We start from the raw sequence: 71,910 nt of genomic DNA on the forward strand, positions 1-71,910 counted from the left end.
CGTCATCAGCACGTGCATACAGACAGTGTGGGTAGTGGAAAGTGCCTGGGGCTTTGAAGTCCCTTGTTCGTATCTCAGCTCTTCCATTTCTGATGTGCGTGGTTTGGGCAAAGAAAAGAACCTCTCAGAGCATATCTCCTCCCATGTAAAATGGCACTCTAGTCCCAACCCAAGAAAGCTGAGAGAAAAAAAGAGGCAGTAATAGATGAGAATGGCCTCAGACAGTAAATAACACAGAGAAGAAGAGAAAACAACTGGGGCGCCTGGGTGGCTCAGTCAGTTAAGAGTCTGCCTTTGGCTCAGGTCATGGTCCCAGGGTCCTGGGATCAAGTCCCACATCAGGCTCCCTGCTGCTCCCCTGCTTGTGCTTGCTCTCTGTCTTGCTTGCTCTCTCTGAGTCAAATAAATAAATAAAAATCTAAAAAAAAAAAAAAAAAAGAGAGAGAGAAGAGAAAACAACTGTTCGCTATTAGCTCACTGAACTGAGTTTTAATTTTGGTTGGTTTTTGTGGTTTGTTGTCTTTTGTTTTTGTGGAGGGAGGAAGAAATTTGTAAGGGTAAAAATGAATAAAGAAAACATATCTTAAAACAAGCATACATAATCACCAAAGCTGAAAAATGCACATCCTCACCTTCACTCAACATTTACCTTGTGCGTAGAACTGACATGGGATAGACAATAGAACTATTACCTGTCCTGGAGGAACTTAGAGCCCACTGTATGCACAATTGTACACACACACACAGAGGAAATTTCCAAACTCCTCTCAGTGTGGCAAAAGATGACAACACTGCAGCCTTGAGTCCTGGACTCTGGGAATCCCTACCCTGGTTCTTACTGAAGCAGGAAAAACACCAGAGGCTTCTTATATAGGTCTTCTCAACAAGGTATTTTTTCTTGATCATTATCAACATCTGCCTTGATTTTGCCCAGGTCTGGTATAAGGGGGTGACCTGAAAAGCTTATTTTTTTTTTCTTCCACCCCAACCTACCCTCTGGAAAGAAATCTGAAGAACAGAATGGAATAATTTTCAAATGTTGCTTCTTTCAGGAGCTCAGACATAAGCTTTCTGTTAACGTATTGAAATTTGAGATGAAAACAAACCTGGAGGGAAATAATTCCCATAGCTTCTGGATGCATAATAAGGTCAGAATTATTCTCTCGTAAGGAGAACAGGCCCAGTCATTGCAGTGGAGAAGGACCAAGCCAAGTCAAGGGACCCAAAGTCTAACCACCTCACCCCATCCGGTTGCAGGCAGGATGTGAGCAGGAAAAAGACCTAGGGAAATGCCATGGTCAAGAAACAAGAAGATGACTCATGGGTATGGAAGAGGCAAGTGTGGGATCTTGGGAAAATTACTCAATACATTGAACTTAGGATGAGAAATCAAATACAGGTGCATTAAATTATTCCACAAATATTTATTAAGCATGTATAAGGGGTGTATTAGTATCTCTAATTATAGTTACTCTATAATTTAGCATCTTAAAATAAGAAACATTTATATTCTCACACAGTTTCTGAGGATCGGGGGTCTAGGAGCTGCTTAGTTGTGTAGGTCTGGCTCACAATCTCTCATGACATTGTAGTCAAGTTGTCAGCCAGGGCTTTAATCATCTGATATCTAGACTGGGGCCAAAGGATTCATTTCCAAGCTCATTGGTGTGGCCGTTGTCTGGAGACCTCAGTTCCTCATTACACAGGCCTCTCTGTGCTGACTTCTTTTGGAGGAATTAGTCCAAACAAGAAAGAAAGAGAAGGGAAGTCTGGATCTCTTCTGTAGTCTGTTAGAAGTCACACACCATTACTCTGCCATAGTCTATTGCTCCCACAGAACAAACCTGGTACATGGATGGAGCAGATTATACAAGGATATGAATACCAGGGAATGGGGATCACTGGGAGGCCATCTTAGAGGCTGGCTACCACAAGCTTATTTATAATCCTCAATGCCTTTGCCCCAAGGCAGTGAACCAGACTATTACTGTCCCAATTTAGACACTGTAGAATTCTTAGACTTTGTCTGAACAAAGGAACATTTTTTGTTGTCCTTCATCAAACAAGATTTTAGATGAAATCTAGTCATAGTGCAATTATCCCTTGCATTTATTGAGTGGACATCCTATGTCAGGCAATGTGCAGACTTTATATAGATTACCACTGGGCTCTAAGCATCTTCAAGAGTAGGGAGTTCTGTGCTCCCAGAGACAGAGGAAAGGACCAGATGGTCTTATGAGGTCCTTTCCAAACTGGGATAGTTTTTCTTCTTCCCAAAGAACTTTTTTTAGTATTAATTTTACAGTAGGTATGTTAGTAGCTCATTCCAGTCATTTTTTTCTGTCTGGAAAGTCATTATTTGGTTTTAACATTTGAAGGATATTTTTGATGGGTACAGAATTTTAATTTGGAAAACTTTTTCAGAACTTTATAGAAGCTACTCCATTCCAAAGTCTTCTGGCTTCCATTATTTCTGAAGAGAAGTTATGGAACTAATTTTTTCTCCTGTTACTTTTAAGAATTTCTCTTTGTCTCTTGCCTTTGTTTTTTGTTTTTCAGAGTGTAAAAGTGAAGCCTAAGTTTTTCTTAGGCTAAGGTTTTCTTCTGCTTCTTTCTTCTCAGAGTTTGCAGAAATCACTGATCTTGTGGGTTTCATCTATTTTGGAAAATTCTTGCCCATTACCTCTTCAATGTTGCTTAGGTTCATTCTCTCTAGACCTATTTACTGCCTCCATACATATTTTCTATTACTTAGTTTTTTTCTAGGTTTTTGTCTTTTGGTCCTAGTAATGTTTTATTGAAGAATGTATGAAAAACCGTCAAGACATTGCATAATGTTATCTTCCTCTTTTTTTTTTTTTTAAGATTTTATTTATTTATTTGATAGAGAGAGAGAGAGAGAAAGAGCACAAGCAGCGGGAGCAATAGGCAGAGGGAAAAGGAGAAGCAGGACCCCCGTCAAGCAGAGAACCTGACTTGGGGCTCCATCCCAGGACCCTGGGACCACAACCCCAAGCCAAAGGGGGATGCCCAACCAACTGAGCCACCCAGGTGTCCCTGTTACCCTCCTCTTGAAAAGCTTCACTCTTTTTTTTTTGTGAGCCAGATAGATGAGGGCCTATCAACTTCCACCAATCGAGTAATTAGCTGATGTGAAGTAGATTTGCAATTATGGCAAGGATTCACCACTTGGGTAAACTCCACCTTCTGGAATTCCCAATAAAAGCCTCAGATGTTTATTGAATATTTTTCTGCCTGCTTGGTCCTGAATCCTAATCCTCAGCCCTTTAGCATTATGACACTAACAACATTCCATTCAGCTTTTCAGAGGTTTATTCATCTCTTACCATAAGCAGTTTCAGAATTTGGCAGATTGTGAGGGGTGGGGAATCTGATGGAGTGTTGGGATTAGTTCTTCAGCCCTCTCTTCTCATTGTTATTCTAATTCCTTAAGCGTCTGCTTTTTGTCTCACCAGCCCCACAAGACTATCAAAACTTCCCTGGTTGCTCTGCCTCCTGGAAGCTGCCTCCTACCTGAGCTTTTTGTCTCAAATCCAAAATTGAAAATGACCTGAGATTAGAAAGTCACTCAAAATGTCAATTCACCTGGCATGATTCCATCTTCTTTGGGACTTTGTCCCCTCAACTCCTGGTTGCCTTAGGAGCACTCAGTGTCTTCCAATCTTTCTAGTCCTCCTGCTATGAGCTACTGTTTTCTGGTTGAAAGTAGAAGTCTATAGTATTATTCGAAATTTGGGAAAAATAAATAAATAAATAAATAAATAAAATTAAAAAATAAAATAAAATTTGAAGAGTTGGACCATAATTTTCATCTATTTTTATGAAAAGTAAGAATGGAAATATGCAGCTAGAGTTTGATTTGTAGATGATGGGAAGACTTTTTAAAAGATGTTATTTATTTATTTATTTAAGAGAGAGCGAGAGTGAGAGCTGGCAGGGGTAGGGAGGGGCAAAGGGAGAGGGAGAAGCAGAAGCAGATTCCGCACTGAGTATGGAGCTCCCACGCAGAGCTCGATCTCAGTGATGAAGTTCTAGAACCTGGGTGAGGTTCGGTGGGCTGAGGTCCGGAGCCGATGACCAAGAAAGAATTCTTGAGACATCTTTGGTGCAAAATGGTGGTTTATTAAAGCACGGGGACAGGACCCGTGGGCAGGAAGAGCTGCTGCCCCGGGTTGTGAGGGATGGCAGGTTATGTACCCTGCGGTTGGGGGAAGGTGAGAGAAAGGGAGGTTTCAACGGAGCTTTCATATGCTAAAGAAGGCCTCCGAGGTGCAGGGATACCGGAGGCTTGATCAATGCTGTCTTTTGGCGAGCCATTAACATCAAGAGGGTTGGGAGATTCCTGGTGAAATGTCACAATCCTGCTATCAAGCTGTCTCTGTTAGGGAGAAACTTATCTTCACTTACATTTCTTTCTACCCCAGCCTCCTTCAGTTTTGTTTATGGAGGGGAGGGTGACATTAAGGCTTGAAGAACTGAGTCATTTGCCTCTGGAATTTGAGCTATTGATAATGTAACTTCTTTGTTTATAGATCTCTAGGACATTTGTAAACCAAGGGAGACTCCTGTCTTGCAGGATTGTGAGTTAACTATTTGTTTTGGCAGTCAGGGGTACCTGGGGAATGCCACACACATCACCGAGGGGAGCGGATGGAGAGGGGGTGCAAGATGCCAGCTTTTGCTTTGTCCTCAGCCAGCCTCCTGCTCCCTCATCATCAGGACTCCAGGATCATGACCTGAGCTAAAGGCAGGTACCTAACCAACTGAGCCACCCAGGTGCCCCCATAATGGAAAGATCTTGAAGGTGTTAATGCCCAGTTATTGCATGACTGGAGCTGTGTATTACATAGTTTCCTGGTAAGAGTGTAAGAAATAGAATAGCAGTGAAAGAAGCAGAAAATGGAGAAACTGGCTGTTGTTTCCCCAGCTGTTATCTGCTTGAGAAATGACCCAATCTTTTAGGCTCCCATTCCTTGCTCTAGAAAAATCAGAAAAAGGTGTTCTTCCTGCAATAGTGACCTTATGGGTGACATCTAACAGAAGCGATGAAAAGTAGATGAGGGGTAGAAATAAGGACTTTGAAGCCTGATTGACCCTGATTTAAATCCTATCTCTGCCCCTAACTAATTGTATGAATTTCACAGCATCAGAAGTTTTCGGAAACTCTTTTGCAAACTGTACAATGGGAGTACTAATATCACATGGAGTTATTTTATAGGTTAAATGGGATTTTAGGACCATGCTTGCGCCAGGATTCAAATTCAAGCAATCTGGCCTTGGAGCCTAGTTTTTAAGTACTACAATATACTGCCTCTCTAAGCATCAGAGATTGTTGAAATTCCCCAAGTCAAATATTACAAAGGCAATCTTCTCCATCATGCAGGTCAGTTTAGGGGCAACAGAGATCTTGCACAGTCACTCAAGTCCTACCATTGTCCTGGCTCATAGTTGCAACCAGATTAGAGATCCGTGGCTCCAAAGCTGGATTCTTTCAGGAGGTTACAAAACGGGACTTTGTTCTGTAGATAGACAAACTGCAATCAGAATTTCTGATAAGAAGTTGTCAGCTTCATTAATATGAGGGAAGTTTGCTCTTACTCAGGATTTTGTCTCTACTTGTCCCAGGACTGAACTGTAACCAATGCCTTATAACATTCCACAAGAGAATGAAATGAGCTTCATCCATTTGGCAGGACAATTCCTTCCCCTGTTTCCCCACATCCCCACCAGGTTCTTGGCTCTTTTACATTTTCCCAGCACCAGGTAAGATTTTCCTATAAGGAGGGGAGCCTGGGTGGCTCAGTCAGTTAAGGGTCCGACTCTTGATTTCAGCTCAGGTCATGACCTCAGGGTCATGGGGCTCCATGCTAAGTGGGGAGTCTGCTTAAGGTTTCTCTCTCTCTCCTTTTGCCCCTCCTCCCACTTGGGCTCAGAGGCAGGATCTCTCTCTCTCTCTCTCTCCCTAAAATCAATCTTTTCTTTTCTTTTTTTTAAAAAGACCTTCCTACAAGGAAATATATGCTGTGATAGTCAAGTCTTCAGTCCAAGTTTCTACTCCTCTTTAACAAGAATAAGGCCCCTTGAAACTTGAGAAAAAACTAAGCTCGCAAAGACCAAGCCATATGTTGACTGTTCTCTGGCCTCTAAAGCTTTGTTCATGCCTTTGCCTTTAAAGGAATGCTCTTTCCATCAATTCCTGTCACCAGCTATCTTCATAATTGCATTCACTAGTACTCTTCACTTTGCAATCAACAGAAAAGTCAGAAATCTAAAAGAAGAACTTAGGCTCTTGTAACTGAAGTCCAGTGGTATGAGGGCTTCAGGTGCAGCCTGATCCAGGGTCCAAGATATCGTCAGGGATCCAGTATCAGTCCTCTGAAATTTGGTTTGTTCTGCCCCTCCTCACTGCAGTAACTTTATCCTCAGGTTAACTTCCCTTATGGAAGGAAAAAAATAGTTGCAGTAGTTCTATGATTCATATCCTCACATCATACAATCCTGAGAAAGAGAGTTCCAATCCCCACCTTCCCAGAAAAATCTACTGAGAGTCACAGAGCGCACGAGCTTAGGTCATAAAGTAACCCTCCTCAAAGATATAGAATACTCTGATTTGCTCGACCTGGGTCATGGGCTCCATTCCTGGAGCTCGAGGAAGAGCTAGTTTCCTCAAAATGACGTGGGTCCACGGTGGAGACCAAGAACTACTGGAAAGAGAGAATATATACACAAGAGGGATTCAAAGGAATCCACCACATTATGAAACCCAGACATCTGAGAGGTGAATCCAAATAAAGAAATAAGTAAAAAAATGGATAACCAAAGTAGAAGGAGTGGTGGCAAACATTTAACACACTTAAATTTAGATCTAAGACTAGACAACTTTGGGAATTGGGGTTTTGATTTTATCAAAAAGAATGGAAGTATTTAATCCTCAGCAATAGCAAAATGGAAAAAAAAAAAAAACGACTAACTCGAATCAGTAAATGGAGGAGGGGAAATATGAGGGACAACACATGTTCATTTTATCGCCTTTCAGAATAAGGATCCAATCAATCCCATCTAAAATGGCAACATGTACCTTTAGATGGCATAATCGCTCCAAGGTCAATATTCTTACTCTATTGTCATGAACGTAGAAGTATCTTTTTGAACTAAATATATTTTATATTAAAGAGATATTTATTTGAATCTAGAAATCCTTTCTATTTCTTTTTCTTCAAACTGAGTTCAAGTCAAACTGAATGATTTTTTTGTTAAATAATGTTTAAGGTCATATTTTTATAAAATTCTTTCTATCTGCACACCTATTTTTATTGAGTAGTTCATACATTAATATGGTTCAGATATAAAGTTTCAGAGGGAAAAGTCATGCTTTCACCCATATCCTCTACCCTCCTATTTCCCAGCTCTCAATCCATCTATCTTTTTATTCTTTTAGAGACCCGGAATGGATGTCTACCAAATGTGTACACTGGTTATTTTGAGTGTGGGAATTTGATGTTTTTTTTTTTTAACTTTCTACTATATTATATAAATATACATAGGTATGTATATATATACACACACACATACACACACACACATATTTGGATATATATGTATTGTATATATGCATATATATATAAAAGACATCATTTTTTAAAGTTATATTAAAAATGAAAATCCTGGGGTGCCTGGGTGGCTCAGTGGGTTAAAGCGTCTGCCTTTGGCTCAGGTCATGATCTCAGGGTCCTGGGATCGAGCCTCGCATCAGGTCTCTGCTCAGCGGGGAGCCTGCTTCCCTTCCTCTCTCTCTCTGCCTGCTTCTCTGCCTACTTGTGATCTCTATCTGTCAAATAAATAAATAAAATCTTTTTTAAAAAATGAAAATACTTTCTTTCCTGCAATGGCCAATTAAATCCCACTCTTGTGAAGGCTTTGAAGGTGGTCAGGACCAGAAATTACCTCTTATCTCCATAGTCTGCATCCCTTCCCCAGCACCACTCACAGAGCACACACCTATTCCCTGAGACTAACATTGTTTGTGGACATAGAATGCATGCCTCCTGCAGGAGCTCCCGGGCGTCCAATCTGTGGTTCCACCACTAGCATTACTGGAACCAATCAGACTCAAGAAAAGGTGATATCTTTTGTGAGTTTTGCATTTCAAATTGTACTCAATACCTCAGGGACCTGCTTATTTTTTGCACTTTTGGAAAATTCTACTTTCTATTTCTAAGAAAGCCTACTCAAAAAAGGGACTTCACCCAGCAGTTGAAACCTCAGGTGGTTCTTCCCTTAGTAGCTTAGGAATTCATGCAGTAGAAACATTATTGCATGGGAGCTAGGTTTAAGTCCTAATTCTGCCACTTGTCAAACACGCTGGTCCCCAGTGTCTTCATTCGAAGGGGAAGATAGTAATAATGATATTACCTACCTCATAGGATTAAATGAGATCCTACAAGCAAAGTGTATGGTACTTTTCCTGACACAATCAGCACTAAATAAACATCAGCCATCACTGTCACTGATGAGCCATTTCCCCAGGGAGCAAACTCACCAGGTGGACACAGTTCTTAGATCTGGAAGGATGGCTTCTGCTGAAACTGGCTACATACATCCAGGGGTCCAGACTCTGCTGCTTTGTCCCCACTCCTCTCCCACTGCCACGGTCCTATAAAACCACCAGAGACACCTCCGTGTTCACTTTAGCAACCCAACCCACCCCAGGGCAGAATCAGAAACATTTACATGATATTTGGACTAGACTGAAACTTATTTTCATAAATTCCTGGATCTTTCTATTTGCAATGACTCCGGAGATGATCTAGTCCAAACTGCCAATTTAAAAATGAAGAAACCAAAGCAAGAGGGTCAAAAAAACTTCCCAAAGGACCATGGCTAGTTGGTGATGGAGCCATGACCAGATCCCAGGACTCATCTTCCTGCATTCTCCTATTATTGAGCACACTGCAATGTCATACCCAATTATTTGTCTGTCTCCCCCAGAAAGCATAAGCTCCAGCTTAGGAACTCCTGCTTGTTTACGAGGAAGTTGAGTTTTAAAGAAAGAGGTTAAGTCAATTGGCCAAAGTCACCCAACTTATAGTAGAAGGAATGAGATTCGAAGCCGGAGTTGTTGCAACTCAAAAGCCTATGCTTTGTACTCTGTTAGCCTGTTTTCTAGTTCCAGTGACATAAGGGTATCTCCTTCCTAGAGAAAACATGGACATTGATGGACACAGCACCGTGGAATAGAACAGGAAGTGACATGGGCTCCCACACTAATCTGCATTGTGAGCTAGGACCAGTCACTTGATCTTGCCTTGAGCCCATCATGTGCTCTGTGGCAGTGCCTGGTACAGTGCCTGGCACCTTGGCTGTAATCATTATGTACTTGGAAACAGTGAAGTACTTTGTCCTCTGTGCCATGCTGCCACATCCTTTACTTCTCGCCTTCCGTCTCACCGGGAACTCAGTGGAAAGTCCAACATGGCCCCAGAATCCTATGTAACCCCATTCAGGTGAGTCGTGTCCTCGGGTCAAACTTAAGAGATCACCTCTGTTTTCACAGCTTTGGCAGGGATCACTGACTCTATCAAGTGTGAATACACTGTTTGTTTTCCTTCTTCTCTTTCTGTTTGCCATTGGAAAAGTCCATTAATGCTGAATGACATGACTAAACAGTCAAGGGGAGAACAGTTGATGTGTTAATAACTCTTAGGTAAATACCATTTGTTATTGTCACCACTGAGGCTTTCAGAGAGGTGGCACCAATCCTGGTCCAGGACTGTCCTCTTGTCAGCCCTCCGTCTTTCAGCAACCTGGAAAGACGGGTTGGAGGCGGGAAGGTGTCTGAAAGGGACTGGTGAGCAAGAGGAAGGAAAGGCATGGGAAAGAAGCGAGAACTCTGAAAGAGACATAGGGTAAGAGCGAGGAAGGTGCAGGCGTGCGTGTGCGTGCGCACGTGCACACACACACACACACACACACACACACACACACACTGAAGCTGAGCAGAGAAGTCGGAAAGCTGATGATTCATCACATCTTTTACTTGATTCTGTATTCTCCATGCTCCCTCCTCAGCAGTGCCAAGGACCCTTGCATTTATAGTTTCTGAGCAGCTCTAACTTGGTCTCATCTGCTCTTCCACTGACATCGAGGAAGTGTGGGTTTTCCTCCCAGACCAGGCTAGGCTCCAGAGGGAAGATGATGTTGACTGGATTCAAAGAATGAACATAAGAAATTTGCATGGCATCGCCTTGGAGACAGAGGAAAGGGAGGTTCCTTGAGGATGTCCCCATGTTGGGGACGGAAGACCCCTGTGATTATGAGAACCTGTAACATGTACTTGTAAGGATTCATGAATGAGAAAACAAGGGAACTGGCTTCCCCTCCTAGCTGAAAGCCTGTGTGACCTTGGGTCTATGCATTAAGCTCTCTGTGCTCTTAGGACAGGGTTTTGCACCAAATGATCTTCCAGCTCTAACTGTGATTAGGAAAGGAGACTTTTTGAACTGAAACCCACATGAGTGGAGGTAGCCAGCCACATGACACTCAAAGGTGCTTTTTGGGCAGAGGGAAGAGCTAAAGCAAAGCCCCTGAGGCAGCAGTGAGTTTGGCTGTGACATTCAACAGAGCATTTTCAGTGACTTGATGTGCACAGAGACCAGATCATGCTGGTTAATGGAAAAGCATTGACTTGTAAGGCAATAGCCAATAATGGGTAAACGATGATTCAAGAAGTGAGTCTTGAAAAAAGGGAAGAAAATGGTATTAGTGTCATTTGTGGCAGACAGTGGGAGTTCCTAGCCATTCCTGCTTAAGGACCTCTCATTTCCCTGCCCATTTCGGTGATCTTCCCTCAATGCCAATATTCCCAACGAGAAAGCCGCATCCTTAGAACACTCATATTAATGACTGTAGGGTATGTGTGGGGTTTGGAGATAAGAATAATAAAATCCTCCCACTCCAAGTCTCCACTGACAGCATCAAACTTGTTTGCACTGGCAGCTACTGTCACCATTCCAGCAAACACAGAGAGATTTGCTTTGGATCTTTATTTTGATTGTTCTCTACAATTCAGGGTCACCTTTAGTTTCCAAGGCTCCCTGGATCTTATTTCAGCCCGGCTTAGTTTTGTTCACTACCCTTTCCACCCTTAACCTCCTCCTCCCAGTCAGATTCTAGAGCCCGGCTGTCCCTTCAATCTTTCTCTGATTATGAAAATGTTCTACGGCGACACCGTCCAGCACTGGAACCAGTGGCCATATGTGGCTGGGCAGCGCTTGGAATGCAGATGGTGTGACTAAGGAACTCAGTTTTTAATGTCTATAATTTTAACTCATTGATACTTCAACAGCCACATGCAGCTAGTGCCTGTAGTTTGGGACAGATAGTCCCAAAGAGTTAAAAATTCAGGGGGGGTTCACAGTTCCCCAAAAGGAGTCACTTGGCAAGTCCACTGTGATTGCTGACCAATGCATCAACGCAAATAAATAACACCCAGGGCAGAGAGGGAATTTCTTCCTAATGAGAAAGAAATAGAATATATTCAAAGTTGGCCAAGTGTGACATGCATGAATATTACCAGCATACTAATTTGGCCCAAACAGGAAAATACTGCTTCTCCGAAGTCAGAGAAGTCATCTCTAGATATCATCCTTTCCCTGGGTGTCCCTTGATGAAAAAGGTCCATTTTACGTACATTTGGGAAGTTGGGAATGCTTTCCCCTTTCTTATGGGTTCACAGTGCATACCATCATCATGAAGGCTCTAAGAATTCTTAAAGAATAACTTCGTAAGATTTTGTGTAACTCAGTATTCCTCCGATATATTGAACTATGAAGCCGTGTGTGTGCATGTGGTATAAATTAGCATCCCAATGAACTAGAGGACATCAGAATTAGGAAGATGGGTTTTGGGGAACTGAGGTCTAGGTGCACAAGGACAGCTTTACTGCTAATTTCTAGCTGTGTGACCTTAAGAAAGTCATTTAACCTTTCTGATCTTTGTTTCCTCCATGTGAAAATTGGAGATCGTATCTATATATCCGAGACTTGCGGGAGGATTAAATATAATTATGTATGTAAAGCACATCTCATGGTTCCGGCAACAAGAGGATCTTCCCCAAATGCTCACCTATTATTATTTTCATATTATAGGTTATGAAGTTAAGAAATGAATGACTGAGACTTTCTGGGCCCCAGGAGACAACATAGCTCTACCTATGTTATGAACAGATAGAACTCACTGCCTACCTTGAAATATTTGTGAAGCGTCATATGGGAGGCCTGGGAGTGAGTGGGAGCTTTTCTACCTCCTTCTGTTCATCCTTCCGTAAGAACGTATGCTCGCATTGAACGCCTCCCTGCAATTCATTCGCAACACAACAGCCAGAGGGGTTCTTTTTTTTTTTTTTTTTAAAGATTTTATTTATTTATTTGACAGACAGAGATCACAGTAGGCAGAGGGGCAGGCAGAGAGAGAGGAAGGGAAGCAGGCTCCCTGCTGAGCAGAGAGCCCGATGCGGGGCTCGATCCCAGGACCCTGGGATCATGACCTGAGCAGAAGGCAGAGGCTTTAACCCACTGAGCCACCCAGGCGCCCCAGAGGGGTTCTTTTAAACCAGAGGTGAGGGCATGTCACTTCTCTGTGGCTCCCCACCTCACTCAAAAGAAAACCCAGAGCCTTCATAATGTTCTCTGTGTTCTATGTCATCTAGCCTGCCAGTGACTAGTTTACATCATTTCCTACTATTGCTTATTCTGCTCTGGCAAATAGACTTCCTCGCTGCTCTTTGGACAGGTCAAGAACACCTGAAGGAAACTCAGGACCTTCGCACTTGCTGGTCCCTTCAGTATGTTATCATTCTCCCTTATCTGCATGGTTCCTTTCCTTCTATCTTTAGGGTCTTCACTGAACTCCTTCCTCATTACCACTGGTGAAACTTGCATATATCCCTATATATCCCAGCACTCTCCAGTCCTCTTGGTTCTACATTTCTTTATGACACCTCTGATAGTTGCTTGTTAGTGTTTGGTTTCTTGTCTGTTTCTATCCAGTGAAACATGAACTTCATGAAAGTCAAGATTTTTATCGCTTTCATTTTCTACCATAGCTTAGAGTCTAGGATAGTGCCTGGCACATAGTAGATGCTCAGTAAATGCTTACAGAATAAATATGTGCAAGAATTGCATGCGTTTTGTTGCTGTAGACCAACTGCATTTCCTCTGGGTGATTTGCTGAAGCATGAAACACACAATTACAGGCTGATCTCTGTGGTTTTTATTCGTGTTTTCTGGGACCCATCGAACAAAAAAACCATACTTCCAAAAATAAAATTCTTTCATACAACAAAAATACTCAGTTTGAATTTCACATAGTTTAAAGGATAAGATTTCTGATTTTTTTTTAAATAGTGGCAGTAGGATTGTTTCCCAGAAATTGTCGACCCAGAAGCCAAATGGGAGAAAAACAAGAATTACGCAGATAGCTACAGAAAGATTAATCCCAATTAAGCTAAACTTGTGAGGGCTTATACATCTCAATGGTTCATAAGGCACAGTCTCAATGGGTTTTTATTAAATGCTCTACCTCCTATTCCAGAAAAGGCATCCTGAGAACCAGTGCTAAAGCTAATTCAGCTCTGATATTGTGACTACTGCGCTGTTCCTTCTTTCACACCGCATGTATCCATGCAACAGGGTCCTGTGGAACATCTCTTACGTTCTGTAGAATTAAAGACGCTCCTCACATAGATGGTTCCATTCTGTGCCCACAGTAGGCACTCAACAAATGATTTTTTTAACTATAAAAGAATAAGATAATTGCCTTTCCCTCTTACTATTTTACCTTTTCCTCTATTTTATAGATTTGAAAAGCAACACACTTGCAAAATTAAAATCTAACATGCATGACTAACCTTATCAAAAGATCCCTTTTTTTCAAAAAGACAAAAATATATATATAAACCAACCCCCAAACACTAGAACTGCTTTACACTTAAATAGCAATGTACATCATATAAACACATTCATAACCTTCATTGGTTAAAACAGGTCAAGGGTCCATTACTGGCTTCTTGTACCAGATAAGTCTCACAGCTCCTAATAAGGGAACAGAATTCTCATTCAACATATGTTGACTGGTGGAACCAAACAACCTGACTGTTTGGTTTCATTTCAGGACAAGTAGGAAGGCAAAGTAAAAAGTCTCACAGTAGAATGCTCATCTAATACATAATACGTTCTCGAAGTTTTGGCCATTGTGCTCTTATTCCAGTGAAGAAATGACTCACATCCCGATTGTGGATATGGAGAAGTCTCCCAGAAGTCTTTCATTTATTAAGTCAACACATACTTACCAAGGACCTAGCCCATGCTAGGTGCTGGGAAACAATATGGATAAGATCTAGTTCCTGCCCTCTAAGAGCTTACAGTCTAGAAAGGCATGAACTTTGAGGAAGGACCAGCATGTTCAAAGGAAAACTCATCACCTGGGTCTGCCCTGTTCCGAAGGCAAGTTCAAGAACCTGTGGGTGTATGTCTCTGGGATCCAGGATCTTGCTCAAATTTCAAGAAAAATATCCAGGAGACTCAGATTATGTGAGTCTGGTAAAATCTTAGCAACACCTTTCTTGCCTCAGATTCCCATGAAAATGGCAAAAAGGCTTAAAGCCTAAGCCTTGGAGCTCAAGGAGACCAGGTGTAGGGATGTTGTGAACATCCAGCAGAGCTAAGCTTCTTGAGCGACAAGCTGTGAGTCCCCAAGACACTGGGGGTTGGGGGGAGGCTTCACTTGATGCTGGCTTATCTCTGGGATTTTGCTCTCCCTTGCAACACTGTGGTGGGAAGTACTCTGTTCGCACCCCAAGTTGGCATGGCTCAATTCTCTTGAGTTCTCCAAGTCACGAACAGCACATAGAAAATGCATCAACTCAAGCCAAGACAATAGAGAGATATGCTGAGAACTTAATACTCCAGCCTATTTAAGCAGGAACTGGGTGCCAAGAAACCGTCACTTTCAACAAATAGCACAATCTGTTAATTATCTGTAGAACTGTTCCAATCGGTACTCCCCAGATTTACTTACTGCCGAAAAGACATTGCTCTTCAGGGGGAGGGTGCAGAAAGAGCCAAGGCCAATTTGGAGGAATGTGAGAAACTTGCAGGTTTGGGGAAGGGTGAGCTCAGGGAAGGATCTAGGGCCTCTCCCCCGCCCCCGCCCCCCACCCGGCATGATGAATAGGCAAAGCCAGGGAAGAAAGAACAGAGAACGAATTAGCAGACGTCCCTAATAGCTCCACACGATTCAGATGCACACAGACATGCAAACATTTATGCATTTATACCAGTTCAGATGTCTGGATGTTTAATTTGTTCCAGGTGAAACGTAACAAAATGCTGGAAAAGCCTCAGAGTCCTTCAGCTTCGCTGGGAAAGCAAGGTGTGTCTTCTAGGCAGCGTGCTTCGGGTCTGGGTGGCTCATTGTTATTTCTCTCAGGTCCCCCAGTAACTGTTACTTGACGACACCCAGTGACACCTCTGTGGAAGTGACCAAGCCAGGCAGAAGCAAAAACGGACTTGGTTGTACCTTCAGAAGATCATCTCGCTAAGCTGCCGCTCCAAGGTCGCCGTCCGTAATGGCTCTCGTTATGAGCAGGACAAATTCTTCATTCTTACTTCCAACCTTCTGAATACATTACGAACACTCCACAGCCTTTGACTATGACTCGTTCACCTTCGCTGGGTGAGACACCGCGGTAGGTGTTCTACTCGTTGATGACATTAGCTGTCTCCATCCCCGTGTTATTGCTCAAAATAGAGAGGCAAAAGGGGGAAAAAAGCAAAGGACGTGGGGAGCCAAAAAGAAAAGGTGCAAAAAGGATCTCAGGGTTCAAACCCATTTTCGAAGTGTCTACAGGCTCATGTTCCTCCCAGGCTGCAAGGCCCAGGAGTAAGTTTCCAGGTAGCCCAGAGCAATGTCACTAGACGAATCCCCAACTCCTTACTGACCATAGCCCCTGAACTGAGCATTCTGTATCTCTTCCATTTACCTTTCTTTTTTCTGTCTTAAAAAAACAAAAAATCCTCTGGACACAAATCTAGGCAACACACCATTCACTTTGGGATGAGTCCAGATAAGACAGGAAAGAAATTATCCAAAAGAGCAAAGATTTTCCCTGGATCGATCTCTCTCTCTCTCTCTCTCTCTCTCCCCTTCTCATTCTTCTCTCAGCATTTCCTTTTGCAATGTAATTTTTACTCTGCTTTGTCACTCTAGTGAAATGTCTTCTATTATAATTCTTGCTACATTACTCTGTTTAACTTCTCTGACTTTGGCTGTCATCTGAGATTCTGAAAATTCCCTCTAGATTTCCCATTTCTAAAATTCCCATTGTCCCTAATATTTTAAAACGTAAAAACTGATTGACTTTGAAGTCTTACTTTTACTTCACTCTGGGAACTGAAAGATCTACACATATTTTTGTTCTGAGAGTAAATCGCCATCGTTGTCTCGGCGGGCTACCTCAGTGGTTCTCAATCAAGGACAATTTTGCCCTTTTTCAAGGGAAATGTGGCAACGTCTGAAGATGTCACAACTTTGGGGAAGGGAGGGCCACTGGCATCCAGTGGGTAAAGGTCACAGATCCCGCTGAACAACCCACAAGCACAAGACAGCCAAATAATGCACAAAAAAGAATTACTCAGCCAAAAACATCCATTTTGTTAATCGAGAATCGATGGGCTGTAGGAATATAAGAGCAAACTCATCACCACTTCCTTTTTCCCATTTATTTTCAAACAACTGGGATTGAAAACAACCAAGGCTCAACTCTCTCTTAAATACCTAGAAATGAGCAGAGACGGCATTTAAAGTTTTTTCCCCAATCATCGAAGAGGGAGGGAGAGAGACAGCCTTGGCGTCAGGTAAATCATTCTTGAATGAGTAGAAAGCCTTCACCATTATTCTGCTGATTTAAGCATGGCAAGTCATGTGATTATGAAGTGATTATAGTCCACTTGGATTTTGGAAGTCTTCACGCTCCCCTCACTGGCTCCAAAAGGTCAGGTTAAACTTCCCAGCATCCTTGGGCTCATCCTGTCAATCTGAGACCTTGGAGTTCACCTTAGTGACCTCTCCCGCCTCTCCCGATGAGGCCACGCGGATGCTTACATGCAGAGGACATGTCACCTTTTCCTAATATAAAAACATTTAATGCCCTCTAATTTTTTTCTCTTTCTCTTAGCAAGAAGCACAAGGCTACAAATCCTGCCCTTTTTGCCGTGGAAAGGAACTTCACAATAGAGGCAAAAACAAATCATGACCACATACAGCATCATATTTCACAGAAAACTGTGTACGTTTGTCCCCCGTATAGGACATACTTCAAAGTAACAAAATAATTTTATCAACTGTAGTGTTCCTTCTTCCCACTAGAAGTAGATGGTTTTCCCCCTCAAGGTACATAAATATCAGAGAAAAGTAGTCTTTGAAATACTTATGTCCAGGAGCTCTTGGCTTGCTATCATTTGGGGGAATGTTTGGGTTCGTGCTCAAAGGGTTGGCAGGTTCAGTTTTCATTTTCTCGCCATCCACGTGCATTCTTCCCAAATTTGTATACGAGTCTTCGTCCGTCTACACGTTCCAGAATTTCTCTTTTGTAGTAATATCTGTAACAAAGGACATCACATAAGGTGGCCATTCAGACAAAGACCACCAGGGGAAACAAGCGGTCATGGTCAGGGCTGGAAACGCCTCACCTCATCGCTCGGCTGAGTTTTTCATAGGTCATGCTGCTGTTGTTTTTCTTTTTGCCCCATAGTTGAGCCACAGCCTCTGATTTCAAGAACCTGAAGATGCCCTCGGACCGGTCTTCCCACTTGATTAACCCTGGGTTCTTGTCTGGGTTCAGGAGGATGTCACGGATAAATTCCCATAAGTGGGTCCCTCGTGGATCTGAGGACAAGTTGGAAGAGGAATTTATGAAGGGCCTAAGTCACAGCAAAGAAGGGGGAGAGGAAGCATAGAGTTGCCACATATTCTCTCAAGGAGAACATACTCAAATTTCCCCTATCCACCGGCACAGTCAGATATTGTATCTTTAAAAAAGGCATTTGAGAACGAACTGGCACAATTGTTTAGTTTATACATCAGGAAACAGAGACACAGGGGTGCCTGGGTGACTCAGTGGGTTAAAGCCTCTGCCTTTGGCTCAGGTCATGATCCCAGGGTCCTGGGATCGAGCCCCGCCTCGGCTCTCTGCTCAGCGGGGAGCCTGCTTCCCCCCACCCCCGCCTACTTGTGATCTCTGTCTGTCAAATAAATAAATAAAATCTTAAAAAAAAGAAAAAAGAAAAAAAAATAAACGGAGACACAGAGAATTCAAGTGACTTAACCAAGATCACCCAATTAGCTAGTGGCAAAGCTAAGACAAAGGAATAGATCTTAGACCTCCTATGCCAGGGGAGTCTCTTAATTACTGGAGGATTCCTTGCTCAGGATTTCTTGCCATCTGTCCTTTCCCAGAAGAGCAAATTTCAACCACTTTCATTTAGAACCTCAGCCCAGGTAAAGCACTCTCACCCAGCAACTGTGGTTCAGTCAAATGCATGTCAGCAGGGCTCTAGAACTTGAACTCCTAGATTATACTGGGACAGGGTCTGGTAGGAGTTGAGGGGGCCAATCTGACAATGAAGCAGCTACTACAGTAAGATTAGCAACCAAACCCTACTTGACCCGCACAAGACCTGCCCTACACCACCCCTCCCTGCCATTTACTGTGCTGTGTTCATTCAATTCTGGGGAATGACATGGAACAACAAATAGTAACAATGTCCAACTGATTTCTTTCTGAGCCCTCCCCTCCATGTCTCTGACAGCTCCTATATTTTCATAAAGTTTTATAATCGGGGGAATGACAACTTCCCAAGAACACTGTTGACTATTAAGAGTAAACAGTCCTTTCTTGGATCAATCACTCAACAAAGGTAGGAAGCCAACAGTCAACAAAAGAGAAAAAGAATACATCTCCATTGTTTCTGCTCATCTTCTCTTCCCATCCATTTTTCCTGGAGAGAGGGAAATGGCTAGCCTCGTGCCTGCAAGCAGTTCTCACTCACTGGGTGTCTCAGTTTTCGAACAAAAAGAACAGCACAGGGAGAAAATATCCCGGGGATCTCCACTTCGAGAAACTACAGAGAGACTCACTGTGCCCGCGAGGGGTGCTCCCACTGTCTCACCCTAAACAGGCTGAGATAAATAAGAGGAGGGGACAGGCAGAGGCAATACTTGTGTAAAAACTAGAGGCCTCCGGTTACACCCACCCTGAAGGGAATGGGCAACCACCCGAAAGCCAGCCGACTTACTGTGCTTTTTGGTGTGGGACTTTGCAGGGTGGTCTAGCTCCTTTTTCATCTCAGGTGACTCTGCTGAAAGGAACAGTGAGAGCTGCTTAATTTACCTGTCACCTACAGTCATCAATGCCACTCATTCATCCAGTCATTTAATTGATATTTATTGAGCACCTACTATATGCCCGGCACTGTTTGCACGTGTGGTATATAAGCAGAACAAAACAGATGATATGTACTATGAAGAAAAATCTTGCAGGGTAAGAAATGGGGATAGGAGTGTGAAGGTGGAAATAATTTGTCATTAAATATAAGGCAGTCACAGAAGACATCTCAGAGAAAGGGACCAGAAGATGTGAGGGAAACAGCCAGCCATGCAGAGAGCGTGCAGAACTGCCAATGAATAAGAACAGTAAATGCAAAGGCCCTGAGGTCAGTATGTGTTTGGTACATTCAGAGAATAGAAGGGTGCCAACGTGACAGTAAACAAGGGGCAGAGGTTGAGATCAGTAAGGCTTTGTGGGACTCTTTTTGGATTTTAGCTTTTATTCTGAGAGAGATAGGAAGCCACTGAAGGATTTAGGACATTGAAAGAAGTATGTGTGTGTGTATGTATGTATATGTGTGTGTGTTTTTACATAATACAAAATGTAAACACTTATAACAAAGAAAAATGGCTTTTAAGCCAGAGGAGTGCCCTTTTTTGGCATGCAAAGTTATATTTTAATCAGTCTGACAAAGGGGCCATTGACTGGTCTGCACTCAGTACAGAGGGCCACCAGTGGACTATGGAAACACAGATTAGTTAACAAATGACTCATTATGGTAACCCTTGTGAGTATCACCAAAGACACAATGACAGAGGCAGATCTGGTGAAATAAAACTTCTTAAAAAGAAAAATAAGTGGTCTAGCGATGCCTGTGCGCGTGCGCATGTGTGTGTGTGAGTGGGCACTCCAGGCATCAGGAAGACCGAGGCATAGTTCACCAAAAAATCTCTCAATCAGTAACCCAGCAATCTGCATACAGAGCAGTCCCTAAATGCAAGCCAATCCTGTTAAGCAACGGGGCCAGTAAAATGCATCTCCCGGTGCATAGTACATCAGCGCTTCCTAAGCTAGGGTTCATTGATCCCCGTGTGGCCTTCAAGGGCATTATGGACTAACTGAAACTGCATGTAGATGGAGAAGACCCATGGCATTCATTTCATTGTCAAGAGTGGCTGATGATTCGAAAAAGTTAGAATAACCATTAGCTCCTACATACAACGGTTAAGAAGAAGAGCTACTATTTACTGAGCCCTTACTATGTACCACCACTGTGCTAGGCTTGGTACAAGAATGACCTAGTCACCTCACTCAATAGGCTTCTGAGGTGGGGACTATTATGAACCAAAGATCTGTACAGGAGCTGAGACACAGAGAGGTCAGGTGACTTGTCTAAAGTCACACAGCCTGAAAGTGGCGCCACGATGTGAAGACACACGATTTGAATCCAGAGGCTTTGGTCACAACCACCATTCGGAACCAATCCCAGAGACGATGGTACATAAGAGATTTCACGGAAATCTTTCCTGCCGAGAATCAGGCTCAGTTCTCTAATGCCCGAGTTCGTGGGAAAAAGTAATTCCAGCTCAATGATTCTGGATTCCCCAGCATGCATGGACACATCCTCACACACAGTCACCTATAGGAGCACCCGGCTCTTCACAGCTCAGCATTCCCGGCAGTTTCTCCTCGAGCCGTGGTAGGAGGAGGACAGGGATGTCATAAGCTTTGGTCAGCTGAGAAACCTCTTCTTCGGGCGGAGGATCTCTCCCCCGGGACTGTCAGCAGGCGGGCCTGCACCTGACTTGGGTTTCTCTGAAATCTGGAAGGGCAAATTCGCAGGAAAGGCAAGGAGACTCCGCTCTCCCGCCCTGTAGGTTTCAGGGTGAGATTGCGACATCCCGTCAGGATGTGACAATATTGCGACAGGTCTGGCACTCACCCCGGTTTCCAAGTGATACATCACTCTGACAGGGCCGCGTTGTTCTGCGGACAAAGGGTGGCATTTACCCAGGAGGCCACAAGCAAAGTTCATTTTCCAGAGGCATCCAGAAGGGATACAGGGCCATTACTTCAGAGCCAAGGTTGAATTCAGAAAAACTCAAGGGTTTTCAGTGTATTAGCCTCCATCACCGTTCAGGCGTTTCGAGCTGTTATAGAATCAGTTACTTTGGGGTTCAGGCACCTTTGTGACTAAGATGGAAACCGTGGACCCTCTCCCCAGAAAAACACACGTATGTGTATCCTCATGAGAATCTGTAAGCAACTTCAGGGATCTAGGCTTTCTCAACGAGTCCGTGGACTCTAGACTTAAAGACCCCAGACCAGACAGACCATGAGGGAATGTTCTCTGTGAGATGCCAGCCATTTGCCCAGAATGGACCTCCATCCATCTTCAAGAAAAACCAAAGACAGATGTTTCCAATAAAATGTTTCCATCATCACATGGAGGAATATGCAGCCAAAGGCAAAAGAAAACTCGGATTTCTTCCAGCCTCCTCTTCCCGTCCCCAGTGTGTGTGGGCAAGCTGTGGGATCACTGACCTGCCTTGGCACTGAAGTCTTTTGATCTGAAACCTCCCCTTAATACGATGGCCTCTCCCCCCGTGTCTTCCCCTCACCCTAAAATAAAAGCCGAAAGCTTTGAAGTTAGCCGTGTGGTTAAGTGATTCACTCCTGTAAAATAATGGCTTGCTCTGGGGAAGTCGTCCGGCCCGGCTTTCTCTCGCTCCGCTCCCAGGCACCTGAGGCCGAGGTCCAGTCTGGGCAAGGGGAGCACCAAGCCACGGGTGTGTGACGCAAGTGCCAGGGCATGACTTCAGCTACGCCGCTTTGCAAGAAGCGAAGATTAGAAGCATTTGCATGTGATTCAGCTGTGAGCCATTTCTTTACGGGATATACAAATGTCAGTGTTATAAGAGACCATGACACCCTAGCTCTAGGCTCAACAAGTCAGTGAATAAACACATCAAGCCCGAGTTGGCGTGATTGGCTCGAGGACTATCGGGCAGATCAGGAACATGGGCAGCGGCCATTTTGTGAAATGGGCAGATGACAGAGAAATCAAAACAAAGCCCGCTTCCCCACCTGCGTTTATCACAGAGGGCATCAGTTTACGCCGAGCCTCGCCTGCTTGGCTTGCAACTTGCTTTAGAGCATAGCAAGATGTTTAACTGCACCCGATTTCATGGGAACTTGAAATCTACAGACTCCGACAAATGACAAAGGTCCTTTTTTTAGGGGGGGGGTGTTCTGGTCCCCTCCAGTAGAGATTAAACCTTTCCGAAAGGAATGGACCCCCAGGCAGGGCTGTAATTAACTAGCCTTCTGGAGGACCCAGGGCTAGTTAATTCCTCCAAAGAAGCTGCCAGCCCCAGACGCTGAGTTGACTCTATAAGGAATAATTCCGGTAGAGGTCCCCGGTTTCTTCACCGTGTTACAATCCAAGGATAGGAATGGGCGACAGGGGGACCCAGGGTCAAGGGAGATAAAGGAGTGCAGATCTGCAAAGCCTGTTTTAAGGATTATTTAAAAATGGAATTAGGGGACAGTGAGTTCCCTATTCCTGCAGGTATGAAAACAGAACGGTCCCGTGTGGACTGTGAAATTCTAGAGGGTTAAGTCAGGACACAGAAGAGAGAAGGGTGGCCAGGCAGAGAGGGCAGGAGGGTTGTGACTATGGCTTTTCTGTTTTCCAGGCACCTGAGGGCCCAACAGGCCCCGAGGCTCAGGAAGTGGTCGGTGCAAGTTTATTCTCAGCTGCAATTTTTTGCCATAAGCCGGAGACCGAACTGGAAGGACACAGGAGGTGCCACCTGACGAGGCGGGAGAGGAAGTCAGAGTGCGACCTGGTGGTTTCCTCGGTTCTGAAACCCTCGGTCTTGACTGGGTGACACTGATTGTTGCAGAAATTCAACCCCCCCCACCCCGCAATCGGCTCAGTTCCCCCAGAACAGCAGACCCACTGCAGAGCCTTCCCAGTATCTGATCTGTTTCCAAAGTTGAACAAATACTAAGAGTGACACCTAACACGGTGCCCACTGGGGGAAGTCGAGAAACAAATTGCCCTTCGTTCTTAACCTCAATTCTAGAACCATTGACATTGGTTCCCAGCCCTGTTTCATTCAAAACCTCAAAACCTCATGATTTCAGTTCTTAAAAACACACTGAACAAAAGCAAAAACAAGGGAAGGTTTCCGGGGAGGAGAGGCTGTGTGATTCCAAGTTCCTTCACAGGCATGCGTTTAAATCCCGATTCTGAAGATGCCCCGGCTTCAATTCCAAGAAAACAGCAATTGACTCATGACAAGTCTAAGCTCCAAATCTCATAGACCCAAGCGGTTTTACAAGTTCGCACCCAGGTCAAGGGACAACAAAACCCTCTGTTCACCTCCCCTGTGCGCTCATGCTCACAGGGCACGTGCCAATGGGCCTCTCTGTAAGGGGAGGGGGAATTGTCATCTGAAAGCCCCTCTCCAGACTCCCGAGGGACCAACCCTCTCAGGGGAACCTTGACTGGGAGTCAAGGATAGCACCCACTTGCATCCATTTTTAACCAAGCACAACTATCGTCAACGTAATTCATAAAGCGCAGGGGTTCTGACTAATCAGAGTCTTAATGAGCCATCAGGGTTCAGGCTTAAAGGCTGACTGATAGACAGGGTTCTAGAAATTTCCAACAACTACCCCACTACCCAGAGATCATCCCTTCAGGTTCTCTGACCTCTGACGGCCACTTTTAGGTTTTCTTTCTCTGAAGTCAGACACGGTTTTTTGAAGATTCAATACAGCCTTCTTCCCCCATACGTAGACCCAAATCCGAACACTTTTATCAGATAATTCCCTAAGAGCAAGCTTTTGCTGAAAGGATTTTTTGTTGTCACAAGAGAGTAACTTGGTTTCACAGGGGACAAATACTTTTCCTAGAGGCTTCCTTGCTGGTCATTTTCAATGTACAGATATTGGCTCAAAAACAGACCTTTTAAAAATAGTAACTCCATTCCCTTCCCAGTGTTTTAATGAAAAAGACTCCAGCCAAGTGGCAACGTAGGGTATTGTGATTCTCATTAATTCTCAGTAAGCACTTGCACGAGGCACCCTCAGCCCCTGATGTCAGGACAGCTTACCGACAGGAAGGTGACCTGTGCTCGTCATGGAGATCTGGGCTCGACAGAACGTCTTGCTGTCCAACAAATCTGTAGCAATGAAATGACAAACGACATTAAGAGCCCCCTCCTTAGAATGTAATTCTGTTACATTCTAATGTGGCTGTTAGAAAACAGAATAAAAAGAATGTCAAAGGCCCTTAAGTGTTGGGGAGTTAGTTACCTACTGTGCTACCATAGTTGGTGTCATATAAAAAGTTTTCTTCTTTCCAGGTGTTCATGATGGAAGGGTCTATAAAAGACAGAAAATGGGAATGGTCAGTCATCATATTTTTCTAGGTGATGAGTTTGCCTTTTCTAACTCACTGCTCATCGGAGAGGTGCTGGACCTTGTGGGTGGTCCTCTGAGAGGCAGGATAACATTCTGCTTCTACCACATGTTATTTTATAAGAATCTTAACTCCTTTTTCTTCCAGTGTCCAGCAGGCGATGGGCTTTGTTTTGGCCCCAACCGTGTGTTCTACACCTACGCCTCTTTAGAAAGGTGAAGGGAACACTGTAGTGAGACCCTGTCCTAGGTCCATGCTTTGGCTTCCTGGGGATCTTCTCAGCATGCACACAGCAGGCAGTGGGCTCTGGAGCCTGGCCTCGTCCTACCTGCTACTGTATAATCACCAGAATATTTTTACAGTAGAAAAAGAAATTATTATGGTCAAATAATTCTTAATTAATGACCATCATTTCCTAGAAATATCTTCCTGGGAGAATTAATGTTTCTCTCAGGAAAGTCTAGTCAGTCTTTATCGTGGTGTTTTCATGACTGAAATTCTGGAAGCTCTCCCTCCAGTGGGGTGACGCCCCCCTCCCTTCAGCATTTCTCCAATTAACTCAAGCGATGACATAAAATTCTCAAAATAAAACAAAGGAGAAGGCGAAAAGAGTGTTACCAAATCAAGCAGACAACTTTTAAGAGGAAGCCCCATTGCCTCATCTCGGAAAAAGAAGAGCGCTCCCTCTCCCCCCACCACACCCCTGCAGAGGGCTGGGGAAGCATGTCTGACTCTTCGGATTTCGGATTCCGAGGAAACTCCCGTCCACCTACCCCAAATGAAGCCCAGCTCCTACACAACCCCCACGTCTGGGCTGATCTCCAACAGGAGCATATTCTTTCCTGGCCAAGAGCTATGAGACCGGGCAGGCATTCTCACCTGGTCCCCACCAGGAACTTCCTGCTTTCCCCCCTTCACAGACGGAGGCTGCCCTCAGCTCCCCTCCTGTCTGCCTTCTGAATTTTAGGGTCAGGGTGGTAAGCCACTGGCCGAGTTTCATTTTGTTTTTATAGCATAAATAATATAAAGCCTGACTCACCGGCTAAGTCCTCCTGTTTACGACATAGGGATTTAGCTGGTATTTTAACTAATAGCTACGTGTTTGGGCACCCCAAGCCCGATCTCTTGGGGCTACACCCTCTCTCCTCGTTGGGTCACCTCGTACACCTGTTGTTGTCTCTGAAAACAAACTGAACCGAAAAGCTCTGGGGGGTGTTGGCCCCTCTAAGAGCCTCTTCTCCCCTCCTCCTGGGGTGGACCTTCTTCTCCACCCCGTGGCTCAGCTTTTCTGAACTGGCAACACGAGAATGTCTGGACGGTCAAGGAGGAATTACCGAGTTATTTGGGCCCTCTCCAACACCAGCAGACTCCTCCCGTGGGGCTATCCGTCGGGTCCCGGTGGGAATGGGGGTGGAGCCCCAGCCTCTGGGCCAAATCCTGTGTCTGCCTCTAGGGCAGTCAGACCCAGAAACACAGGCCATCCGGGGAACCCAACCCCTGGCTTCTGCGGTGGGTGGGGGTGGGGGGTTGTGCAGGGCGGGGTGGGGGGCAAGGCCAGGAAGACCTAATGAACATGCTTAGCAGCTATTGCTTTATCTTTAATAATCGTGAGTAGCCCCTCATAAAAGAGTAAATAACTGCATGGGGCCAATTTCAGCCCTTAGCAACTCTCAAACCACCCTGGGTCAAATTCTGTCCGTGGTGACGCGCATGCACGCCTCAAGGAGGCCTGTGGCAACCTCGGCCATCCGACATGGCTCCCAGTCTCACTGCTGTGGATGTGGGGAGTGACTCTGGGGCAGCGCGGTCGCCCGGTTTTATCACGGCCAGGGGACCCTGGGGGACTTACAGAGCTCTCCCCGGACTGAGAGGTCATAGGTCAAAGGTCAACAGCAAGGAGCTCTGATGCATGCGAGGCCCTGGGGCACATTTCTCCAGGCAGTACTGCCTGCCCCTCCCCCTCACCACCATCACAAGTCCAACAGGTCCCCAGGAGAAAGATTTGGGACAGAGAAAGGAGGACTGATTGGATCGGGAAAGGAGAACAAAAAATAAACGTAGATCCTATGAGACCGCAGACCCTACTCAGAGCCCAGAATAGTGTCATTTGTCTAAAAGTGCACCTGAGGCAGGGAGTGGGTTCCGCAGCTGCTTTTGGGTGTCCCCCAGACCCTCCAGAAGCTACAGAAACTGCAACAGCCAGTCTGTAGTTTCCTCCTTTTTGGGAAATGCACTCCCACCACAGGATGAGTGGGGAGGAGACGCTGGACTTTTCTCTTCTCTCCCCTTGTTTCTCCTAACTTGGCCCAGCCCAGGACCCTGACTCTCTTCGCGTGAGAAGGAGGCCCTCCCAAACCCTGCATTTTCCCCAGCTCTTAGACTCCAGCCTGGATGATGCCTTAACCAGCAGTGGGAGGTGTGGACAGAGGTGTGGACAGCTTCAGTCTAGATAGGAAATAGTTGGCAGTCCCTGGTCCCCAAGGCAAGGAACGACACTCACGGTGGGGTGGCCCATTGGAGAGAGCCAGGGAGGAAGCATCCCTTGGCTTCCCGCCAGAGCACTAGACTCGCCCTGCTCCCACCCTCTCCTGACGCCCTCCCAGCTGTCCTCCACAGGCTTGGCCTCCCAAGTTGGCTACTCACCACTTTGTTCTGTCTTGACAATGACGTTGTGTGTGGACTGGAACAGGTCACTGCTGCACTGGCCTGTGGAGGACAGACGGGGAAAGTCAGAGCCGGACCATATGAAGCCAGAACTAAAACCAGCCGCAAAAGGTCCAACAAGGACAAAGCTGGCCTCTTGGAAGGGTTTCTGCCAGTCCTGCCGCCTGTCCATGTCTGTGTGCTTAGGTCAGCGGGCTTCCCTCTCAGCGTTTACAAACTGGAGCCTGGAGTCCCTGGCCCGGAAAAGCAAGAGATGGCGCATCTACATCCGATGCAATTATTTGGCCATGTCGGGGGAAGCGACCCCAGGATGGTGGAAATAGAACTTAAGAAGTCAGAAGGCCAGTTTTCCCACTGATAGTTACCGGCACTTGGCCTTTCTGGCTCTTGGTTAGCTCGTCTGGAAACGGAGGGGACTAAACCAGATAAAGTCAGTAAACGGCCTCCAAGGTGCTTTCTCCTACTAACAGAGGATACAGGAAGAGAGCGAAAATCCAGGAAGAATCATTTTCACCAGCTTGATTCTTCTTTGATCTTAAACGTAATCAAACCCATTTTGATTAGATCCAATCTATGAGATATATCTGGATAAATGAAGCAATACTCCTCTTTTATGCCTTGCAACTCCTTTCTTGGATATATTTATATTTATATTTATATATTTATATATCAAATATAAAAGCATATATACACCACACATGTGAATGAGTTTAGCATGTTTTTTCCTCCCCAGCCAGGTTTTTACAAATATCTCAGGAGCAGAGGTCATAACTTTAACCTTTCTGACCTTCACGTTTCCCATCTGTAAAATGGGTTCAGTGTTTATTTTTTCATACGGTCATTGAATGAATCAATTCACTTAGAGTGTCCAGTATTAACACTCAATGAATATAAGCTAATAGAATGTCTACAAAAAGGTGAACAATGAAACAAAGGAGAGAAATCTGGTCATTAGACAGTCAGAAGCACCGACAGCATGAAGTGGGAACAAAGAAGTTACGGAAAGGCAAAGAGGGAAGGTCAAAGACGGCCACCACCCTTTTGCTCTCTGCCTCCTAAGCCTCTGCCTCTGGCTTCAATCAGAGCAAAGCTTTAAAGGAGTGGATCTAATTGAAGGTAAGGAGGTAAGTATATTTACATCTTCAAGTGTAAGTCTGCTCCTTCTGAAGACTCCTGGGGGTTATTTTTAGAGCCTTGTTTGGTTTGGTTCTAGTAAAAGAAAAATGAGCAACCATCTCTGTGAGGTGGATGGGAAGAAGGGAGTGCCCGGGAGCTGAATGAGGTCATCCAAAATGGCCGCCCCAGCTGCCAGCTTCACGGCCAGACCCTGGGTCCTCCTCAGTGTTGATGCAGCTGTCAGGGTCCGAATCTGGTTCATAGCCCCGGACCTCACGCTTCCCAAAGTTCCAGCTACCTCCCCAAACGTAAGTTCTGCTCAGACGTGCCCCTTCTGATATGGACAGGCCGGCTCACTACTCCTGTATAATGTTACTGTCTTCCAAGATGCTCGAAGCTCCCAGAAGAACTTACTTTTTTTTTACCGGCATTGTCAGGAGAACCTGATGTCAGTGTCAAAGACATTCTGCAAGACTGGTTGCTTGCCCTGTCGTGTCTTAGAAGCCAAGATAGAACGTATGTGAAGAAACTACCTCGGATAGACAGCGTTTGAGGCGCTAGCCTGCCTCTGCTCTAGGTGGGGCCTCCAGAGAGACACATAGGGGGCTCTAGGGCAGCACTAATTCCAGAAATCTGCAGAAACATCCCACACGTGTCCAGACCGCTGGTTCTAACCTTTTTCCCTCCCTCTCTTCTCTCTCTCTTCTTGAGTTTTGGATTCTTTAAGAATCTGCTGAAATATTGAGAGCCTTCTCCTCCCCAAAACAAACACAGACCTAATTAATCCTCCATCACTTCTTACCACATGTAGTTCCCATCTTAAGAACCTCAGTCTAGAAGTTTAAAGAAAAGAAAAAGCACCCATGATGATCTCAACAAGCAAGTGACTGGGAACTAGGCTATCCAAACCTGTTTGTAGAGGTGGGGCAGGGGGCAGAAGAAGAAAAGGTTTTCTTTTTTTTTTATTTTTATTTTTTTTTAAGATTTTATTTATTTGACAGAGATCACAAGTAGGCTGAGAGGCAGGCAGAGAGAGAGGAAGGGAAGCAGGCTCCCCACTGAGCAGAGAGCCCGATGCGGGGCTCGATCCCAGGACCCCGAGATCATGACCTGAGCTGAAGGCAGAGGCTCAACCCGCTGAGCCACCCAGGTGCCCCTTCTTTCTTTTTAAAGATTTTATTTATTTATTTGACAGAGAGAGAGAGAGATCACAAGTAGGCAGAGAGGCAGGCAGAGAGAGAGAGGGGGAAGCAGGTTCCCTGCTGAGCAGAGAGCCCAACACGGGGTTCGATCCCAGGACCCCAAGACCATGATCTGAGATCGTGACCTGAGACCATGACCTGAGCCGAAGGCAGAGGCTTAACCCACTGAGCCACCCAGGTGCCCCAAGAAAAGGTTTTCTGAGAGCAAGTGTTCTGTGAATGCCCAACTAGCCTTGTCTCCTTAAAAATTAACCAGAAGGAGCAATGCAATGACCTTGAGTTCCTGTGGGTTTGGACACCTGGAACCCCAGATTGCACCTGTTCTCTCGCCTCATCTCTCCTTCCCTCCCTCGGGAGACAGTGATTTGGAGGTGAGACACCCCCCCCACCCCAGCCTTGGATGTCTAGTGAGGTAGAGAGAGGTAATCACCATTCCACTTGAGGTGCTGCAGGTTGCCGTAGAGAAGCTGGCCCGCCGCCCCCGCCGCCCGCGTGAACTCCTGCAGGCTCATGCTGCACAGGTGCTCGCCATTGACATCGAACTCCTGGAAAGGGATGCAGGTGGCGTCCAGCTGGTTGGTGTCCAGGAGGTGCTGGAGCCACTCCCACACCTGGTACTTGGTCCAGTACTGAGGATGGATTTCATGCCACTGGCCTCCGAAAAACCCGCTGGCAACTGTAAAACAGGGGGCGGTCCCGTGAGTGACCCGTGGTTCTTCTGGGACATAATCTCGGACATGGGGAGGCACCGCTCGGCTGCCAGGTGTGAGCACAATGGCAGTGGGGGCGTTGGAGCATGAGACGGGCTCTAGAGAGGAGGCTGTCTGGAATGTGCCTCCCTGCCTCTTCCCGCCCTCCCTAGCAGAGTACTTAGCCCTGGGCCCTTCAGAAGGACACAGACCTGAAATGCCCTGAGATTAGGAGCGCATCCCACAAAGTACAGAGAAGGCTAACACATCGTTACAGTTTCACCAACCTATTACCTATTGTCCACACACACACAGTTCCCTTCCTCTCTTTTCTCACTCCCATTTTTTTTTAAGATTTTATTTATTTGCCAGAGAGAGAGAGTACACACAAGCAGGCAGAGAGGCAGGCAGAGGCAGCGAGAGAAGCAGGCTCCTTGCCGAGCAAGGAACCCGATGCGGGACTCGATCCCAGGACTCTGGGATCATGACCTGAGCCGAAGGCAGCGGCTTAACCAACTGAGCCACCCAGGCGTCCCTCTCACTCCCATTTTTTTTTTAAGAATTTATTTATTTATTTGGCAGAGAGAGATCACAAGTAGACAGAGAGAGAGAGAAGGAAGCAGGCTCCCCGCCGAGCAGAGAGCTTGATGCGGGGCTCGATCCCAGGACCCTGAGATCATGACCTGAGCCAAAGGCAGAGGCTTAACCCACTGAGCCACCCAGGTGCCCCTCACTCCCATTTTTAACTGTCTCTTACACACACACACACACACACACACAACCCCAAATTCAGACCATTTTCAACCAAAAACGAGGCCTGAGAGTAAGATTCTTTTTCTCCATGATGCCTTTGCCCCTCCCCAGAGTGGTCCTGCTTAGCCGCCGGCTAACTGTGCTGATCTACCCCAGCCCCACACCGGTTATTATAGCCACTGCGATGTCACTTCCCTACTCTGCTGCCTTCAAGAGCTTCCCGTTATTCACTGAAATTAGGCAAAAAATGGCCAAGCCAGGCATTGAGGTTCTTCTGTAATTCTCCTCCACGTGACCCATCACTTCTGCCCTTTTTCTCTGGTTCTTTCAGCCTGGTTTATACCCTGCCAGTCATTCCCTGTTGAATACTTACCCAGCTTGCAGACTCCGGCCACCCCATAAACCCATCACAGACCACCTCCCCCCAAAAATTATTATTCAGGGCTTGATGTCCCCTGGATATCCAACACATGTTCTTGGTATTTCTCCTAATGGCTTTTGTCATATTCTGCTTTGCTTTATGCATCTCTAGGTTCTGGCTTATTCTCCTTTGTAAATTGTAAAGTCAAGGTCATGGACTCTCTTAGTCATCTTTGCCTCTACTACAAAAACCACCTCAGAGACTATGCCATCGTAGGTGCTCTCTGTATATTTCTTGGTGGAATTTTTTGCCAAAGAAGAGATAACGTAGAAATCTAGAAGAGTTCTAGGTGCATTCACAACCTGATTAAATTAAATACCAGTGAAGAAGTCAAGTTTGTCCAAGCCAATCAATATTGCTGAACTGGAGATGCGCTAAACTTCTACATCAGAGACTTCCCCGTGCTCCCTTCAGAGAACATCACAGTCAGCCCAAAGTGCTGGGAGGGGATGGAGAAGAGAGAGCCATCCTCTGAGCACATGGTAACGGACCCGAGATCTTACCAACCCTTTGAAAACAGAGGTCACAGGGAGGAACTCTCATCCAGCAATGATGAGGGGCAGGGACGAGGGGAGGACACTACTGGAGCCCACTGAGCTGAAGTGGGGAACTGAACTTAAGGATAGACCAACAGCGGAAAACAGAGGGCAAGAAAACTGTCCAGTTTTTTTTTTCTTCAAAGGCACGTTAGATCAGTGCTTCTCAAAGTCTCATGTGATTGTCAATCACCAGGGAATGTTGTTCCAATGCAGATTCAAATTCCATAGATCTGGGGTGAAGCCTGAGTTTCTGCATTCCTAGCAAGCTTCCATACGATGACGATGACGGTGATGATGACGATGAAGATGATGGCCCATGAATATGGTTTGAGTGGCAAAGGGCTAAAGAGCTCCAAAGGTTTGAGTCTCATAATGGCCATTTCCTAGCCCTCAGCACCCCCAGAGAGGCTGAAGGGGGAATGTGTCCAACCCAGTCCCACTTGTGCTCATCCCCTCTGAACCCATCCCCTGCTTCCAGACCTCAGGAGCACTAACAGCAGGAGATGAAAGTCATTTAGGGACAAAGATGAGTGCCATGGGTCACGCTTACCACTCACAGTACGTCTTCACTCCTCATACGTCATGGCCAGACAAAAGCAGCCCTAAAACCCTGTGCCTGGGGCCTGGAGGGGAAGCCAGTTGTGGTGGGGAACAGGGGCAAGGATCGGAACAATCCTTATAGAAATCCTATAGAAATATTCCCAAATATACAAACAAATGGCACTCAGACTGAATACTTCCATGTCCCTCCAATTTTGGGGTGTCTCACAAAAAGAGCTGTTTAAGGATGGGATGTGGTTTTATGGCTCCCTGAGGCTTTGATCTTTTTTTTCCAAAATAATTACATGACTATGACAGTACAGCTCTGAGTCTGCAAACAAGAGACAATAACTCTCAATAACCCTACAATAAGCTTCTCTATTTCCTCTTCCAACTTCGCATGATCCAGACTAAAGGACAGTTCCCGATATCGTATCCTGTTAGAACCTGGGAGAACCAGAGGATTTTGTCTCAAATCGACCGGGGGATTCTTCTAGCTACCAGGGGGCTCTTTACATTCCCAAAGTTTTAGGAGAAGCTGTGAAATGCCTCTGAGTTCAGCTCTTGTCTGTGGATCAACATACCTGCCTCACAGCATCAATCGTGATTGGGAGCTGGGCCTTCTTTGCGGCCTCTGGAAGTTAAAACATACAAGTGGAACCCAAATTCTACTCCCTGACAAGCACACTGCCCCAGCTTTCTCCAAAGCACGGAGGAGGAACACTGCCATGATCCAGGGCCCAGACTGGGGACGCCAAAGTCTTTCCAGTCTGAAGAAACTTCCTACCCAACTGGGAACCCTCCTTTGAGGAGCCTCACAAGGAAGCTGAGGCCTGTCACAGCAAAGTTCACTGCCCAGAAAGGACAGCAGTTTTGTGGCTAAGTGACCAAGTAAGGGAAGGTCACCTGACCACGCTTTCCAACCTTGTTTGACTGGGGTTCCGCTGGAGAACACAACCCTTCCATTATCCTCCGCCTCCTGCTTTACAGACTCCGCTCAGTGGCAGGTCCTCTTCTTTCCTCAGGAGAAGCAGAAGCAGCAGGACCTCCTTCAAGGAGATCAGCAGCAAGTATGGGGCAGGAGAGGGCCTGGAGCTCCTTAAACCCAGGGCAGCCTGAGGCACCGGAGTCTGCCTAGACCTAAGGCCTTCACCGCAGGCGGTGGGGCCAGATTCGGCAACGTCTGAATTCTGCTCGCGTCCACAGTAAGCCACGGCTTGATCCCCAAACCCTCTATTAAGCCCCAGAAGCAGGCCCTCCCTTTTCTGACCCAGGGCTCTAAATGAAAGCGCTTAAGGGAGGCACATGGTCCCCTAACAAATCTCTCCCTTTACACAGGGAGGCCACTGGAAGATGAAGCAGAAAGGATAAGATGCTGTGACCCTGTCTTCCCTAAGTTCCATGCTTCCGCACAACACACACGCACACAGGTGCACACGCACACATGAATGCAAACACGCACGTGCGTGCACACGTGTGCACACACATACACACACACATCCCCACACACCCCTTTCTCGATATTCTATCTTGATATCTTGATATGATATCCCATATCTTGATATGCCAAACACTGTTAAAAACATCAACAGGTGCCCTTCCCTTCTGGCATATCTTCTAGTACCCTGTCTGCCAGGCTGCCTCTGATACTGGGAAGAAACAATGGAAAATCTCCAACGGGATTCTGTCTCGAGCCCCAGCAGCCCTTGGGGACCTCCAGCATGATGTGTTCTCCATTTCCGCGCATCCCCACACCCCTGCTGAATAAAACCTGTATTTTTCAAACATGAAGTTGGGAAATGAAGCCTAATGAGAGCAGAGGGGGAAAGCCCCGGGTGGGGAGTGACACTGACACCCATTAGGTCCCCTTACCATTGCACGTGGGGTAGCCGTCTGTCCAGGCTGGCTGCTGGTGAAGGAGGTTGTTGCTGGGGTTGAGATTCATCACACCACTTCCTTCCAGAATCATGATCTGTAAGGGGACCAAACAGGGCGCTCAGTCAGGGCCTCCTGGACAAACGTCGTCTGAGAGCACAGATCATAGAGTTAACCCAGGAAGAAAGAAAAAAAAAGAATTTGTCCTTCCATCCATTGCCTCCAAAGCGTGTTACCACAGCACTTTCAGTAAAAGCAAAACTCCCCGGCAATTAAAAATTTCCAGGTTCAACTTTCATATGCATGAGGCAAGTTTTTACAGCCCCTTATTCATAAATGAATAATCTCTGATCAGGAATGGAGCAGAGGAAAAGGCAATAGCTGCTCGCAGGGCGAGTCTGGCCAGCAGCCACGGGGCTGGTTTTTGTTTTTTGTTTTTTGTTTTTTTTTCCTTTTTACAAAAGTGAAAATGCCAAAGAGATTTTGTGTGAAGTGGAATTACAATCAATAAAAATCCAAGCCTGTAGCGGCCAACCCCGGGCACCTGTGCGGGAGCTCGGATCTGAAATCTGATGTTCACAAGTCCCCACAGCAGAGCAGCCCTGCACTCCAACACCTAGACAAGATTCCTTAGTGCAAACAGCCGCCACGGTCCAGGGCCATGGCCACAGCCACATCTCTAAGGACTTGGGTCCTTTGTCCCTAGAGCGCCTCCAGTATTGGGCTCCATGATAACATCAGGGATCAGTCAGTTTCTCCAACAAGACACTGCCCCTGTCCTTCCTTCCTTCCTGGTGAAAATTGTGACAAGCTTTCTCTCTCCTTTTAGAGCCCTGGAGAATACCAGAGGCTTCAAAGCCGACCTGGACGTGACTTTCTCATCTCATTTTCGCAGGAAAGGGCACAGAGGAAGAACATTTCTCACATGGGGTCGTTTGGATTTTTTGAAACCATGTAAAAATGTTACACTTTAGAAAACAGTCACCTCTGTCCTCGGGGTGTATATTGTTCCCTTCCCTGGGGCCGGCCACCCTCCTCCTTTCAGACTCAAGCCCTAGAAATGTGTTCGATCACTCAAAAGAAGAGTTGCCTGTTTCCAGAAGGCGACCGAGTGTCCCTCAGGGCCTGTAAAGATAATCTGCTCTTTCTAAGCTGTTGGGGCAGGGAGAGGAGGTAACCTTATAGCAGCAGCTCATAGAAATTTTTCTGCCTGTTTTGGGGAAACCTTGCATCCTTCGGTGTCACCAATGTCCTCAGGGTTAAAATTGATCAAACAGGGCAGTTCCAGCCCCCCCCCCAACCCCTCCCTCTAACTTAGCTCTTACTTCTCTGGTTCTAGGTAGGGGTTCAGAGGGGAGAAGAGGGGTCTGGCAGAGGCATAAAAATTCATTCGTGTATTGATTTATTCAACAAATATTTACCCACCCTACAATGGGCTGGGTACTGTTCCAGGGACCAGGGACAGAGCAGTGACTGGGAGTCAGGCTAGTCCAAACAGGACACTTGTGATGATTATTAACAGTGTCATGGTTGTTTGGCAAGTAATTAGGCCTGAATTCTGCCTAAGTAGCAGGTAGAGAAGGAAAGATAGGACCCCAGCAGACCACGGGCTGGGAAGAGGGCAGAGCCGGGTTCTGGGTGGTGGCATCATCTATGTGAGTTTCAAAGCCAGAAAGAGCTTGATTCCAAGCTCTACCCCTTACCAGCTGCTTAATTCTAACCCAGACAAGTCACTACCCTCTCTGAACCTGTTTCCTCCCATGCAGACTGCAAGTCGCCGTACCTACTGTGTGCTTTGGCTGGAGGTTAAGTGGGTCTCTATGCCTGGAGTGCTCAGCTCGAAGAAAGGCACAGCTATATGGCCAGTAAGATAAGGAGGAGACTTGCTCCCCCTCTGGTAACCCAAACCAGAAACAATCATGGGCCTCAGTTTCCCTGCACAAAAATGTAAAGAAGGTGACTACTTCGATTCTTCCATGCCCGGTCCGGAAGCCTCTTTGCTTCTCAATCCCAGGGAAGGGAAACCAACCCAAGCCAAACCTTCCTCTCCTTTTTTTCCCATCCAGCTTTCTAGAACACTTGCCCTCAGCTCAGCAATCCGATGGGGGGGGGGGGGTTCCAGGGCAAAAGAAAACCTGTAGGTTCCCCAGAGAGGTGGCTGGGGGAGGGGAGGGGAGGGGCATGGCCCGGTGTCCTGTTTGCTCAAGGCTGGGCTTGTTCCTTGCCGGCGTTTGTTCAACCACAAGCAGAAGAAAGGTTACTGTTTAACCCTGAAAGAGCTGAAGCTAGGAGCCCTGCCCATCTGCAGAGAGAAAGGACCGGCCCTTCGGCCTGGGGTTGGGGGATGGGGAAGCCTTCCCTGAAACGCTTTCAGAAGGGTTTGCCTACAGCGCTGTTTCCAAGCGGCCGTTCAGTGGGAGCAGGCCCGGCCCTGGGCCAAGCCCCAGCTACTCCTCAGCCGGTTCAGGGTTTCCATTCCCCCCGCCGTCCACATCTAGAAGTCAGGCTGATATGAGGGCTAAGCACCCCGGCTTTGGATCTGGGGAGAGGTGGGCTCAGATCCTACGTCCCCCACTTGCCGTGCATGAGGTCAAGCCAGTCCCAAGCCTGTATAGCCCCCCAAAGTTTCCGATCCTCCCTTTCCCCAGCCATAAAATGAGAACAACCCCAAACTCAAAGCTGAGAGAATCAAACGAGGTCGTGCGTGTGGAAAGCTTAGCAGGTTAGAACAAGGAATTCAACAAATGTCGCAGGACAGCACGGGCCACTTCTCCACTTGCGACCAAACTCCCACAAGCCCCTTCCCTTGGGGCAGGTGATCTTCTCTCTCTGCCATCTCCTGAAGGCATCTGGAACTACTCTCAACCCACAGAGAAGCCTTTAGGACCAGGAGGCCCCAGCAGCCCCAACATTGCCCGTCCCCCCGCAAGAAGCTGACCTATGTCCAAGAGCACTGCTCCCTTCTGCTCCCCTCCCCCCACCTCCCCACACGCTCCCCCCACCACTGCCACACTCCCCCAGACCCCCAAAGGGAAAGCAGCCAGCTCAGTGAAGGGCTTTTTTTTTTTTTTTTTTTTTTTTTACAGGGCACAGTAAATGGTTACTACTCATAAAAGAGTTTTATGTATCTTAACCCTTACTGAGTCAGAGTTCACTTGAGCTCACCCAGGCTCCTGAGAAAAGGAGGTCAGCCGTCATGGCGCTGCCTGGCCGCTGCCCTGGGGTGGGCCCAGGAGGCCCAGGGCTAGCGTCCCTCAGAGCCTCTCCCCAAGTCCTACTCCCTCTGAGGCCCAGTCCCTCAGGTGGAAAATGAGGACATTTGCCCCCCACCGACAGCCTCCCAAGCGTCTTGAGGAGATCAAATGAGATAATAGATAATAAATGTCCCTGGAGAATTGTAAAAAAGCATGATTATAACCAGCTCACCCACACTCCCATATACTAAAGTACACTTTCTATGACACGTAGGGATTACTTTATGGGGTATAAAAAGCGATCCTTTTAATTACAAAGTAGGGGGATTTTTTTAATGCTCCTCTGTAAGCTTCCCAGTTTACCATCAGAGTAGATTTTATTGTTTCTTGAGGAAAAAGCATCACTTAGATAAGGTAGAGAGCAGACGTCCCATCCATACACCACGTGACCTTGAGCAAGCTAACCTTTCCAAACTGAGTTTCTTCTCTGGCCTTCAACGGGGCATGGAGGGGAAGGTCGATGTCCTGTTTTGAAGGATGAATAACCTACTGGTTTGAAAGAGGGCTAGTCCAGCACGGCACACGTGCCCTCCAGCAAAAATGAGTTTCTTTCCCTTTCTTTAAACACCAATTCTGAAGGTGTTTCTCCACCACATTTAGCTTGTTCCCAAGACTAGAAGAAGTAAATTCGGAGCCTCAATAAGAACGATTCCACCTTTTGAATCAAAAGCAAGCAGAGAAAAGAACCCCCGTCTCCTCATCCCTAGCTCAAGGGGGAATTCTGGCCATGACCCTGGCCACGTGCTCAGGGTGAGAAGCTGACTTTCTCAGCGTCTGTGAAACTGACATCCTGGGCTTCGAGGGCTCCGTGGCTGTCCTGGGCATCGCAGGATGGTAGCTGTCTCCCCAGACTCTAGCCACTACAAGCCAGACACACCCCCCCCCGGGGGGGAGAACACTGGTTAAAAGGGAGCCTGTGGTGGCTGCAGGCTTTGATCATGCTGGTGTGGTGACCTTGGGCTGTCCCCTAACTTTTCTGAGCTGCTGTAGCCTCTCCTGGGAGGCCCGGGAGGTAGGACCTACTGCAGAGGTTTGCTAGAGGATTAAAAAAGATAAGGGGCTTTAAAGCCCCAACCCCATGCAGTGCTTGGTACAAATAAAGAGTAATTGCTTGGTAAGTGGTGGTGAAGAAAATGCACGGGCATCCGGGCCACCTTTGTCTCTTCCTAGGTGCTGTGCGTTCTGGGAACAGAGCAGAAACTTCTTTCAAACCCAAAGTGAAATGAAATGTGGATTATCCAGAGGTTTTTTCCATCTGCATTCTCTTACCCCTCCCTTCACAAGAGGCATCAGAGAGAATGGTATTTGACTCTGGCCCCCAGTGACTGTCCTGAGTTCCACACTCAGCCAGGACCTCCCGGCCTCTGCACAGCATTTCCTTTCTTTCACCCTCCCTCCCTCCCTTCTTTCCTTCCTATTCCCTCTTTCTTTCTTTCTTTCTTTCTTTCTTTCTTTCTTTCTTTCTTTCTTTCTTTCTTTCTTTTTTCCCACCTTCCTTTCTCTCTTTCTTTCTTTTTAAAGATTTTTAAAAATTATTTTTAAGTAATCTCTACACCCAACACAGGGTTCAAACTCACAACCCGGAGATTAAGAACCACACTCTCTTTCAGCCGAGCCAGCCAGACGCCCCGACCTGCACAGCAGTTTCTAATACCGACACTTTTGGAGACAGAAGTCTGCTCTTCATCTGAAGAGGAAGAGGCATGCACGCTGCCAGTAGACGGTATCGACGCCTAACCTCACGCCAGGCTTCCAGTTAGGACCTTTTTGACCTTAGGCATCATCTCCCCTACAGATGATGAGCCGCTAGGGCTTGGCCAATCCCAAAGGAATTTTTGCAGAGAGACAGCGCTGCCGTGTGCTGGGGTAGCCACAGCCCATGTTCTGGGGGGAAAGACAGGCCACTTTCTGCTCCCCCCCACCACTTTATTCATGGAAAGTTACAGGTTAAACACAATCCCCACAGTGCCCTAGTCGATAAGGACTTGGACCACGTCTGCATCACTCACACGGAGACACGAGCCACCAACCTCGTGGCCAGTCCTCCTCCAGGCTTCTTTCAAAGCCTAAATTCCCATCTAAAATCAGCTTGACCCCCATGCACAGGGTGGCCTGGGTGGAGGGGGTGAGGGAAGGGGGGGAGCCGAAGGGTTGACGGGGTGACCCAGCACCTGGCCAGGCCCTGAAGTTTAAGAGTCTCACACTTTGGCTACTGCTCAGGGACACAAATGGGAGATGGTGGGGCCCAGCCACAGAGACTGAATGTCCCTTATATATTCAAGGTGTGAGGAGCTCCAGACCTCCCCTCGTGTTGCTCCGCATCTCAAGAATGGCTTGTAAGAGGAAGAGCTCATGCCTCCGATGGTAAGGATTGAAATCTTTTTTTTTTTTTTTTTATAGATTCTATTTATTTATTTGACAGAGAGAGACACACGAAAGAGGAAACACAAGCAGGGGGAATGAGAGGGAGAAGCAGGCTTCCCGCTGAGCAGGGAAGCCTGATGCGGGGCTCAATCCCAGGACCCCCAGATCATGACCTGAGCCAAAGGCAGACCCTTAACGACTGAGCCACCCAGGTGCCTGGGTTTGAAATCTTGATTCTGAACCTCGGCAAGTTGTGTTGACCTCCAGGAAGTACTATTTTCTCTAAAACTTCAGTTTCCCTATACAACAAAAAGTGGGGGGACATGGAGCTGATATGTGGGAAAAGTGAAAATGTTTGTAAAGTTCTCACATATTAGCTTGTGTGTGACAAGTGCCCCCCATGTGTCAGCTATTAGAAGTTCTGCCCGTGAGTCTCTCTTTAAAGTGTGCTGGTTGGCTTCAAGGACAGTCTTGGGGTCAGGGTAGACCCTTCAGAGACTGGAGAGTGCAATGGTTGGGAGCACCAGGCTCTGGGGTCAGACAAACACAATTCACATCCTGGCTTTGCCAATTTGCTAAAAGGACAAGTTTGGACAAGTTATTCAATTTCTCTGGGCCCTAATTTTCTCATTTATAAACTGGAGATGATATGAAAAGGTTGTTGAAAGACAAAATGAGATGATGCCTATAAAATCCTCGGAAAAGTGTTCAACACATAGTAAGGACTTGGGGAATGTTAGCTGGTTTTTATAATTATTATTATTATTATTTATTTATTGTGTTATTACTAGGATTTTATTGAATCTCCAAGGACGAAATTGACAGCCAAGTTTTTTCAAGCAAGGCCTGGAACTTCTACCATCTACACAATGTTTCGCAATTCTAGCTTTAGCTGGCACAGTCAAGTCTATGTTGGACCTCCGCCCCTCTTGGCCCCGGCTCACAGAAGTCGTGCTATGGTCCTCTGGGCATGGTCCTTGCTCAGGGACTAACAGCCATCCCTCCTGCTCCTCTTCCTCCCAGCAGACACACCATGCTTGGGACTGCCAGGAATGGTGGGAGAGCACAGCCCCACAGGCTCTGTGTTCTGACCTCCGTGTTGGACTTTGCAGGTGCAAAGGACAGCAGCATGTCTAAAATGGGGGTTCCTGGCAGAGGGTGGCCAGAGACCTTCTCTGTCCTCCAGGCTCCCTTAGCACAAGGAGCGCTCTGTCACTGCAAAGCTGGGATTCCAGCTCACGGGGACAGAAAAGCAGTGGGAAGGAGGCACCCCTGGGACTCTGGCAGGTTGCTGGAGCCATTCACCCCAGAACCTAGAAGGCTCTGCCCATCTCAGGGCCCCCGACAAGGCCAAGGACTGCTCGGCTGCTCTCTCTCCTTAAATATACAGAGAGAACCTGCCAGCAGAGACAAACACAACCCAGCCTGGGTCGGGAGGGAGGTATGCTCTTTGCTCTGTGGTGTGGAGGACTGGACACTTTAAGCTATAAAAATACATACGTACATACACACATACATATGTAATAACGATACTATAGAAGCTGGGGTTTATCGAATATTTAAAATGTGTGAGCTCTGTGCTGACAGTTTTACATGCATTATCTCGGTCAATACCCACAGTAGCTCTGTAAGGTCTGATATCATTCAACAGATGGCCTATCTGAGGCTCAGAGAGGTCAGGTAACTTGTTCAAGGTCACACAGCTTAGCAAGAATTAGAACTAGAAGAGATTTCAAACTCGGACTGTCTAGCAACAAATCGTGGGAAATGAGCCACTTTCTGCTGAGAAGGGGGTGCTTTGCCAGAGCACAAAGTCGCCTTCAACCCGTCCTCACTCCCACCTGCCGTCCATACATAGTCACAGCCTTCTCCCTGGGCCATCTGGGGTCTCACACCTTTACCAAGCTTCTCCAAAATTATAAAACTCTCTGGCTCATTCAATTAGGCCAGGACCCCGATTGAGCCCCTCTTCCCTCTTTGTCAGATCAACCTGAAGCCATCTCTCTTGGCAATGTATCAGAGCGAGCCTTCAGAATGAAAGAATAGAAAGTCACCTTCATTTCGCCACTTCATGATATGCGCAGGTCGGAATGCATTAGTGGATTAAAAGCTGAGCCCCGATACTCCTTTAGCCATTAGCATAGATCTCTGCATATATACAGTATAGGTACACACACATCTATGAACATATATGCCATGCATACAGACATAATATAAATACTTTTCCTATGACTCAAAGTTATTTTTATTTTATATTTTGGAAATAAACTATTTTCTTCAGCTGAATTAGACCTCAGGACAGAAAGCCTGGTGTTTGCTGTGAAGGTGAAAATACACTGGGAGCAATCAGGGTCACAGAGTAGATCTTAAGCAAGGCTTGGCCTGCATTCCCTGTCACCAGGCCCAGAGGACTGTGAGTCAAAGTCACGGTCTGCCTTCCTCCTGACTCCTTTATTCATTCAACCACATCATCCCCGAACTGCCACCGAATTGGCTATCTTGTGAGTATTTTGACTCCTCAAGCCAGAGGAGCAATTAGGCATTTTAAATAATTACTTTTGTGATGACAGCGATATACGGACCATTCTCAGGCCTTAATCAAAGTTACCAGCAGGTCAATTCACAGCATTTGCCCTAAGGATATTGCAACAGCTTGCTGACTTCCTGTTTCAATATGACTATCATTTCAAAAGAACTACTCACAAAGAGGAGAAAAGAAAATCCACAAACATGTGAAATTTAACTGGATTAAGACAGGCAATAATTCATGCTTTCCAAATGAATCAAAATGTGAATCAAGCTTAGGGAATGCATTTGATCCTCTCGGGATTACATCACAGGTAATTTCATACCCTCATAATGTGTTTTGAAATAGACATTTCATGTTCCCAGGGGCAACATCTGAAGTATTATTCCCGGGCTTTCAAGCGTTTTCGTGAGTGATGATGCCGTGTCGGGAAGCCAAGTGTTGATCCATGATAGATACACTTTCCTGACGGTAAGCCATCTGGAAATATACATGTTATGCCGATTGTTATCATTCTTGGTGCCAGACCCAGACGAGATGCAGATACTGACAGAGGACAGGCACCAAAGTCGATCAAAAGACAGGATTGCCTTACATGACTTTCACGGCCTTTATCAGTCCCTTTCAGATGTGGCAAACTAAGAAGAACGAGGCAAGCTTGACTCTAAAAGGTCGTAGAGCCTTTTGACACTGGGGCTCTCATCTACACTCACCCGTACCTTGCTTTGCATATATTCTGGGGGCACCAGGCCCTCTGAAGACCATCTCTACAGATCATTGACCCCTACATCATGGATCTTTAAGAAATCTCTCTTACACCGACATTGGATTGAAATCTAAAGAAAACTTTGTAGTGGAGTCAGGGTTAGGAGATGTAAGTTTATTCCCAACCCCACGAGAGAAAGCCTCAGAGATTTTATTCTTGTCCTCTTTCTTAGCATGGGCATGGCTTATTCCCCTACAGTGACACCGGGAAGAGCCCCACTGTCCCTCTTTATTGACAGGTGAAGCAGGAACCAGACTGCGACCAGCAGGGCCATTCTGGACCTCTGTTTGGCAATGCAGTAATGAATTCATCATTTTCCCCACATCACTGTCTCTCTGCTAATCCCCCTTCTCTAGTCTAAAACCAAGTAATCATAAAATAGAGAGGAAAATGAATAGGAGAAGAAAAAGAGGCCTTGCTTCCTGTACACCCATAGGTCTCTGTAGGTCTTTGGAAAGGCACAGATATGGAGACGGGAGCATCCAAGATTCCCAGGATGCTTCATTTCCATCCAGGCTGAAGAGGCCATACAGGGCTTCTCAAGGTTTGATCTATAGACCACCACCACCATCATCATCACCTGAGGAGGGGCAAAACGTCAGGTTTCCTGGGGTCCTACCCCAAACCTCTGAATCATAATCTTCATTTTTTAGAACCTCCCTTAACCAATCCTCAAGCACTTTCATGGTTAAGAACCTCACCTCCTCGCCTTCCCTCGATGTTCACAAGAAGATAACCGACTCCAGGAGATAGTATCCTTGAAGGAAACATCTATGAATGGAAATCCATGTAAAGTCAGAGACAACACAGCCCATCCAGAGAACTGGAGCTCCAAACCATCTGTGGAGACTCCATCGATGTATTATTCGCCAACTTGAAATAGATCAGCTCGCAGGGCTCAGTACCACCAAACTGTGAAATTCACCAGCGCTCGGTTACTCACAAGTACGAGACTCTGATCACTGAGCGAACAAACCTGGCCTCAGAACACAGCATTTGCCGAGGATTTCTATGACCATCACTTCCATCCAGAGAATCTCATGCCTGGCCGAGTCACCCTTTACCCAATCCCGCCCCCATTTTAGACCTTCAAAAGATGACTTGGGGGGGCATGGGTGGCTCAGTGGGTTAAGCCTCTGCCTTCGGCTCAGGTCATGATCTCAGGGTCCTGGGATCGAGCCCCACATTGGGCTCTCTGCTCAGCAGGGAGCCTGCTTCCTCCTCTCTGCCTACTTGTGATCTCTCTCTGTCAAATAAATAAATAAAATCTTTAAAAAAAAAAAAAAAAGAAAGATGACTTGCCCCCCTTGGATTGCAGGCCTCATACCCCAGAAAATCGACATCTTAGCCTTCAGTGAAGAGAAAGGGTGATGGAGACGTGCTTGTCCTACTAATATAAATATTCATTCATCCCCTCTAGTTACTATATATTTATTCAATGTCTACCAGATGCTGGGCAGTCTGCTAGGGGCAGGGGACACAACGATGAACAAAACACAGAGCTATCTTGACCTGATGGGACTAATTCAGCAAAGACACCCCTTCCCAAACAATGGTGGCTCTTTCCAAAGTCTTCTGAGCTCATTCCCCACCTCCTGCTGCAGACAGAGTGAAGCTAGCCCGGAGGGAGCCAGGCCACCCGTTGGCGTTTGGAAGTGACCAACCTTGGAAAGAACCACGACTATGTTGAAAAGCAGGTCCTCTTCTGTCCGGTAACCCCAGGGCCTTGCCTTCACGGGGAAACCCTTACTGAGCTGTCGAGTTGGCAGCCAGGATCATGCCCCCGAGTTTCACAAAGCAGCCTCAGCCAAAACCAGTCTCCACTCGGGACAGGATAAAGTAGTTAGTTGTCTGGGTGGCTGATTGTCTCTCCCCGAGACAATGGCGTGTTTATGTGTGGGAGGGTAGGGAGCAGGTTGTTAACACAAAACCCACCGTAAACAGAGCTGTTAATTCAGTTGCTGGCAGGGTCTTCTGTTATCTTCTGAATACCTCCCAGAGGGTATAAGCCCTACCTTTTCATTTGAGTTGGCAGCAGAGTTATTTTTTTGCACCTGTTGCTCTGCTCCAATAACAACGTAGTTAAGCATTGATTTGTTGGAAAATAAACAGAAAAAAGCAAAGAAAGGCATCTGCCCAAACAGCCTGAGCTGGTTCGGCTGAGCATTCATGCCAATTTGTTTTTCCTATAAAAACCGAAGAAAAACCTGTGCTTTCAGTTTGGATGCTACCTTCCCACTCCCTCAGAAGAAAAGGAGGTATCGAATTGACCCGCCAGAGCTGGCAGGGCCAGGAAGCCAGAAGACACTGTACTTTTCCATTGGCTGGTCCTGTGAGGGCACTGAGGGGTGTCCAAGATCTGCAGAACGACATGGCCAGGCTCCAGTCAGCCCAGGTTAAGCTCATGAATCAGATCAACAGGGGCAGAGAAGGGACTGCCGGGATATGATCAAAACCCAAACCACACCCTTCCCAATGGTTGACTTCCGAAAGTCAACATGGCCCAGGGAGTAGGTGTGGTCTACAGGTAACCTAGAGCAGAGACGCATGCTGTGCCGAGTCTCAATCCGGCCTCTCCCACAGACTTCCTACGTCCAGCCCTGGGCAGCAAGCATAATTGGAAAACCTCTGGTCCCTGGACCAGTTTTTCCATCGGTGAAACGAGGCTAGCCATACCTACCTTGGAGGTGGGCTGCGTAGACCCGCTCATGTCCTGCCAAGTGACTTGAGATCCCATGTCCCAGGTAGAAAGGACCTGAGATGTCCGGGTTCGGGGTATGATTTCTGCGTTAACTCAAGCATCACCGCACTCCCATTCTCATCGGTTTGTCAATATCACATGATGAGCTCAAGCCAAAAAGGGCCACAAAGTGCTAAACAAATCACTCCAATGCAGATCACAACAACACTAATTAAGCAATGGCATCATCACTCAGCCTTCAACACACACACAGTCAGAGAAAGCCTCCCGACACCTCTTTGTAAGCCCTGAGAAGAAAGCGCAAGACGTGGACAACGTGCGATGTTCCCCTAGATTGCCACCTTCCCCCGGCTTTCTCTCAGCCGTCGGGTCTTCATTACCACCAGACCACTGGCTTAATCGGGGAGTCATGGCAGCCGGGGGAGGCCTCCAAAATGCCGCCTCTCAAGGAGCGTGAAGAACAGGGTGTTCCGACAGAGGAGGGATATGGCTGGCTGGGCAGTCCCCAGCATTCTTGTAGTGAGCAGGGCAGGGAGTGGAGAACCTCAGAACCAAACCGGGCAGCCAGAAAAATAAGAGATTTAACAACACCCTCCGTTGACTGAAAAATACACAAGACCAACTGTGCAGGAATGCGGGAAGGGTGGAGAGAGGTAAGAGGTGGGGACTGGAGCCAGGGAGGGGCTGGGAGGGCCTGGAACAATGGATTTGACCATTTCGAGATTGAAGTTTCTTTCCAAGAAAAAATCAAGATGTTCCAGCCAAAGAAACATCAATAGCAGCTACATGGCATCTCATGGACTAATGGCAAAATAACAACCGAAACTACGACAGCGATGATAGTTTCTATTCTTGGAGCGTCCCCAGTGTGCTAGGAATTGATCGAGCTAGGCTTTACATGAATGATCTCATTGAATCCTTGCCATACTCCCGGACACGGGTACTCATATTATCCCCATTTTACGGATGAGGCACAAGAGGTTAAGTGACTTAGCCAGGGACACAGAGCTAGTAAATGGACTGGATATATTACAATGAATGTCCTGGGGAGTTGTGGAGGGTGGAAATGCCAGGAAATGCAACATCGTTCTCTGTCGCTGAAAATGGATCCTTGTATTTCTGAAGTGGAAGAGGACGTCTTTTAGAACCTCACACTTCCGTTTTGGAAACTGAGATCCTTTTAGAATGGCTCCCATCACTTTTCCCCTAAATGTGAGTAGGAAGCACACCTATCCTCCTTGTGCCCGACTATAAAACTTCCTTTAGGTGTCCAACCATCCCAGTGTTATAGAAAGAGCAGATCACGGCCACTCCAACCCACCTGTGAAAACTTTGGTCTGACTTCTTGTTGAAAGCCCCAGATTGACTCAGGGGCTGGGCTTGGCTGCTTGAAGCCACCTCAGACTTATTAGCCATGATAAAAGAGCAGTAATAGTAACAAGGGAAAAAAAAAACTGTTGAGAAGTGAAGGGGAAGTTATGGCTCCTTTAGAAGAGCTCTGGACATCTGAGCCATCACACGGGGATCCTGATGACAGACCTGATGTGTCGTGTTGTAGACATCACACCGGGGACAGAGAGACTATGGATATGTCATTCGGGAGCCTGAGTTCCATCACTCTAACCAACAGATCTAGGAAAGCTCCCCCCCTCCTTCTTCCACCATGTCCATGACCCTGAAACAGTTTGTAAAAACATAGCTGTAGAACGCAGACGGAACCTCACAAGGCATAGTCCATGATCATCTTTGAACTTGAGAAGCAAACTACTATCTGAATTTCCTCATAGATTAGAGGATCTCCTCTTTAGAAGAAATAGGGTCTTCTTTCTGCACAGATAATCGTTAAGTGACAATAGGCAAGAAGGCCAAGTTCATGCACATCACCTTCTTAACAAGAATGATAGACTCTCAGCACACCCGGTCTTGTTTCCCCTTCCAGTAATACGCTTTGCTCTGCTTCTCCTAGCTCCCTATATATGTAGTAAGCACCCTGGAGAATAAGAAATGAAAAAACCCATAGGAAGGTAAGCAACTCCCTACCAGAAAGACTTTCCAAGGAACCAGGTACCTTCCAGCTGGTTATTCAGCCTTTCCTCCAGTTGCTTTGGAGGAAAGAAATCTTTGATATTTAAAAAAAAAAAAAAATCACAAAATTCACCAACTCAGAAACTGCAGCATCCCTCAGCTCTCCACCAAAGGTCAGCTAGATGAGTAAAGGGGATCTCCAAGCAGATTCCTAGCTTCCCGGTATCAGGAGCTGTCATACATTACAACAATTTCATCACATGCAAGGACGGACCAAACTTCGTAATTTGCAGGGCTCAGTGTCCCGCATTCAAAAGCTTTTTTTAAGAATTTCAAGTCCGCAATAGCAGAGCATTAAACCATGCCCAAGACCTTTCTAAGTGTGGAGCCCTGTGTTACTGCATGGCTTGTATACCCAGGACACTGACCCTGTCCAGGGGATCAGTCCCATCCCTTCCCTTTACCTGCAGCAATGCTCTGTCACCATGGGGGGCAGGGGGGAATCTTTTGTCTTTGCCCCATAAATGACCTCTTGCAGTAGTTGGTAGTATTAAACAAAGTATGACATTGAATATGCCTGTAATAACACCTGGCTTACAGCAGGCACCCAGCAAATGCTAGCTGTTATTACTATTATTATTATTATTAATTATTATTAATCATTATCTCTATTATGCCAAGATCCCTCCACAACTCCAGAGCCACCCATAGGCAAAAACAATGAGTGGGAAGAACATATACCTTTGTTTTAACAGAGACCATCTATTAGCTGACATCATTCACGAATCATTTCAATGGCCCCATGCAAGAGAATGATATAAATTAAGGGTTCCTCGACTTTTATTTATATACATGGACCCATTTTGCAGTCTGCTGAGACCTATGGACCCCTTCTCAAAATAATGCTTTTAAATGACAAATTAAAATAATAAGATTAGAAAGGAAGTTTATATTGAAATACAATTATGAGTATACTTCTTAAAATTAATGTGTGAAATCATAATAATATAGGTACTTCTTTATTAATGCATTAAACAAGAATATCTAGTGCAGGTCAAATAACATCCAGGAAATCAAAGTAGTGATGAACATTGATATTTTGAGACATCATCAACAGGCATAATGTGATACGAAAATGTCTGTTAATCTCTCTTGGGGACAGTCAGTCACAGCTAATGCTATCCTAGACTTTTGCTTATATTTATATTGAAAGAAAATGTTAAATTTTATTTAGATTATTAAGAATAAAAACAACATTCTCTTACACATCCAAGTTCACCAACTCCCTGAATTTTTTCTACAGACACCAGGAGCCTCTCGGATCCTAGGTTAGAATCTGGCTCTTTTATTAACCGCAAGGACTGTTTGTTCAACTGCTAGAAACCACTTCCCCATGACTAAAACACAATATCAGACACTACAAGTGTCATTTGAACAATTTACCAAGAGGCAGACCCCAGGGGTCTTGGCGATTTTTTTTCAAAGCCTCTAGAACCCCGAGGGTAGTAGTCAGTATACATCTGGAGACACTATCAAGAATTTTAAGGGTGGGCAATGGTATATGATGTTGTGATTAGTCAAGTGAACTTCCTGGAGGGGAATCAGTTTCTTCTGGAAGCCCCTTACATGCCAGGCATCAAACACACAGACAGGAACGTGCTGGGTGCCCACATCAGGTCTTCCCTGGTACTCCCCCGGGCTGTGGTTTGCAGCCAGCTCAAGACAAGCTCAATCCCAAGGTCCCCCATTAAGATGGTTCATCCCATGTCCCTGCTGTCTGTCTTCCCCAGTGAAAACCTTATCGCATATCTTTCCCAAGGTCACAGGGCAGAACCTACGTCGATCACCTTGAAAAACAGAATCCCAGAATTATACATCCAGTCTGACCCAAACGAGGTCCTCTGAGAACAACCATATTGAAGACTTATCCTCAATTTCCATTCTACAGATTGCTAATTATTTACTCACAAGCATTTGTCCGGGTGTCTTCAGATTTTTCTGTAATAATTTAATCCTGACAACAGCCATGGGCAGATGCCATTAACCTCGTTTTCCAGATGAGGAAATTTATAATCTAGAGCTTACATAACTCACCCAAACTCACTCAGCTACTCAGTGGCAGAGTCAAAACTGAACCCAGGTACTCTGACTCTAGACCTGGTATTCTCTGTAACACATTCTAGCTGCTCCCAGGCAACCAAAAACTCATAGCCTCCTGTCTGGTTCAGATACACAAGCGGCCAAAGTCTACTACTGTCCGTCAATGTCGTTCCACCCACAGCCTTCCAGCTGGTGGAGTTAAGACGGGTGATAGGTGAGCTGAGACGTTTGGCTGAACTTGGGGCCCAGTCTGAAGCCCCCTGCAAAGACAGAACAAATCTTGTGAGTGGTCATCATGAAGACTGCGCCGGAAATCGCCTTCACCTTCCAGACTTCACTAACCTCATCTACCAGAATCTATTGTTGGTCCTCCTGAGGGAGTATTTTCAAAGGTTCCTGAGAGGGATCCCAAAATAATCTCCACAAGACAACCATATTCTCCAAGCTCCATTGTCATAAACAAAACGTAGAAAGCCCTCGCTATATTCCATGAAAGACCCAATAGACTCTTAGAAGAAATTTGTATCAAGCTGAGAAAGGGCAGGCAGGCTGGCAGAAACTTCTCTTATCCACGGTTGACCCAATGAGACCCAGCCCCCAAGATTGTTTGTGGTGTGTCCATGACACAGAGTGAGGGGGAAGTGACCAAAGATGTAATTTTAAGGTCACCACAATCACAAAAACTTCAAAAAAAAAAAAAAGTGGGCATCTAGATGAGGTCAGACAAAAGTAAAAATAAGCAGGTATGGTAAAATAATGGGGTTAATGAGGAGGTGTCTAAAAATATTATAAGCATTTAGGTTCCTTTTATTTTTTGGCTTTGTTTTCCTCAGAAAACATGTTTTAAATAAATAGGTAGATACTCTAAATAATGATGAAGATGCTTCTAAGAGAGGCAGAGAAGGAGGCTTTAAGGGTCAGGGTGTGCAGGAAGATAGGAAGAGGAGAGAGAATGTGAATCCAATGAACCAGAACAAGGAGCCCAGCCCACAAAACAAACCGAAGACAGAGTGTGGTTAGGTGCTAGTGAAATGAATTTTCAAAGGAGTATTTTACAGGGTGTCTCTTTCAAAACAAGACCAATTAACCCCCTCTGGAGCCTCCTTAAATGGGCCACTCTGTCTGACCCTGTTGCAAGCTCTGGTTACTCCAGATTCAGGCTGAGGCCCTCTGAGAACACCAAGTCTCCAGGAGGGCTGTCCAGCAGCCAGGCCGGCCATGCTCTCCTTCTGCTTGTGTCTCGGCTCTCCTCTAGGAGATGGGAGTCCATCTCTGGCCGATAATCGTTGGGTAGCCAGTCAAGCAAGCTGATCAGCACCCCGCAAACGGAGTGGGCTCCATGGGTGCCCGAATGTTTTCAGGGGCTACTCTGGTGTCCCACAGAAAACAGCATCAGAGCGCCCCGTGGCCACGTGCTTTGGTCCACTTGCACACCCCCACCCACCTCGGATGCCTGAGGCACACTGATAGAGATGAGACGTTGTCACGCGAGCAGACGCTGACACCCTTAATGAAGGCTCCAGGAATCTGGGCTTCATACCTCTCCCGGGGATATCCCTTCTTCAGCCAAGTTCCAAAGACTTTAAGGAAAGGCTCCCGCTGACCTTCTTGCCTGTGTCATCCTTACCAGGGTATCCCCCAGCCCTGCTCAGCTGCTGCAGACTCAAGCCACACCTGCCGACTGCTAGGCTTACCTGCCTTCTCCCAGCATCAGAATCTGAAGGTGGAAACAGATCTTAAAAATAATCAGGTTCAGGGCTGCCTGGGTGGCTCAGTGGGTTAAAGCCTCTGCCTTCGGCTCAGGTCATGATCCCAGGGTCCTGGGATCGATCCCCGCATGGGGCTCTCTGCTCAGCAGGGAGCCTGCTTCCTTCTCTCTCTGCCTGCCTCTCTGCCTACTTGTGATCTCTATCTGTCAAATAAATAAATAAAATCTTTAAAAAAAATAATTAGGTTCAAATGTCTTTGTCTGGAGGAAGGAACTAAAGCCCAGAGAGGTGGGGTGTGCTGCCCTGGGCACCCGGCTGTGCCAGGACTAGAAAACCAGGTCTCCTGACTGCCAGTCCTGTGGACTGCCTTATGCACACTCCACTCCCATCATTCCAAAATGTAAGTCTGAAATTCTTTGGGGGAAGACTCTTGAAGAAATATCTTTTTTTTTTTTTTCTTCCCCTCTGCAGCCCGATACATTTTTTAATTAAATAACTCTGAGGGATCCATGGAAATTTCTACTCTAGCACCTCTCAGCTTCCTGACATCAATGCCATTTGGCTTGAACATACGCTTCACCCTAATATTAGCTGCTGTGGGAGCCAATATCCCCACTGCATTATTTGTTCCCTGCACACCCCGGTAACTTGGTCTTTTAAAACCCCATCAAACCGAAACAAACATGATAGTCACCTGCGTCTAGTGAGAGCCCAGTCACCTGCATGTTAAAACAGATCATATTATTTAAAATCATATTACTAAAAATGAGACAAGAAAACACTAAATAAAGTTTATTATCGTCCTCATCTCTTCAATTGTTCGGTAACAGATTTAAGACAACACTGGCAAGATTGTGCCTGCCGTCCTCCCTCTGTCTTCAGAGGGCAACTCCCTACCGCAGACTCAGTTTACTCAAGGTGAAAGCCTCCACACGGCATCAGTTACCCGGTAACAAACCAGGGTGGCAACACGCGGTCTCTAAACACAGAGCCCACAGTGGACTCCATGCCTCCCGACCAGAGCCCCACCCACAGCAGGAACGATTATCACTTCAGTTTTACCAGAAAGAGATCTCAAACAAGGGAAATGGGCTGAAACAGCCACCAAAAGGCATCACCAATATCAAGTTCCAGTTCAAATTTGCTTTCCTACAACCGTGGTGTTACTCCTCAAATGTGTTAGCCGGTTCTGCCGTGACTTTCTTGGTATCCACCCCACCCTACCACCCAGAGGTCTCTGAAAATCACATCTGTTGGAAAGGGGGTCGAGAGGCCTCCATCTGGAGAAAGGGGAAGAGAGTGGAGGGCTTCCAAATGATTCGTTTAACCTTTTCTGTCTGTGCCTGATGCTTTTGCATCGAGCAGAGGTGGTCTAAAGCATACAGCCCAGGGCTAAAATACCCTAATTTGTGGAGCAGGAGGAGAAAGAGGAGAACATAAAACATCACAAGAGTCCAGAAAGCTAGGGACGCCTGGGTGGATCAGTCGGTTGGGCCGCTGCTTTCAGCTCAGGTCATGATCCCAGGGTCCTGGGATCGAGTCCTGCATTGGGCTCCTTGCTCAGTGGGGAGCCTGCTTCTCTCTCTGCCTCTGCCTGCCGCTCTGCCTGCTTGTGTTCTCCCTCTCTCTCTCTGACAAATAAATAAATAAAATCTTTAAAAAAAAAAAAAAAAAAAGAGTCCAGAAAGCTAAATTCTACTTCCTAGAAGTGAACTTTGGCCCAAAGCACTCGCATTCTGACCTGGGACCCAATCTGAGTTTCTTCCACTTTCCAATTAGCTAATTGAATACAGTTGAGTAAATATTTTAACCTCTCAATTTCCTTTTTGTCTCAGAGTCTCAAGGGTCAAAAAGATATTGAAAGAGGTAATTTAATGGGAGCCGAAAGGGCATGGAACCATTAAGTGTGAATGTAAGGCTTCTCAGAGGTCCAGAAAGATCCAAGACATTTCCATTTGGGGGAGCTCACAATATATTTAAAAAATGGAGAAAAATGATCAAAAACCTGTTATTTGAATTTAACAAACAGATGCTTTCTAACACAAAAGGACAAATAGAATTGAATTTGCGATCTTCTGTACATACAAGGCCTGAATCAAATTCCTTGCTCTGCCCACAGTCATTCTAGAAGGGGCCTAATGCCACCATCCTGAACAGCAGTGCAAGAGAACCTACAGCAGTCATGCCCTCCAAGTTATTTTCTTTTAAAAGACTTCTATAAAATACTTCAAAAACATGAAGGATTGTCTCCATTATATTTGTTATTTTTTCCATTGTGATCACAGACTTCCCAGGGACCCTCATTTCAGGTTCCCATGGTTTTTCACATCCATCCACACCAGCCATCAGCAGTTGGTGTAGAAATGACAGGTCCTACACCACGCTGGATTATAAGAACACAGAATGGATGACTTATTTCATGGTCTCAGAATGCTTGATCTCCAAAAGAGGACAAGTGAAGCCTTCTGTCAACTTCAAATACAGCTGTTAAAGTTACTCTTGAAATCTTTGAAGAGCCTTTTTCTGGTGGGACATCTTACCCATGAAGTGCTTCCTAATGACCTCACCTTCCCTATTGGAAATCAACACGACCCTTGATCTCCATGGCATTAACGCATGGCCACTCATGATCCTTGTCTACCCTTTTACACACTGAAAGTCTCTATCTGAAGACGTCTTCACACCCATGCCTGCAGAACCAATTCCTGAATTAGTCCTCCCATCGGAAAGTTCTCAATCCCAAATCCCCCACTTTCTCCCTGTGACTAAGGTCAGTGCAGATGACTAGCAGAGACACCTGTGAACATAGACGCACGGGGTCTCCCAGTTCATCTTAGAAAGACACATCCTTCCACAACACTCAAAGGCAGACAGTGAAAATGTTGCTTTCCTGACTTGATGTTGTTATTTTTACTCCCAAGGTAAGTCCACACTGTTCCCAGTTCTACCCACACTGAGACCAACGACGCTTCTCTTTGGTGGTCAAACAAATGAAAAGAGTCCCTGTCTTGGAAGGCATTTGGTGCTGCTGACTCACGTCAGCCTGTCCGGTCTTAGTAGCCCATGATGGCACAAATGAAGCGTTAGTCTGTCCCCTTGCAATGTGGCAAAATCCTTTGTCATTTTTTCTGGAAAGAGCCATTTTTAAGTGTTCAGCTCTCCCCAGGGTCCTCGCCTCCTTGAGCTGCCTGACCACTTATTCCAGTGTGAGTGCATACACCACCACCCATTTCCAGCCATTTTCCAACAACAGATTACACCAAAGACAAATCTGCCTTTCTCTCCGACCGATGAGTCAGAAAAACTACCAAGAGAAGACGTCTCTAGAAAGTGAGAACATGTGCTCTGAGTCTCAGTGGCTATTCAGCCAACCCCGTGTTTCACTGAGTTATCTCACGGTCACCTGTCCCTGGTTGCTTTTTTGTTTCAGAATTCAACGCAGGGACATGGCTTGACCACGCAGAGAGAGGGAAACCAGGGAGCTCTTTAAATTCGTGGGGGTTGGAAGTCCAGACTCAATGCAGCAAATTCACAGATAATATCCGAAGAAGCCCAGCTGCCTCCCAAAATAAGACTCTCACCGGCCCCAGTGAGGTAAGCACAGGTGAGTCGAGCCGCACTTCCTGCCAGCTGCCTCCGGGAGCCTGTTTTATTTTCATCTGATTCAAGGCAGGCTGCCCTTTCCACTCAGGTGTTTGAATTCCAGGTTCCAAAGAAGGTTTAAAAATAAAAGACTTACCTCATTTACCTAAAGATTCTGGGTGGGAAATCCAATAGCTGTGGCTAATGGAGGGGAGGCAGCAGGCAGCCCGCACGCCAGCTCCCACGGGGACAGGGAACCACGGGTGTTATCACGTCTGAGCCCTCATCAGAGTGAAGATAAATGCATATGACAATAATTTTAAATCATTTTGTAGGATGTTAAGCAATAAGCCACCAACCGGGAATTCCCTAAGTCACTTCCCCCTCTTCTGATTGGCTGCCGGGCTCTTTAAAAAAATAAAATAAAGGATTACAAACATTGGCTCATTTGCATTTGGCCAACTCACACGTTAGTGTTCAAACAAAACAGGTCTAACCAGGTTATGCCTGTGTCTCAAGAACAGAGAGACGACCTGTTAATGGATGAGGAATTGATTTGGTGGTGACTGTTCTTTTCAGCTTAGAGACTGTTTCGGGTGAAAAGCGCCATGCTAGCCCCCAAAGACACCATCTCCCACAAGACACGTAGAAGCGAACTAAGCAGAGGTTCAAACATGGAGGATATGATGGGACTGAGGAGTAGGGGCCCTCTTAAACACCTGTCTCGTGTACTAATCTGTATTTAGTCGACTCTGCTTTGGCATTAAGACCTGTGCCCTGGCCGTGCAGGTACCAGGGTCTGACGAGGCTCTCCCCAGGCGCCATGATGGCGTCTTTGACAGTAACACTTGGCAATGTCAATGGACTTGGAAAAGTCACTCTGCCCCCGACCCCAGCTCCAGATAAGAGCTTGGCAAATCCGAAGGAAGAGTCCTGAGAAGGAAGGTCCACTCTGAGCTGTTCAGGCGGAAGAGTCAACCCTCAAGGGCTGACGATCCAGTTGGAGGATTACCCAGCTTCTTTATCCCTTCTTGACACTTACATGGTCTTTTTTATGTTGACACTCCCTATAGGAAGGAACTAGAGAGAAAAAGAGCTGAAACTGGAAATAAAACAAAACAGTGTGGACAATGGGGCGCCTGGGTGGCTCAGTGGGTTAAAGCCTCTGCCTTCAGCTCAGGTCATGATCCCAGGGTCCTGGGATTGAGCCCCGCATGGGGCTCTCTGCTCAGTGGGGAGCCTGCTTCCCCCCACCTCGCTGCCTGCCTCTCTGCCTACTTGTGATCTCTGTCTGTCAAATTAATAAATAAAAAAAATCTTTAAAAAATGAAAAGAAAACAGTGTGGACAAGAACTATACAGTCCCAGTCTCTACAAGGGGGTATCCTGGAGAGGATCCATGAATTTCAAGTGCCCTGGCAACCCCCATTCCCCTGGGCCAAGGGCCTGCTTCACTGGGTCACAAATGCATTCCCGCCATGTAAGTGAGTGACGGCTGCTGGCAAGGAAAAATACCACCCCCTAACCATTAACTTTCTCTCTTGGGTCTTCCTGGACACTGGCCTGACATGAGCCAAAGGTCCATGCAGACTTCTTTAACTCATCAGAACTCCCCTTTGTGGGAAAGAAAAGGGAAATTGAGTTTTGGCAAAGAAACAAAGATTTTGTGATCAAAACCAAGAAGTTCCTTGTATAAAAAAGAAAGTGTGTATGTGGGCAAAGACTGAATAGAACAAGAAGTAAGTGTTTGTGCTGTTCGGGTGGAATGGTGAGGGGAAGCAATGTTCCCTCCTTGTCTGTGTTCCTACTTTATGTAACCTGAATGCAGAGGTTTGGGAATGTGTGAAAAACTTGGTGGGAGAGCAGGGGTGCATTGGGGAGGATCTTGGAACTCAGGCAGGTCTCAGAGGTTTGGAAGGTTTGGGGAGTGCAATTTAGGCAGCTCTGAAAAACCCCTTTGCCTCCTAGCCTCCACCAAACATTGCCACCCTCCCCTGTTGTCCACCTGTGTGTTTCCCAAGGGCCCTGTTAAAATGCAAATGTCTGATAAAAACAGTAAATGTCATTACTGCGCATTATCACATTAGCCTCAATTAGTCTATCAGCTCCAGATCTGAGAGCAGAGCCCTGAGGGAACAGACTGGTGACGTTGAACTTGAGAGATGAATCAGGAGCAATCTCAAGTACGGGGGAGTACTTGCCCGTGTGCGTGTGTGCGCGTGTGTCCGCGTGTGTGCACGCATGTGCACATGTGTGTGAGGGGGTGTGTGTGTGTGTGTGTGTGTGTGTGTGTGTGTGTGTGTGTATTGGGGGCGGGGTGCTGTGGGCTGTTATTAGTGCCAGTGTGACTCCAGGAAGTGAACTTGGCCTTCTTTACGATTTTGCCTGAGATGAACCTGAGACCACGGTGGGGCAGGTGGCAGCGGAGGGGCTGTGTGGTCAAGAGGGTACACTTTAAAGGCAATCCCAAAAGTGGTGTGGCTCACTGGTCCAGGCCCAACCACTTACAATTTACAGTCCCTTTCATTCCTAGCTGAAGAGTTCCGGGTACATCTGCGTTCCTTTATTCACTCTTCACCTGCTATTTTCCATCAAAGGACTACTTCCATAAGCCAGTCCTCAGAAGAGCCATTTGGGGATGGTGGCAGTGGAAGGGGATGGAAAGATGTTACCTCATACTCACCAGCTATTCTATTTGTGAGTCTTCATGTATATAAAGTACCTAGCGATTTATCTAGTACTGTGTTCTTGTCAAGTATTGGTTCTTTTCTTTACCTGGATCTTAGCTGAACCTTCTAGAAGAAGGACAAAAACAATACTTCTTCTCTCCCTCCCCCCAACCAAAAAACACCCAACCTGGATTTTTTTTTTTTTTTTTTTGGCATGTTAAATCCATAGAGAGATTTCTTCAGAGTATAAGGTCTTTTACCCTACCTATGATCAATTTCAACAAGACAGCACTTGCATCAAATTAGATGATTGACTGATAGATGATAGATCAATACATAGATCGATAGAGAAAAAATGGACGGAAGTCCTGATTTTTTACTGAGAATGCTACAAGTTGGATTTAGGGCTGAGACCTTCTGTTGCAAGAATCTCAAAATACATCAAGCACATCTCTTCTGGATATGAAATTTACAAGTGTAACCACAAAAACATCAGGTGCACCAGAACCTTTACACAGGTACGTCCTTTGTTTCCTAAAAGTCATAACCTTCCTGAGGAGGAATCAGGCAAGGTTCTCATCATCATGTCAGACCTCCAATCCTAACACAGATGCCTTCCATTCTGTGCTTCCAGGACTGGGGGTGTGGGGGAGGGCGGCGGGGAGACATTGAAGAAGACACAGGAATGTGAACAGAGTGCTGAGACAGAGCCGACTGCCCGAGCTTTACAGATGGGAAGACTTAAAAGAGAGAAAGAAAATGCAGGTTGCCCTCAGGTCAAGATCCAGATAATACTGGGATCAGGAACCAGCTCTACAAACCCAGTTCCTCTTCCTGGTCTTCCCTGCAGACCAAGGCCCCATCTCCCTGTCCCAGCTCTGCACAAAGACACTTGAATCAGGTCCTGATGCTGGTTCCCACAGAAGAAAAGGAAGGTAGGGCGCACCAGACCAGGCAGTGGTCAATAAGCCGGGACCCTGAGTTCAGTTGGGTTGTCTACTAGGAGACTCCCCTTTTCTAGTAGACATAGAACCAAAGAACCCCAGGAGACCTTACTTCCTAAATCAAGGCCAAGATAAAGAATCTCTCCAAGCCAAGTATCAAGCCCTAAGGGGTCTGAATCTTAATACCAACACAGGCTGTGGTTACAAGGTTAATGAGAGTTCTGTGCTTGCTTTGCGAGAAAGAGGATGCTTGCTTACTTTACAAAGCACCTTTTAACTAGAGGCCCTATATTTATTTTTGAAGGCAAGTGTGTGTTTGTGTATATTTCTGTCTATCATCCCCTCTGCGTGACATGGAGTTACCTCCAGGGCAGAACCTGACAACTGTGCAGTGAGAGCCACACGAGAACATCACTGTAGGACAGACAGCAATGAGAAGTTCTGTCTGTGGTGGAAGGAAGGTTGCATAGAGCAGAACATGATCACCAATTACCCTGGCTAGACTCAAATAAAGAACTAGGATTCATAAATAACATCTTGCCTCTTCGCGTACTCCCCTCTAAGAGCCATGTTCCCCAAATCCTTACATTTTGACTTAGATTAGATTCCCAGGAATCTTCGAATGCCCCAGGGAGAAGTTTCATGGGCTCAGAAGGTTCCGTCTAGGAGGTCTGACACTGACAGTTGTCCTAACAGATTTGCATGGCACCTCTGATCATGCCTTTTGCCATCACTTCTGTGCCTACAAGCTGAGCAAATCCTCCACCAATGGTACATATCACTGAGCCTCTGAGGTAGGGGACAACCCTATTGCTGGAGAGGGACAGGGTGGCTTACCATGTCTGGAAAGAATGACCCATTTCCCACAGGCATGTATGCACGCACACACACACATAGCTGCCCTTCAGGCCACGGAGTAAATCGTCAGTCTCAACCATGCACAGACTAGAGTTTTCAGAACTCCCCCTTCATATTTAATTATTCTCAACATACTCATTCTTGCCTGATTTAAATCACCCTGCTCTGTTCCTTCACCTGCGCGGTATCGTGCTCTTTCTTACCTTATCCTTCCTCACGAACAGCTCTACGCTCAGCGCCAACTTCACTGTTGAGATAAGCACTTCGGTTCTCCAACCCAACAGCTTTGAGTGTCGAAACGGTATGCCCGTCAGCGGCTTCGAGAAGGCACATTTCTCATTCTCAGAGCAGGTGGGGAGACGAGGCAAAAGTTGGCCACTTCCAGGCAACCTGCTTGCAGCCAGCATTTTCTTCTTTTTTGTTTGGGGAGGTTTCTTATAATTATAGCAGATGTTTTATATTGTTTTGGCATAAGAACAAACAGATATTGTTTTAGCCTAAGAACCTGTGTGCCACTCTCACGGAGCCCCCAGACAGAAAACGGAATGAAGAGATGCCGCCGTGTGTGGATTGGGGGGGACACAGCTGGTGTCTCCCCTAATCTATTGCCTTTCCTGGCTTCCCCCGGCAGCACACAGCTCTCTCCTAGATGGTCCTTCTGACTCTGTTCCTTGCTCTAAGCCGACGGAGCCTCAGAACCACCTTCACAACTCCGGAGGCTCTCTCCACGCCCACCAGAGTGACACATGCAGGGGTCGATGACAGCAGAGACAATAAGCAATTTTTTGTTCATCACGATCTATTTATATTTTGTGGGCTCCCATATTATTCCACTCTTGATAAGCCAGAAGACTGGGTTCCTACCATCTAAAAGGACATTTTAATGGACCTGACATTGGGAGAAGTCTCCCTGCTTGGTCTCTTTTACGCAGGGGCTATGAGAGACAGCAGCAGAGTCATCAGACCCAAGGAGAAAATGTGTAAAATCACCGTCTAGATGCCTAATGATTTGGGAGAACCCATCATTTTGGAAGGCTAGGGGTGCTCGGAACCTATTCTCTCACCCTAAAAAAACAACACGGCTCAGCTTTCTCGGGAGCAATGGTGTGATAGAGAGGAAATGGATTTTGGAGCCAGGACAACCTAGTAACATCTACTTAAACTTTAGGTCTCAGTTTCCCTATCTGTTCTTTGGGAATCTTGACTTCTGGGGGAGCTGTAGGGAGTTAAGTGATGTGTAAAGGGAATTAAGTTAATGTAATGTAAAGTAATGTAAAGGGAGTTAAGTGATGTGTAAGGGAGTTAAGTTAATGTGCAAAGCATTAGCAGAGTGCCTAGGACTCAGTGGGCTCTCAGGAAATGTGTACTGTCTCCTCTAAGTAGGAACGTTCAGTCTTCAGTGATCCCCTTAATGATACATGAGGCTGTGTACAGTGGTCAGCAAACTAATTCTCCATGTTTCAAAAGACAAAAGAGGAAAAGGGGGTTGAAGATGGAAAAGTCATAAGAACAGAGAGTGATAATAACTACTCACATGTATGAAGTTTTAACCATGTCCTGGTCACTAGACTGAGAATTTAATTTGCATCTGCTCATTGAATCCTCATAAAATTCCATCAGAAAGGTGCTATTACCATTCTTACTTCGCAGATGAGGAAATTAAGCCTCATAAGCCCGAGAAGTAATTTGACCAAGGTCACACAGTAAAGCTAATGGCTAGAGCTCAGACCACAGTCAGTGTCATTCCAAAACGAGATCTCCAAACCACAACCCTCTACCAAAAAAGAGAAGCTTAACAGCTTGTTGAAATTTGGACTATAATACCTTACTGAGGCAGGGAAAACCGAGCTCCATTCTGGAAGGCAATTGGAAATGTGAATGTTTCTTGGAAGAAGGAGATGGTAAAGTTGAAATGGGAAAAGTATGAAATAAACAAACAGGTCTGGATCCTATTATGAAAGTCCTCAGCCCCGGCCCTTCAGTACCAAATACTTAAAAAGCTAAATGCTCAGAGTAAGAGTAGAGGGGAAACCCATTGGAAAAGCTGTGACTTGGTCTCGCCTGGGAAATCATGAGACTCTTTTGACACAAAGGTCACTGTGCCACCCACCAGGCTTAACAGCACTAGGCAGGCTAAATACCACAATGAGAAGCTCATAGGCATCTTGGTCCAGAAATGACAGAGGTGTAGATCAAAGAGTCAGTGCAATGATGAAGCCATTAAAAGTGAAGTTTGAGTGGAATCTAGTTGAGGGTATGAATTGCTATCAATTCCTAGTTTTATTCCATCCCTGTTCTTCATAAGCAGTTGAGAGTGGGTCAAGGCAATATTAAATGTTAATTAATCAGATTCTGCCCCTACATCCATTCCAGATAGAAATTAGTGGGGGCACCTGGGTGGCTCAGTGGGTTAAAGCCTCTGCCTTCGGCTCAGGTCACGATCCCAGGGTCCTGGGATCCAGCCCCACATCGGGCTCTCTGCTCAGTGGGGAGCCTGCTTCCTCTCTCTCTCTGCCTGCCTCTCTGCCTGCTTGTGATCTACTGTCAGTCAAATAAATAAATAAAATCTTTAAAAAGGGGCGCCTGGGTGGCTCAGTGGGTTAAAAGCCTCTGCCTTCGGCTCAGGTCATGATCCCGGGGTCCTGGGATCGAGCCCCTCATCAGGCTCTCTGGTCATCGGGGAGCCTGCTTCCTCCTCTCTCTCTGCCTGCCTCTTTGCCTACTTGTGATCTCTGCCTGTCAAATAAATAATAAATAAAATCTTTAAAATAAAATAAAATAAAAGTGAAAAAACAGTGTGAGAGAGATGTGCACATACATAATCACAATGGAATATTATTCAGCCATAAGGAAGGGAATCCTGCCATTTGCAGCACTGTGAATGAACCTGGAGGACATAATGCTAGGTGAAATAAACCAGACACAAACAAATGGTGAACAATTTAAAAAAAATCTTTTAAAAAAAAAGAAATTAGGAATTCTGGGTCTGCTCATGCTTCTGGAAAGAATGCATCTAGACACCTCCTGGAAACAGTATCTGAGAGTTGACAAGCACATCATTGGGACTGTGCAAAAAAACTCATTTGCATAAATAAATTATCCATTCAGTCCATTCAAAACATGTGCACCTGCACACTGGTGGAATGTCAAGAAAGAAGCCCTCGGAATTATTTCTGAATAATTATCCCATATTTGGGGGAAGTCCGGATGAAATTTTCCCTCGTGTATCTTGGCATGTTTATGATTTTTCTCCCCTATCTCTCCCTCACCCCCATTCTTAGCAATGACATGTGAGTCCAGGGTTTGAAATTACTCAGTCTGTCTTCCTGGACAAGGACAGTGTACCACACAGTCATATTTTGAGACCTAGTTTCCTTTATGACAGTGCCCCAGGAAAGTTTTATGAGAATCTTGATTTAAGGTTTGAGGTTGATGGCTCTGAAATTCTGAGAACCAAAAAATATTGTGTAGGTGGGTGTACAGTAAAACTGAAATGAGGAACTCCTTCTCTACAAACTTAACCCAAAATCTGTACTGTTGGTTCATCTGAAAACTTCTCTGTCAGTGGGCGGGGGGGGGGGGGGCAGCCCTACTTTAAAAGGGACCAGCCACAGTCTATCCACTTCCTTACAGTGGAAAACATGGAAGCCAGGGGACACAGAGGGTGAGGGGCAGGAAAAACCTCGGACAAGGTGACTGTGTGAGAAAGTCACGGTCATCTTCCTGAGGAGGTTCTCCAGCAACAGCAAATTTGGTGTTGATGGACTTTTTCCAAAAGACTTCAAGGTCTGCCCAAGGCTCACCGTCCTCAAACTCACCAGTTTGTGGGTCTCCACGTTGCCAAAGCCACCAGAGCAGAAAGCCTCAGGGACTCCAAGCCCAGATCTCACAATTGTGTGGGGTTGAGGTGGAGGGGGCGGGTGCCCTTGGCAAATGTTTAATTTTTGCTGATCTCTTCTCTTTCCAGCTTGGCAGGTCACCTTAACTTGGAAGCTGGACGCACAGCTGGGGAAAATAGGCTGGTTAGGGGATGGGTCAACGCTCTGCAAGCCTTGGCTAGGGGTAAGATTCTTTGAACAACCAGGTAAGACAAGTCTAAGGAAGTCACAACACTATGCCAGTGTGGATATAGTCAAGAGGCTTCCAGACCCACCACGGATCACTGCATGGCCCACGGCCTCACCGAGAGTGCACCATTCCCCTAACTGCAGGCGCCATTCTCCAGAGCTCCCGGCGGCCAGCGTTAGGTCATAGGGCTGAGCTGCTAGGAAAAAGGGTGACGTGAGACCAAGAAGGAAAGAGACAGCTGCATGTTTTATCCTGATGCCCGCAGACAGACTGGGAAATGCCCCCACAAACTCACCCTGGTAATATTTCTTACCATTTTTGTCACAACTGTACCAGAGTTTCATGCCCACACTCCCCCATTCTTCATGTCTGCCGCCTTCTCAGAAAGCCGCTAGATCCTTCCCTCAGTTAGCAACCTTTGCCACCTCTCCACTCCCTGGAGGTGTTCCTCAGAGAGAAGTCTACCTTACAGAGGCTAGTAAGCAAGAGATGGCTTTCAGTGCAAATCATAATTTTTAACAGTTCTGTGTTTTTGACGTGAAGTCAAATTTAATAAAGCATAAAAGGGAGTCCATGTAAGTCAATGTGAAAATCATGAAGTGAATAAATAAGTAGGGAAGTACACAGACATGGCAAAAATAGTGTTCAGAAAATGTAAGATGGAAATTGGAAAAACACTGGCTTCAAGATGCACTGTCCTAACTCCCTGAGGGCAAGCCACTGACCAGCCCTCGCCTACTTGGTCCGCTGGCCCCCAGCTGCACCTCACTGGGCGCCTCCCAGGCGCAGTGGCCTCCCACCACTCCTGCGCATGCATCACGCGCTCATCAGCTTCCGGCATGTCCCACCCCTTGCACCATCTCATCCCCATCTTCGCCCGGTGGGATGCATCCCATTTCCTCCATTCGGTCTCCTACAACTGCTTCATCGAGGTGGAAATCACCCAGAACAGTCCATTTGTACAGATGGCCCCAACTTATCATGGTTGGGTCAAATAATTTTTCAACTTCGTGGTGGGGCAAAAGTGATCCACATTCCATAGAAACCATATTTCAAATTCTGAATTCGAATCTTTTCCCCGGCTAGTGATACGTGGTCCAATCCTATCTCGTGATGCTGGGCAGGGCAGCCGCCCCATCAGCCCCATGACCCCAGGAGTCCACAGCCAATATACCCACAACACTCATGTGCCCACCCAACAATGCTGTCTCTCACTCCCAGTACAGTGGTCAAGAAATTACATGAAATATTCCACACTTTATTATAAAATAGGCTTTGTGTTAGATGATATTGCCCGACATGGGCTAATGTAAGTGTTCTAAGGACATTTAAGGTGGGCTAGGCTAAGTTAGGAGGTTTGGTAGGTCAGGCTTACGAAGCGCATTATGGGCTTCACCATTTTTCAATTTACAATGGGTTTATCAGGATGTAATCCCACCATGCATCAAAGAAGAGCTGTGCTTGGGACCACTCAACAGCCAACAGTGAGCTAAAGTTTATTGAGCTTCTCCCTTGTGCCAGGCTCTGGGCTGGCAATGGGGACGCCGCCGTAGGAGGGGGAAAAAAAGGCACAACTCCTGCCATCACAGAATGTAGAATCTGATGAAGCAGGATGTCAGCATGTTCCCTATTCTGTTCTGCGGGGCCACTGTGGGGTTCTGCTTTTCCCCTCCCCCAGCCAGCCTGCCTTACACAGACAGACAGGGTTTTCACTGTCCTATCCCCAGAAAGACTGGACCTGACTCCCTCTCGAGCAGCCGGACTTTGAATTGGCCGTTCCCAGAGGTTGAAACTCCAGACCTGGGGCTCAGAGCTCTAGAAGCAGTGATATAACCCCCACACCCTGTGGATGTGTGGTAGTTTAGAACCTGTTCCCTCTGTGTACCTCCTTAGATCCTCCCAACATCCTGGGGCATGTGACACACCCAGGATAGTTGAATTGATGACCCTATGGGGGTCTTGAGCCTCTCTGTGCAAAGTTCTTTAGCAACTGCTGAAAAGGAGGACCCCCCCCCCAAGAATCCTGTTGGGAGCAGGAAAAGCCCTGGACATCTTTCCCGAAACAGTGCAGAGTTACTCCTCCTGTTCTCTCCCTGCATCTCCCTCTTGTCCTCTGTCTCACCCCCATCTCTTTTCCAGAACCACGGCCAAGCCTCGGCAGGGAGGCTGCAGGTAGAGTCACCCACTCATCCCAGACTTCCCTCAGGTTTAGCAGGAAACCCCGTGAGCCCACGAAAGCCTAGCTGAATATCACACAGACATTCTGCTCTTCTCTAACGGCTGTGTGACCTTGGGCAGTTACTCACCATCTCTGAGTCCCTATTTTCTCAGCTGCAAATGGAGATACGACCCCCAGAGCTGCTACAGGGATTAAAGAGGTGATGTAAGAGGTCTAGGGAGCCAACAGTGCACCATAAAGTGCTGCCGGGAATACCTTTGCAGGTGGACTGGAAGCTATGTAAAAAGGGATCGCTGCAGTTCAGTCAAAGGACCTATGAGCCGGTGTGCCAGGGACCTTGTGGCCAAAACAGATAGTGTCTCACCAGGGTCCCTGATTGGGCAGGAAACAAGAGACTTGCTGGCAAAGCACTGTAAACCAAACCCACAATCCACTCGGCACTGCCTTATTCTTTTTCTTAAGCACTTATTATGTGCCAGATACAAAACACTTTATTTCCATGCGATTTCTCACTTAATTCTCACACAGCCCCTCAAGGTAGCGTTATAATCCCCTATTTTAAGGATGAGGAAGCTGGAGCTGAGAGAGATTTAGTAACTGGCCCAAGGTTGCACTGCTGGAAAGGACAGATAGAAACCAAGCCTGCCTGACCTCGGAACCTAGATCCCTCACTGCCCCCTTCCCGTATATAGGAAGCATCCTCTTGCTCTGCCTCGGCAGGAGTGGACTACTATTCTCCAGTGGCACAGAGAAGGAAACAGGGCACCGAGCAATCTCATCAGCCTTGGAGAGAAGGGGAGTTAGCAGGTGAGCCCTTGTTTGCTGGGGGATGGCTTACCCTAAACCCCGCTGGGCTTCCCAGAACTCTGAATAAATATTTCCATAATCTCATTACGTTGCTCCTGACTTCAGACTGAGGAGAGAACACAGGACAAACTGATACCAATGGAAGCCAGACTGAATGGGCTGTTTTCCAGTCCTCAATAGTCTAATACAGAGATGCATTCCTGAAGACTGTCCATCACAGGGGAAAGGTTTCCTGACTTAGAAACAGACAGGGTTGTTTTTTTCTGAAAGATTTATTCATTTATTTGAGAGAGAGAGAGAGAGAGAGCATGTGAGAGCATGGGGAATAGCAGAGGGAGAGGGGGAGAAGCAGACTCCCTGCTGAGCGTGGAGCCTGACCCAGGGTGCCATCTCAGGATCCAGAGATCATGACCTGAGCCAAAACCAAGAGTCAGACCCTTAGCCCACTGCGCCACCCAGGCACTCCAGAAACAGACAGTTTTCATCCTAACTCTACCACTTAGTAGCTATGCCACCTGGGACAACTTGAGGCTCAGTTTTCCCATCTGCAGAGTGGGCACGAACTTTGCCCTTGGATTATCAGCAATAACATTGTTCCTCGTGGAGAATTCACACTATGGGAAGCACGATACTGGCATCTTAGTCTCAACTTCTCCCCAAAACGGTTTGAGGCAGTCACTGTTTTAATCTCTGTTTACAGTTGAGGAAATCGAGGCTCAGAGAATTTAGGAAATGGAGCCAAAGTCAAACATGGAGTAAACGAACGAGCCTGGGTCTGAAAGCCAGGCCGTCCGAGACCCTTGCCCTCTCTCCCGCTTTCCCTCCTTATCCCCACACCCTATCTCTTGTAGCATGTACCCCACGGCTTTCCATGAGGTGACCCATGTGAACGTGCCCCACTCACAGGCCCCCTGTAGTCACGTCCTCCTTCCCCAGGTTCTCAGCCCCGCCTCCTGACAAGTGCCGAGAGAGAGAAGAGAGGGGTTCGCCACTGGAGCACCCTTGCCGTGGGAGCACCTCACTCTTTCCCAACTGCATCACCCTCCCCAGTGACATCGAGGGACTGACTCCTCGGTCCCGGTAGGTACGTCTGAGCCCGGGAGTGACAGGGATCCCAAGGGACCTGCATCTCAGGGATGAGCTCCTCACTGCAGAGGAAGCCAGGCAGCAGCCTGTGGCAGAGCTAATTAGCTAATTACAGTCAGGAGAGGCACCACCTGGCCACTGGAGACCCCATTAGAATTTTAAAAGTAAAAACCTCCCCCATCCTGACCAGCACACTACACAACCCGCTTGCCTCTCTTCCCTCTGGAAGTTGGTGCCAAAGAATCCAATGCCAACAACCCCCCTCCCCCCATACACACCTTCACCGAATATTCTCAGAAAGTGTGGGAGGAGGGCAGGGATCGCACTGTTGGGAGTGTGACAGAATTGTCAAATACACAAAAACCAGCAGTGTGGTTGAAAAACGGAAGTCGTGGTTCTTTGTGCGGCCCTACAACCGGGCAGAAATAGATCCTTTTTCAAAATAGAAAATGAAACCCTGCCGCTACCATATCGGGCAATCTGGGACAGCATCCCCCTCCCCACCAGGTGAGCCCCGCCATGCCCAAATAGAGGCTCTACCAGGCATTTTGGTTGTTAAGTCTGACAGACATGAGTTTGGTTCCGTAGCTGCTATTTGCAGCTGTGTGATTTTGACCAAGTGACTAGAGCTCTCTGGGCTTCCGCCTCATTTGTTAGATGCGGACTGTAACAGTACTAACTGTGTTGGGTCACTAAGGGGATTACGTTAGATAACCTATGTAAAGAGCTACTTTGTCAGTTATTTTCTGCATTATTCCTATAATGCTGAATTCTGCCTCCTTGTTCCGGGTACTTAGTCATCCGTCTTCCACAACTGCCATTGGTCACTGTCTCCCCATAGACCACTGGGCTTGACTCCCTGCCCGAGTTGGGTGAGTTTTAAAATGGAGCCAGTTGAACGGGTCATCAACCCGGGTCTCAGGTTGCCGAGTCTCTGGTTATCCCAGACATGCGGGCCTGTGCTGTCGGTAATCCACTCCTGGAAATTTCCAGTGGCCCCTTGTTTTAGGTTTCACAGGCTAAAGGCTCTCCATTCTCCCCCTGCCCCCACTCTGCCACCCCTCCTCTTGCTGTGAGTGCTCACTCCCAGAGGTCATGGGCTCTTTCCATGGAAATGCAATTTGGTTACCTGGTGCTTTGCATTTTGTGACACCCCAGGCCTGGATGTGACCAGGACATGTGACCAGCACAGCTTGACAAAGTGATACTTTTCAAAAATTAACACCTCAGCCTCTCCACATCTTCCTCTTCTAACTACCATCCCGCTGAGCACAACAGAGATCCATAAGTCAGAACCTTCTAGAATAACAGAAACCATAGTAATATACTGTTAAGTACTTCAAGTAGATTACCCTTTGCTTCTAGACTTTCTGTTTGGAAATGGAGATACTCCATTTAGCCCTAAAAGCAAGCCTTCCAGATAAGCTCAGGCCTGGTGCCTACCATTTTATTGGGTGACCCGTTGTCGCATGGCACCTGTCCACAGCTGTCATATAACACTCCAGCAGAGGAGCTAGGAATACTGCTGGCCAGTGGCCCACAGGACCAGTGCAGGGAGCAGGAGGGTTTCATAGCTTTAAAACCCCCAACAGAACCGGCAGCACCCAGCGTTGGTTCGAGCAGGGGGAGACAGGAACACTGTGGGAGGGTATTTTTGTGCAATCTTTATAGAGAGAACTTTGGGGGAATCTATCAAAATTATAATGCTTACATCCTTGGACTCAGCAATCCCATTACTTCGAATTTCTCCCATAGAGATATGTACATAAGGCCACAGAAATATATGATGAAAAATCAAAAATAACATTAGTGGGAACCTGGGTGGCTCAGTGGGTTAAAGCCTCTGCTTTCGGCTCAGGTCATGATCCCAGGGTCCTGGGATTGAGTCCCGCATCGGGCTCCCTGCTCAACAGGGAGCCTGCTTCCTCCTCTCTCTCTGCCTGCCTCTCTGCCTACTTGTGATCTCTGTCTGTCAAATAAATAAATAAAATCTTTAAAAAAAAATAACATTAGTGCTCATCGGTAGGATACTTAAATAAACTATGGTCCATTTACACCATGAAGTCCTGTTAAGAAGACAGAGCTATACGCTATGACATGAAACAGTGCAAAAACAAAGCTTGAGCATAGAGCTTAAAATATGATGCATCCTTTTTGTTTAAACACATGTATTTTTATCATTGGGTGAATATGTGACAAATGCAGGAACAGTGGCTGCTGGGGGGGTGGTGGGATTGGGGAAAAGTTCACATTCTTCTTTGTTTAGATTTTGTGACAGGTGTATTTATGTCTACATAACAAAAATATCCCACAATGGATCTCAGTTTTTCTCCCCGCCATCCCTCTGGTAGATTCTTCTAGCAAAGAATGCATAATCACCCCCAAATAAACACTTCCTCAGTGCTTTGCAGTTTACCAAGGACTTTCACAAACAAAATCCCCTTTGAATCTCACACCCTCCCCATCTGATTATCCCCGTCTTTCCTAGACAGGCTCCTAGAGGAGAAGAGGTTCCACGGCGTGGGAAACAGCTGGTGGTTGGTAAAGCCAGGGCGAGAAGCCCAGGTTGCCCGCCTCCAACAGTGGCACCTTCCCAGCCCTCCCAGCCGAGACCTGCAATACTCCTTCCTTGGCCCAAATCAGTTGATGCTGGCCTCGCATCTTCTCTAGCACAGGGCGAAAACCAGAGTACCTGGCATTGCTAACAAAGCTGAGGGGGATGGTGTTGGGGGTGGGGGAGGGGAAAAGCAGTAGGGAGAGATTAAAAAGGTTTGAGAAGGACAAGACGCTTGGCATCCTGTTTAATTATCCTGTTTAATAATTCCTGTTTAATAATTCCATCAGCAAACCAGGTAAGCACACCCCTAACAGGTGCCTCCATCCCAGGACAGCTCCGTTGTTTGGGGATGAGTCATTCATCCCCACCTTGTTCGAAGCTGAATGGGGGCAAGCCTAGGTGGGACCACTGCCATCCTAGGTATGTCACATGAACTGCTGCTCAAGAGACCCACAGGGGTTTGTCCTCAGAGCGACTGTAGGAGAAGAAATCTCAGAGGCCTTTCGATAATGAGCACCTACTTGTTTCACATGCTTCAGTGGCCCCATGCCCTTTGGAATAAAGTCCAGCCTCCCCAGCATAATTCGTAAGACCTCTTGTGATCTGTCATCCCCTTCTAAGACACATCTCCAGGTATTTTCCCCCGGCATTCTGCGCATTGACATCACTCCGTACCCCCAACAGGTAGGCCTTCCTCCCCTGCTCTCCCCTGCTCTGTCTTCCCTCCTTCCCAGACTATTGCATAAGCTGTACCATCTGCCCAGAGCATTTCGACACCCCCTTCTGCTGGCTAACTGCTCTGCATGCTCCAGACTTTGCCATCCTCTGGGGAGGGTTCCAGATAGGCCTCCCCTGCCAACATCCACCCCCCCCCAACTGAGTGGTTGCCCCCATTCTCCCTGAGTCTTTGTCTCTCAAGCACTTGCCACACTGCATTTGTAATGGCTTATTTGCTTGTGTCTCTCCCTGGCTGGACTAGCACCGCGTGGCTGATGTGTTATAGGAATCCCTAACTATATAATTAATGAATGAAGAATGGCATGGTATGGCTGTCACCCCATGGTAGATGACAGGTAC

At 46.6% G+C, this 71,910-nt stretch overlaps 1 protein-coding gene across 2 annotated transcripts; it reads right to left on the reverse strand.

Moving 5' to 3' along the window:
* Positions 1-13,269: 13,269 nt before the first annotated feature.
* EHF (ETS homologous factor) lies at positions 13,270-55,959 on the reverse strand. Of its 2 annotated transcripts, none has more exons than XM_080815331.1 (9): positions 55,824-55,959; positions 34,636-34,735; positions 30,252-30,497; positions 27,483-27,545; positions 24,734-24,802; positions 24,532-24,600; positions 19,374-19,436; positions 17,769-17,964; positions 13,270-17,678 (listed from the first exon to the last, which is right to left on the reverse strand). In XM_080815331.1, exons 2-9 carry the CDS (start codon positions 34,730-34,732, stop codon positions 17,579-17,581), a joined length of 903 nt encoding a protein of 300 aa, XP_080671457.1. In that variant the 5' UTR covers positions 34,733-34,735; positions 55,824-55,959; the 3' UTR covers positions 13,270-17,578. The 2 variants fall into 2 exon arrangements, with proteins under 2 accessions (XP_080671457.1, XP_080671456.1); XM_080815330.1 differs by having other exon boundaries at positions 16,785-17,678; positions 19,374-19,433.
* Positions 55,960-71,910: the final 15,951 nt, after the last annotated feature.

This window comes from Martes martes (assembly GCF_963455335.1).
Source record: "Martes martes genome assembly, chromosome: 10".
NCBI lineage: Eukaryota > Metazoa > Chordata > Mammalia > Carnivora > Mustelidae > Martes > Martes martes.

Bases quoted from the DNA above. Each gene is read 5' to 3' on its own strand.
- EHF (XM_080815331.1), bottom strand. From the start codon at position 34,732: ATGATTCTGGAAGGAAGTGGTGTGATGAATCTCAACCCCAGCAACAAC. The intron at 30,498-34,635 runs GTAAGGGGACCT...CCTGTTTTACAG, and splicing joins CGGCTACCCCACGTGCAATG to TTGCCAGCGGGTTTTTCGGA. The intron at 17,679-17,768 runs GTGAGGCGTTTC...CCTTTGTTACAG, and splicing joins AAACTCAGCCGAGCGATGAG to ATATTACTACAAAAGAGAAA.